Source organism: Ostrea edulis, chromosome 8 (assembly GCF_947568905.1).
Source record: "Ostrea edulis chromosome 8, xbOstEdul1.1, whole genome shotgun sequence".
Classification (NCBI taxonomy): Eukaryota; Metazoa; Mollusca; class Bivalvia; order Ostreida; family Ostreidae; genus Ostrea; species Ostrea edulis.
In genome coordinates, this window is record NC_079171.1 from 47,116,687 (window position 1) to 47,179,312 (window position 62,626).

The window sequence follows — 62,626 nt, forward strand, 5'->3', positions numbered from 1 at the left end:
GTTTTTTTGTTGTTTTTTTTTTTTGTTTTTTTTTTTTTTTTTTTTGTTGTTTTTCTTTTTTATTTATGGAGAACACTTTTTTTCTAAAATGTACATTTCGTCAAATTGTAGGATTGTTAAAGGGGGTGTTACAGCCTTAATGTGTATTTATGTTCGATTTATGATAGAATTAATGCAGAAAAAGAAAGAAGTAATTTATAATTAATAAAATACTAACAGACACCTGGAAATGAAAGCATGTGTAAATATAAACATAATCGGGCACGGTATATCGTTTTTCAAAGTGGGGTAGAGGGGGGGGGGGGGGGGTATTTAACTGGAGAAAAGAAATAAATGCAGTTGTCTAAAAAAATCCTTAACAAGCACAATTACAAAAGAATTCAAAGCTCTAAATCGTAGAGGCAAGGGATGATCCTTCATTTTAATTCATTTGTTAATTTTACATTTCAAACACAATTCACTTCTACCATTTACAAAAGGAGGACAATAAATAGAATATTGCACGTAAAAATAACATGTTTTGCAGGGGAAAGTACGTTATCGAATAAAGTTGGTCTCCCTATTAATTGCCTTATATTTTTTCTATATTCATATTTCATAATGGCAAGCAGGTTCAGCTGTGCAGTGTGAATCGACCTACACAAACTTTAATTTTCGATAGATTGAATACATAAAAATTTCAACAGAAATATTGCATTAGAGATACGAATTCGATATAATTAACATGTTCCGTTGATTGGCACCTGATGCACACCTTTTTGTCCGCAGTGTGAGACAATAACAAGTAAATAATGGACATGTTTGCGTTGATTACAAATGTAATTTCAGGCACATCTAAATGTGTTTTGTGTTTTAGTCATCGGTGATATTAATTACAAATTCTTGTTACGCTAAAGATATCTGGATTCTGATCTAAAGTAGTCGAGGACGAATGTCAATATACTTTATTTATTTGCATCATGACTCAACATTGCCTGCGAACAAACATCACAGAATTGGGAAATGAAACACACTGGCTTTAGGGAGTAATAACACATCAAAGATTGTCGATATGGATGAAAAGTGGAGGACATCTATTGTACAATCATGCTTTGAAATTGAAAACTTTCGAATTCAATTTAGTCAGTAAAAATGCAGTTTTAGTAGAAAGTTAAAAAAAATTATAGCTATTCCTACTTGACTTGGAACCCGCGTTCTACATTTCATTAATCGACACATTCACGGAATGAGCTACCCAGCTATGCAATTTGGTTTAAAAGGAATATACATATATTGTTGATATTTTATTTCCATCCATGTTTCGAAAGGAAGTCAGTTATTATGAAGATGTAGTGTGCCTCCTTAAACTTGTACGTGTTTACATTGCTTTTACCAGTGTGTGCATTAAAGATATGTTTATCTACAGAAGTAACTTAAATGTCCGTGTATTTCAAATTCACTTCCTCGTGCATTCATGGAGAAGAAATCATTTCTTGTTTGAAACTTTCCAGTTATCGTAAAGTGTTTAATTGTGTGTTTCAAAAGAAAAACGAAAATGATTAAATGCCCACATTTTCTTTATAGAAATACCTGTATTTTCTGTATACATTTTAAATTAAATTTACTTCTTTTTAAATAAACGAACTGCACTAAAACCTTTAGATCAGATGACCGATATTATATAATTGCACATGTCTTTACCAGCAATTATTCAAGGACCTCAGAAAAACATGCGGCATTTCTTCAACAACACTGACATGAGCTACATGTAGCGAGCAGAGAGACGTTGTTTTCATAGAGGATAATACTCAGTGCTGAATTGGCTGTCTTGAAACTGTAGAGGACATTTAAGAGTCTGAAAATATTTATATGTAACCGTGCGTCTGTCACCGAATTAATTCTTCCTGGGTATCTGTGTGATCAGCAGAGAGAGAGAGACACAGAGAGAGAGAGAGAGAGGGGGGGTGTGTTTAATATCAGAACGACCTGTCCGTATTTCAAGACATACGAAATAATTTGTATCAGATGACAAAAAGAGTAAATGATCACCATATTACTAAAGATTGTACGTAAATCACGTAAAAATAAAAACTATCGCTACATGGATCTTACATTAATAGACTCTCACGTCACTTTCAACTTGCATAATAGCCATGCTGGAGTTCATATCTTAATATTTCATCTTATTCATAGCAGAGGAAATTTCATGTAAATAACTTTCTAGAGTTCGCTTCAAAATAAACAATGCATGTATGGTTATATTCACACGTCAGGATCAAATGATTAGTCAAATATTTGAGAGAGGAGGGGGTGTTAATCAAGTCTCAAGATAAATGTGCATTACATCTCCTCCCCCTTTGAACAGTGTCCATGTGCATTTTACATTAGTTAATGTACATTGCATTTTTCACAATAAAATTTATTGAAATAATTATTTCTGCGACAACTCACCAAAACTCATTGTATGTGTGATCATTTTGAAAATTTCTCAAATTAAAATATATTCGCGTAGAACTACATGTATCGACAGTAACAATTATTCTTTTTTTGGGGGGGGGGACTTAGTTTATATAAATAAACGTCAATCGTGAAATTTGAGTTTTAAATACACTTTTTTGTATATTCAACTTGGTAAAATTAAAAAAAAAATAGGTATACATATTCATTTTATTTGCAATTTGAACAAAAACTTAGAGAGATTTAAACACAACACATCCCCTACATTTCTCGCCCTTGTTGTGCCATTCGACAAAGTCAGCTTGTATATGATTTTGAAAAAATATATATAATTAGCAAAATTTAATAAGATGGATGGAGGGGCTCAAAACCCTCATCTCTGTTTAATCCGTCCGCAAGTTTTAAAAAGAAAAATTATTCCAATCTTTTGTCTGCACATTATTCAACATGCACCAGGTTTGAAAACAAGAAAATGAGCATAGTAAAAATTCTCAAATATATTTTTTTTATCTTTTTTCCCATAATATATAAAAATATGAAATGCATATTTTGTAAATGCACGAAAACTGTCTCAGGAGATACAAGTAAAAAAAAAAGATTTGGAATGAAATTATTTTGAAATGAATTCTTATATTTTTATGGCTTCGAAGCCTGGTCGCACATAGGGTATACCCCCCCCTCCCCCCTCCCCCAAAGAACATTTCAAATCTTGTCTTCCGGAAAATATCGCTTCATTTGGATACTGGTACATAAATCCAGCGTCGGGACTTAGGAAATAGATAACACAATCTTCTTCAACCACGTGCCTCACACAACAGTAGGGTAAACACAAATAAATTTCAACTTCCTTGTCGGTGGGTGTTGCCCAAACCCTGGATGTTGTGAAAACGTTGTGTATCCGTCTATGTTTACTGAACGGTAAGATCATTTCCTCGGTATTAATACAATCAATTAAGTTGTATAATTATGACCTTATACAGGTTTACTCCCTTCATTGTGAAATATTGTTGATTGTAAAGTATATGTATGTACATGGAGTTTAATTGAGTCCTTGAAATAATTATGTAAATATCGATGTTGAGAATTTTAGGGAAACATTTCCCCGCACATCTAGGTACACGTATATAATCTTTACAAACAATTGCCCACCATGGCCTATCAAACTAAACTAGACCTACGATTTGATCATTTTGCAATATCCCGTGGAAGTTTATCCAGTAGATGAATATTGAATGGTAATACAAGTAAATGTTCATTAACATTAATTATCATCATTAAAATCAGATATAAAGTTTTATATACCATTAATGCACATCTTAGACAGGGTCAATACACAACAATATTATCATTCATTATAATCGCTACATACCGATATGTACTTAACAGAGTTACTGTCTGTACCTTTTGAATAATATTGTTTCTTGTATGAAATTGATACAGTTAGTGTATACCAATACAACTTGTCATTGGGACACATGCTGTCCATATGCAGTTGACTATAGATCGATAGATAGGGCTCACGGCGGGTATGATCAGTCGACAGGGGATTATTGCACCTCCTAGGCACCTTATCCCATCTTTGGTGTATCCAGGGGTCCGTGTTTGCCCTACTCTTAATTTTGTATATGATATATGTCACTGTTCGTTCTCTTCATCTTTTCATTAAGTCCGTAAGCTATTCTTAAATTTTACAATCAACAACCCCCTTTCGTTTCAGGGGAATTGCATTTGAAAACCTGGTTCCTATCATTTTTGTATTGTGCCTACAGTCGCTCAGTCAGCTGCACCACTGATAGTGTATACACGATGTGGTTATATTTTGTCATGGTTCAAATCCACTTCACACCACACTTATTTTGTATTTCACATTTCCAACACTTGTATTTCTTATCATGCCTCCGTGGTCGAGTGGTTGAAGCATCGCGCTCAAAATCACACGGCCTCTCACATCTGTCGGCGCGGGTTTGAATCCCACTCGCGCCGGTTATTGAGAAAGTTTCCCAGTTGACTTTCGGAAAGTTCCGAAAGTCTCCTCCCATGTACATCGTATCTGGGTTCTCTCTTCCACCAATAAAAATTGAAAATTTGTTGAGTGTGGCGGAAAACATCAATCGATCAATCAATCTTATATGTATATTTCAATGATTCAATGATCTACTTGAAAAGAAAATGCAAACCCACTCTTTATATTAAATGCATTATAACTGTTAATTATCTGCCAGACATAATCAAGTGTACCTATGCCGGCCGTGGTCGACAATCATTCAATCAATCAAGGACACTGACAATTTATTCTGTATCACTCGACGAAAGTACATGTGCGACCCCCCCCCCCCCCCCTCAAAATGTCATGCTAGAATTTTTCAGAACGTTTTTGAGAAAACGTTCTTTCATAGGTGGTACTGAAGAATCGGTGCATTTTATTACTGGATAAAGATGCACATTTTATTACTATTTCTGTTTTATTGTTACCAGAAAGAATGTCTTGTAGATTAAATATATATCAAGTAGGAATCGATTTAGTCCGAAAGCAATTAAGACCAAAATATACATCATGCTATAATATACTATAGAAATATGTAACATTATTCAGAGTTCAAAATGCGTAAAGTACATGCATCCCTCTAGTTCATCTTTGTTAGAGGTCTATTAAACATTCACGTCTACGGTATTGAAAAACAAGCGGTTGTATTTCCCGAGCCTTATAGGTGACAATCTAGGACGATTATGGACGAGCTTTTAGTGCAAACTAAATGCAGATTGTTTGTTACCCAGAATTGATTCAAATTTATGAACAAATACACGTCACTTTCCCGATCTCATTTGATGAAATATATGGTGATTTTCTGTGTACCAATCTTGTTGATCATTCGAATTACATTTCATCAGGGCTGGGTTTACTTTGGAAACAAAATGAATAGTAAAACTGCCAAACCACTCCAAATGCAAGCTACTTTAACGAACACTTCCTAGTTTGAGTTCTGCAAGATAAAAAAAAAGTCTGCAAGATTTAAAGCAAAGACTTATTTAAAACAAATCTTACAGTGCAGTGTGCGTCCCCTTTTAAGCCAAGTCCTATGTATTTTAACCTGCACCTTCCTTTTCACAGATTTCATTTTTATTTCTATTACTTTGAAGAAGAGAAATTTTATTCATGGAAGTAAAGAGAACAATAAAGCAATAGGAATAGAATAAAAATATGTTTAAATTGACAACACTAATAACATAAACATCTGTATAAAATGGCAACAGAAATGAAATAAAAATATGTATAAAACGACAAAAGAATAAAATAAAAATCTGTAAAAATGACAACAGAAATGAAATAAAAATCTGTATAAAATGACAACAGAATAAAAAAGAAGAAAAGAAATCTGCATATAGTGACAATGGAAAATGTGTCCAAAATGACAACACAAAATGACAACCGAAGAGAGATCGACATAAAATTAAGGTATTATGCACCCCCTACAAATAAGAAACATCCTAGAATATAAAACCCCCTTAAAAAAGACATCCTCCCTAGAAATGAAATGTAATGCTGATATACGCACTATTTACATTAGTGCTGCAGACATGGAGGACACCGATAAGTGCTATTAGCATACAATTTGTAGATGTACCTGATATCACAACACGGCCTTCTAAGTGCAGGTTTGGCAATAAAGATAAGTGCGGCCATTGTAAACTCCATCATTTCCTGAAGACCCTCCTTAAGTGAATTAACCATTGCGTACATTTAAGCTTTCAAATATCACGTGCAGTTTATTTGACTGGTAGTGTCATAGACAGAAATGTGTAAGCTACACTTGTAATGGTATTGCAGATATCCGAGTTTTACATTTAACCCACTGTAAGATGACTATCTGTAAAATGTACGGAATAGGAATAAAGTGTTAAAAGAGATTTAAGAGGTTGGTGTGTATTGATAATACAGACACTTTGCACCTAAGATACCAGTATAGAAATCTGTTCCTGATGTCCATCTCGTTGTCTGTAGAGGTGCATCTCGATGTGCTATCTGTGTACAAATGGACATGTTTATACGAAATCTGCTATTAAGTGCAAAATAAATAATACACATGAAACGTTTACAACATAGGTGATGCGACAGAATTAGGATAGTACTTAGATGACACTGAAGGGGGTGCTTAGAGGGGGGGGGGGTCCACATTCTCATAGCTAAACATGTATTATGATTAAAATTCGTGGATAATCAAATACAAGAGAAAGAAAGCAACCTTATAACTAAAAGATGTAGTGTACTTCACACCCGTGGATAATTATATTTAAACATGTAGTGTACTTCTCACCCGTGGATAATTATATTTAACGATGTAGTGTAATTCACACCCGTGAATAATTATATTTAAAGATGTAGTGTAATTCACACCCGTGAATAATTATATTTAAACATGTAGTGTACTTCACACCCGTGGATAATTATATTTAAAGATGTAGTGTAATTCACACCCGTGGATAATTATATTTAAAGATGTAGTGTAATTCACACCCGTGGATAATTATATTTAAAGATGTAGTGTAATTCACACCTGTGGATAATTATATTTAACGAGATATGCAACAAACACGTGTGAAATCATACACAACATGGTATCAAGACCCGCGATTTCAGCACGTGTTTTTTTATTTTCTTTCTGTTTTTTAAACACATTTATCACATTATGTTCTGACAGTAAGTATTTGTTTTATAAATTGCGGAAGTGTGTTTGGGAAAGAAATAGTTTTAACACCTAATTCTCAGATAGGAATGATATGGGGATTTGTGAAGGTCAACAGTTTTAAGAAAGAATTAGCTGTCAAATTCATGTTACCAAAATGACCAGAACAGCTTAAACAGTGGATACAAATCACCACTGACATATGGAAAATTCATACATTTTGCAATCTTATGTTGGAATTTTTAAATTAGAAATGTTTTCTTTTATATCGAAACAATTACCGAAATGTAATTCTTTGGAAATATATGATATATATACAAATATTGCGGATAAAGTTTACATAATAATCTTAAAAATCGATTGGTGGTCGCTAATTTCACTCACATTTATTTCTATTTATTTTCAAACGCATTCCACCATTTTAATCAGAGTTCAGAATTAAAACAAAAGTTTTCTTTTTCTGTCCTTGTTGACAGTAAATAATCCTTTTATCCATGCGTTATAGTCATGAAAAATCAACAATTGGTTTGTTAAAACATTACAGCTTTTGAAGTTTGAAGTGCATCATGTGTAACTACACGACCACGTGGCATCAAAAATCTTTATATCAATAAAGATATATATAGTTCGAGTCCAAGTCATAAATCGCTGGACTCCGTGTGAACGTTAAGGTGTAGACTACTGTGCAAATGTTTGGACAGTATGACGGCAAACATAGATATATAAATATAGCAGTAAATTTTGAAAATTCACTTTTATTTGTAGATTGGATGAAGAAATGTTAGCATGACTCTCTTCGTCAGTCAATATATGCTTCTTGTGACATGCATAAGAGCGTATGGTAAGATTAATCTCTCTCTCTCTCTCTCTCTCTCTCTCTCTCTCTCTCTCTCTTTCGTATCAATGACATAGAGACATTTTCCTTCCAGATATGATATACATGTACATGTACATAGGATTCACCATGGTTTGTGGTTGGGTATGAATATATCCAACGATTTGTGTTTTATATCCCAGAGCTCAACGAGTTGGACAATGATCATATCCAACTACAGACCATGGGATATTCTTATTATTTATTATCACAAACGTTTTTCATGCCAGCAGACCATTGAATTCGCATTTCCAAGATATCCTGTTTTGTTTACCTCAACCGAACTACATTCGTAAAGTTAACATTACTCCACTACAAATAGTTCGTTGGGAAATGTATTGACTGTCACAGTGATTAATTCATAAAAGATCAATTCTAATTGAGAAAATATAATTTAGAGCGTTTTACTTTGAAATAATGGGTATGTCAGTCGTCTGAATCTGTGTCATAGATGACACGCGGTATTGAGGGGGGGGGGGGGGTTAAATCTGGATGTGTGGATTTTGACAATGAATTTTCCACTGTGTATCATTATTCCGAGAATATTTATGTTTTCTGTGACATGGAGGGTCGTGGAGCTTTCATTGTTAGATGGACTTGTGATTCTCACATCTGTAATAAAAACAAGTGATTGAATAGTTTTGTGTGCAGTTGAACGTGGCGTATCCGGGGTTCATTTGCTCCATAGAGTTGGAAAGTTGATATTCGCTAAATAAAGGGATGCATAATGATAGAAAATCTAGTGTTTTGGCCTCCCAATGTGAACTCTCGGGTTTTCTAATACTCGGAAATTTTTACTCAGTAAGACATGATCAGTTATGACAAGGTGGAAGAGTGGTGGGGGGGGGGGGGTCAATAAAACGGTTTTCGTTTTGAGTTTCAAGAAAAAAACAATTTGAATTAATGTCCCTTTTTTGTTTTTCTTTCTTTGCATTTTTATTGCCTTGATCATTGAGAATATATGATACCGATACAAATATGATCAGGGGGTGTATGTAACGATGAGATGCAGGCTGTTTTACTTTTTCGAGACAATACATGCAAGTAGGCTAGATAATGACAATGGAAAGTCTGTTCCCTAGATTGTAACTAATACTTCACATCTAAATTCATTCCTGAAAAATTTAACAACTGTTTCACCCCATCATTTTTATACACCCGTCATTAGACGGGACGTATTATGTTATGACGCTGTCCATGCGTCCGTCCGGCTGGCTGTCCGTCCGTTCGGGGTCATGTTTTCCGGACTTTTTTTCCGTAACTGATGTATGTGCAACTTTGAAATTTGATCACAATTTCTCCCTCAAGAATTGTAAGAATGGTTTTACATTTCAGCTGGACTGGTCCATCCTTGACATACTTTAGGGCTAGAAGCAGGTCAAACAGTTTGTTTGGACTTGTTGTCGTCACGGATACAGATATCGCCCTGAAATTTACACATAAGATTCCTTTTAAATAAATACAAATTCAGTTTGCATTTTTGCTAGATTGATTTATCCGTCCGTGACCTACATTAGGACTAAAGGTAGACCAACAGTTTTCCTGCCTTTTTTCATTATGGGTAAATATATTGCCCTGAAATTTAATCACAAGCTTCTTGAAGGATTAAAAGTTCAATTTTCATATCAGCTGTATTGGTCTATCCTTGACCTACTTTTGAGCTAAATCAGGACAATTCCCCGGCCTTTTTTATTTCGCATACAGATATTGCCCTGATATTTAGTCAAAGGCTTCCTCTTGGTGGAATACAAGATCAGGTTCCTTTTCAGCTGGATTGGTCCATCCTAGACTTACTTTAGTACTACCAATGGGTCAAACAGTTCTCCAGGCTTTTTTCCACTACGGATACAAATGTTGCCCTGATATTTAGTCAAAGGCTTCCTCTCAGAGTAATGCAAGTGTAGTTTGCATTTCAGCTGGATTGGTCCATCCTTGACCTACTTTTTGAAAAAGAAATGAGTCAAACAGTTTTCCTGGTTTTCTTTTTCATTGCAAATACAGATATGACGCTGACATTTAGTCACACACTTCCTCTTGGTGGAATACAAGTTCAGTTTGCCTTTATGTTGGATTGGTTCATTCTTGACTTAATTTAGGACTACCAGTGGGTCAAACAGTTTCCCGGGTTTTTTCTTTCGTTACGGATACAAATGTTTCCCTGATATTTAGTTAAAGGCCTCCTCGCAGAGCAATACAAGTAGAGTTTGCATTTCAGCTGGATTGGTCCATCCTTGAACTACTTTTCGGATAAGAATAGGAATACCTATCATGGTAAACGAATCAGTTATCGTATGAATGATACCCACTGGATAAAGGAGTAAATATGTGATAAATGTAAATAATATTAAAATGTAAGTTATGTCGTCACCATCATGACATATTATTAACCAGTAACAGACTGACATGATGAGGATGAAACTATGTCATTCGTTAAAATTAATAGTACACATTCAATTATCTGAAACTGGAATTGAAGGTTATATGAAGAATATTAACTGATGACACCCCGTGGCAATGGTTTCTGATTGTAGATTAATAGGTTTACCCGCCTACCATTCTTTCTTCGTCAATGATCATATTCATAGAATTTATTTTCAATGAAAATAACTGAAAATGTTTGAGTTCAAAATGACACAGGTGCATGGGTTCAGGACTCCCACCCGAATAGTGTACATGAGTTTATATTTGTTGAAAATCTCTCTAATGCATGTCACAATGTCTTCCATACCCCTGAAGTCCAAAAATAACTCAAAATAAGCCGTTTTAATGAATACCCTTAATACCCGGTATTTATAAAAAGGGCTTATTTTGGACTTATGGGGTATGCAAGACATTGTTGATATATATTAAATAGATGTTCAACAAACATACTTATAACTCAACTTATGTAGCTAATTCGGGGTTGGGGTGGGGTGAGCGGGGGGGGGGGGTGAACTCAAGCACCTTAAAAATTATAATGTAATTACCGGTATATTGATTATCATGTGTTTAACCAGACCAGTAGCCGACCAGTAATTTCAAAAAGAGAGAGGGGATGTGAAAAGTAACTGGGAAGAAACCACACATTTTAGTGTTTGACCAAAATATTCACAGGAACCTGAATTATCGACACTACTACCAATAACAACCCCCCCCCTTCATATTGATTTTTTTTGCGGCGATAATTTCTCCGAGATGTATGGATTCCTTGTCTATCCCATGCAATTTCGATTTATATAATCGTTTCACGATTTTTATAAGCTTTAGAGATTGGTCTTCTACTGGTATAATATAATAAAATGTATACTAATATACCTAAAGCTTGCAAAAAGCGTGCAACGATAATATAAGTCGAAACAGGGATGGGAATTGACGAGAGATCCACACATTTTGGAGGAGATATCTCCGTGGGATGGGTGGGTGTTGAGTATCGATCCCCACCCGTTCATCTTTTATAGGCACCTGGAGGAAATTCGAAACATGAATAAATATTTCTCTCCGATTTATGTTGTCTCTTTTTATATTTTTTTTTATGTTTCAGGAAGCTTATCTACGTGCATCATTACCACAGAACACTAATTTATCCATGTTTTAAAAAAAATACTTACCGGTATCCCATTGATCTATAATGTACATGATCTATGTTCATGTATATGTATACTCGCAGGAACCGGTATTTTTTTCTGTAAAAATAATAGTAGTGTTCTACACTATATCACCCCCTAATAGAAATTAGAAATTCTGGGCTCGTACATCCCAACACACAATACATGTAACTACTTCTACTATTATGATCTTGATGTCTTAGACTTCATATCAAATTCGAAAGAAAATCGAATCTTCATCACTTAGCATTTGAATATGGATCAGATGGTGGATCTTATCCATTGGTTTTATTTTCAAACAACATTTCATATGTATACATGAATTAAGTAGCCATTCAGTTACTTCAGATATGTACTTTGTGCTTACTCACCCCTCCCCCCTTTCCAAATTTTAAAACTCTGTATCAGTCAAGCCGAAAGCCTACAGTACATCAAAGGGGAGGCGAATTTTATTTAAATGTGGTAACTTTTACAGGGGCCTAAAGCACCATTTTAATTGATCATAATTAAAAGGGTTTTGTTATACAATCTGTTTCTTTTCATTATATTTCGTTTCGTTTCGGTGGATTCCGTTTCGTTTCAGTAGATTTCGTTTCATGTCGCACTTTACAGGTACCCCCAATATCCTAGTAAAGTTTATGATTACAATTACATTCGTAAAATCAATATTTTTCAATTTTTGAAGAGAAATCAGTTATGTTATATGAAAAACATTTAATTTGGAGCTCCAAGTGACTTCTTAATAATCAAGTTTTATTTACTGTATATGACATCAATAACAATAGCATAACTAAACTAGAGCAAAGCTCGTTGCAAAGCTTCCGTCGGAGCTGCGTGACATAAAAATGGCTCATTACATACAATAAAGGTTTATAGCTGTTACCAATATTTTATCATACAACAAAATTATGATAGAATAATATTCAGACTGAAGAGAATAATTCAGTGAGTTTGAATTATTTATACATACAAATCAAATAAAATGCTCTCAAATCTTGAATATTTTATTAAACTTTAATATCTATCTGCGTAAATACATGTAAGTATATTATGTACACAGTGCGGACAAAAGTCGCGTATGAATTCCACGCCAGGGGCAAGTGCCGAAGTTACATAATTTGGACCAGGAGTTCTGAATCAGTGTTTAATCAAAGTCATTGTTTTTAAACAATAAAACAACAAATCATTTGAAATGAGACTGGTCGGCCATGGGTTTCGGAATATTCTATACGCATGTTTAAATTTGATTTAATCATGATTATAAACTATTGATTTCAAAACATATTCAGTAATAACTCGTTATGTTTGTAAAATGTATCCAATTTCTTTTTCACAAGGAAAAATTTGAGTAAAGCTTGTGTGTTCAGTTAAGGTAGTGTGAAATCACAGATCACTAGTCCAGCAGCGATGAATCTCTTATATTAAACACATATTCAATTAGACATGATTGAGAAACGAACTGTATATTAAATTGCAGAATTTAAAATTGATGCCTGACTCAATGCTCTAGAGTTTTGAATTTAAAACAAATAAAACGCAAGACTAGGGACGTATAAACAAGTATATACATTCCCGGAAAGACTGAATTATTCGAAAAATCCATTATGATCAAAAACATAACATTCTGTGTTATATTTAGGACGACAATGGCTACGTTGTGCACATGCCCTGGTTCACACGCGATGGTTCCTCGAGTCGGTTACGTAATTGTAAACAAAAACAAAGCCCGCGGTGTATGTAAGATGCGTGTAGTTAATGACTGAGTTATTCTATGCTTGAAGGTTTGTTTCTTCAATTAAATATACCGTTGTTTTAATAACAAACGTAGAAGAGATAACCTTTTTCTCTATTTTTCTTTGGAACGATTGTTTATATTAAAGCTACTAAATAATAAAAAAAAGAACGCTGTCGATAGATGATTTTTAAAGGAACCATAGATCACGTTAAAACCTTATTTTAAAAGAATATTTCATGAAGTCAGATTTATCAATTAAAGCAAGTTTATTTAAGTTATACGTATATTTTCCCCCCTTCACCTACCTAATGATACGGTTACCTGTTTGAGGGTCAAGCTTTGTACTCATGTATAACACAACACTCGAGCAAAATATTATGTTAATGAGATCAATAAGATGTTAAATAACAACTTTTCCAGCGAAAGCCATATCGAAATATTTACCGTTTTTTAGTTATAAAGCGAAAACTTTGAAGATCTTCAGATCACTAATTGAAGGGACTAGCCCCTTTTGAGGGATATTAAAAGAAAGCTCTTAACATTTTGCACAACTTTTGCTCTACACGTCTTAACAAAATATTTTTAGTTTAAAAGATACAAAGGAAAATATATGTAATTTTTTGCTCCTTTAGGCGTCCTAATTTTTTAACCTTGTCAACCACCATTTCGAACGATGTAATCAAAAAACAAAAAAACGATGATCACAATTACAATGCTCCTACTTTTTATTTTCAATGCATTTTCTGCTCAAGCTTATACAGTCTCTGAGCCTTAGTCTGGAAACCAAAGTCCCTAAAATTTCATTCAAAGGGGAATAACTCGTGAACAGAAGGGAGTTTCTTAAATGTAGTAAATGATTTTAAAATTGTTCTGTAAAGTTTATAAACCCTGAAAATTTGAGCAAAATCCATGCTAAAATGAGCGAGATATGAAGCTTCAAAGTTAGCGTCTAGGAACAAAAAAAGAATAATAAGAATAATCTTAACCAGCACAATCAGTAGAAGGTCTTCCGTTGTTACGGAAGACGTTAATTATTCAAAAGAATTTCTTAAATTTATTTGAAGTAAGGATATTATTCATTCAATTCATGTGCGAAATAATTCAAACACACATAAAAAGATGCAACATCATTTAATTATGAAGTCCAGCGTTTGCAAGGGCTTTCATTTACATCCAGTTCAATTATAACTTCTAAGTCCATCAGCACTAAAATAAAGGATTCGTTTCATTTAGATCGTTCATCTCCACATGTGTTCGAAACTCCTCTCAATTTTCCAAGCCTCCCCGAGTCATTGTGTTGTAACAGTCGCTCGCTTTTAAATGAAGTATTTCTTCGTAATACTTTTCTGTTCTCGAGAAGTTACTTTAGCAAATACTATTTTTAGTTTTTACGCTTCTCAAAACTTGTCCTGCTCATAGATTTAGAGCATCCGCCGATGTAAAGCTTCTTGTTTTTTTTTAAATGTAGAGAATTTAGCATTACGGAAACCAGCATGGCAGGAACATAACTGGCCTGATAAACCCTATGATGTGGAATGGGGAGCAGCGAAGGCTGTGGACGGAATGGATACTGACCGCTCAGCAGGAGGAACCCATTGTACCATTTCAGGCCCGAGTAAAACAACAGCGACGTGGAGAGTGGATCTGGAGAGTGTGGTCAGCATCAGTCACATTGACATCTACTACAGGACGGACAATCTTCCAAGTACGTGTACTATTCAAGAATTAATTTTGAATGACTAAAACTGGGAATATTCATATAAAAAATCAAACAAATCATATATTATCCTTTACACAAAAGACACAAAATTGAATAACACTGGGACGCATTGTCTTCAAATGTATTCCGGGCTTTACAATTTTACTTTTCTAATTGGTACATCACCAAAACCACAATTTTGATATATATATATACCATCGAGCTCAGCAAATTCATATGGACATTGAAATATAAAAATATTGACTATAGAATCATGTGGGAAATTTTAGGAAAAACATCACCATACTCAAACATTTCAAAAAAGTGCAACCTATGTATTCTAGAGAAATTCTTTATAATATGTCATCCCGAAAAATCTTCATTGAATAAGCGTTCAGAGCTTGTCAGCACTTGCCGTTATTCCAGTAAATTTCAATTTACTCAATCATGTGTGTAATCATGCTTAGCAACTATCCAGTATGTTTCTGTGTAACATGTACTCCGTCATGTAGGTGTTTTTCATTAGGTGTCATTTTCCCCTGACGTGTGAGGGGTAACTATCCCCTTACGAAAACAGTCTGTATAGAAATGAATGATATTATGTTATTGAAATCCATCTGATCATCAATGTACACACACACACACACACACACACACACACACACACACACACACACACACACACACACACATATATATATATATATATATATATATATATATATATATATATATATCCAAAGTATCTGTCAGAATAATAAAAAAAACAAATATTTTTACAATTTTTAATTAACCTTTTTTTAATGTTTTTTATTATTCTTTCGAAAAGTGTTTTAATGTTTAAATTTATATATATATATATATATATATATATATATATATATATATATATATATATATATGTGCAAGGTGAAGATAACGAACAGTGATCAATCTCATATTTCCTACAAGCAATACAAAATAGATAATTGGGCAAACACGGACCCCTGGACACACCAGAGGTGGGATCAGGTGCCTAGGAGGAGTAAGCATCCCCTGTTGACCGGTCACACCCGCCGTGAGCCCCATATCCTGATCAGGTAAACGGAGTTATCCGCAGTCAAAATCAGTGTGCCAAGAACGGCTTAACAATCGGTATGAAACACGTCAGACAGCATTTGACCCAATGCGAGGTTGTATTAACGAACTAGATCGTTATAACGACCATAGAATTTGCGAAATGCTGACTTCAATCGAGACTGTTGAAACCCCTGTACCATCAACTTGTTTCTCAGTAGCTTACCTCGATTTAAAAACTGACTATACCCAGAACAAGCTCTTGCATATCGAATCAGTTGAGATATATAAACACCATATGCAGGTGATAATGGAATATTGCTACATAAATGTGGGAAGTTGACGATGGAAAAGCTGAAATCATCCCGTTTGTCATACAGTTGAGTTGTTAGTTTGCCGTTAATGTCTACTTTCAATAAAATATCTAAGTATGAAGCAGAAGTGGACGACTCTGTGGTGTCCTTTATTTCCAGCTCACATGGATATATCAAATCGACATATGAATGAAAGCTATCATTGTTAATAGACAAAACGTCATCGATATATCTAAAAGTCGGGGGTGAATACAGAAAAAGACTTCATAATTCAAAATATGTAAACGTAAAACTGGATGTCATGTCTCCTTGTAAAAAAAATACATATATTTTCCGAGAATTTGGTATACACGATGAAGTTAAAATTCCCAATTCTTCACAATAAAAAATAAAGAAGACATTTAAAGATCTTAACTAAACTTGGGGCACATGGAGTAGATACTACAAATTATTATTAAACGTTTCCGTTTTAACAACGGGATTTTAGTCTTTTTCACATAATTCTGACACTCTGGTGTTAAATAATTGAAATCAACTCAACCGTTACGTTTGCTGTCAAACAACACCCACTTTCCTCTGTATTGTTCTTTCCCATTCAATTTCATACACATTGTCATGTTCAGTTGATCGAATGCCATTGTCAGGTTGGTCTGGGATTTCACAATCCCCTAAAATGTTCAATAGCATTTATATTTTATGGAGGGGTTTTATTAAATTCGTAAAATATCTCTCATTTTCATCTGTTAATATGAATTATGTTCTTTATTGTCTTGCCATCTAAGAGACTGCACAATTTGACATGAACTGATGAAAACTTTTCAGATATAATTTGGCCCAATGTCCCGGTGTCACTACTGGTTTGTACAAGTACACTGTATCACCTATACTAAAGTTTGAATGATTAGCGTTTTTGTCTGACTTTTTGACCATTAGCTGTTTTCTTTCAAAAAGTTTTTCTTTGGCAAAATCCTTTGCCTTTTTAAGTCTATCTAAAAGTGGATCTATGCACTCTATAGTCAACGGATATCTCAGGTTCTAAATCTACAAAGAATTTAGGATGCCTTTCATGTGTTAGAAAAATGGAGTCAGCTCTGAGTCTAAACACGGACTTGGGTTGTAAACATGTTGCGCAACTGGGATAAACTGATCCCACTCATTATGTTTCTCATATCCCAGATATATTGATAAAGTTTACAATATAACATACATCATTCGTTCGGATTGTCCATTACATTGAGGGTGGAGTGAAGTTGTCGGAGTCATTTTTACACCAAGAATTTTGCATGCTTCTTTTACAATGTTTTACAAATATTGTGTACCTCTATCAGAGTGTAGGTACATGTACTTGGACACACCATGTCTGCATATAATTCGGTTCACAAACTCAGGTGCTACTACAGTTGCCTTGATATCCGATACAGGTATCAATTCTACATCTTTCGTGAAATTATCAATGCAAACTAGGACATGTTTATTGTTGTTGCCCTTGCACGTGGATATTGGTCACAGGATATATATACTTATTCTATGTAAAGGCTCATATATTGGCATAGGTGTTAAATGAACACGCACTTGAACGTGTGGTCGCATTCGCTGTGTGCTTACTTCACAAGAATTAAGCCAATTCACAATCTCCCTGTGCACTCCCTCCCAAAAATAGTTTTGTTTTATTTTTGTCACAGTACGGGCGATTCCCAGATGTCCCCTTTTAATTGGGAATCATGCATTTCCCGTAAAACATTTGAAATCAATATTTGAGGAATAACCAACTGGAGTGGGAGGTCATCTACGGTTACCCTCTTCTGTGATGTAACAAGATAAAGCGCTTCTTTGTATAAAATATTGGTCTTCTTTTGAGAGTATTTCACGCGCCTTATCTTTCGGCAATGAACCTTTACTGATGTAATTATAAAGAGGCTGTATCTTGGGGTCAGGCTGTTGATGTTTGATTACATCCCGTAACGAAAGACCAGTGTCCAATGTCTGACTAAGATTTCACAGCTCTTATTATGTACTTCGGCTTGCTTGTCTGTAATTGCAGTGATTCGAACCGTTCGTGTAGTTTCGTCATCGTTCCTTGCTTTATCAGTATATGTTCCTTTACTTAGAGCGTCAGCATTTGAATGCAATTTACCTTCTCTATATGTTATTTCCATTGCGTACGATTGCAACAGAGCAATCCACCTAGCTAATCGACCACGAGGTTGCTTAATGCTAAATAACCATTTCAATGCAGAATGATCAACTATTGCCTCAAATTTTGACTGACGTAAGTAGCAATCTAACTGTTTTACACCGAACACACGTGCCATACATTCACGCTCGGTAATACCGTAATTGTGTTCCGCGGGAGACGATGTCCGTCCTGACCTTTTCATCAGAACCTTGTATCTGTGCTAAGACAGCATCCACAGAATCTGACCTGCAATCAGTATACAAACGAAAATGTTGATCAAGGTCACGGAATTCTAATATTGGTGGTTCTACAAGTTCCTGTTTCAAAGTCTGAATCGCTGACACGGCTTTCTCGGACCTGTGAAATTTTACTTATTTTTTGTCAATACGTACAGCGGAGCGGCAATACCATTGTACCCAGGAATGAATTTCCTGTAATATTCCGAAATACCTAGGAAGACTATCAATTCTTTGAGATTGCTAGGAATTGGGAAGTCTTGTACCGCCTTGACCCTCTCTGGGTCAGGACGAATACCTGACTCACTATCAACATGGCCAAGATAGCGTTATTCTTTATGCGCGAAATTGCATTTCCCTGCCTCAAGTTTCAGGTAAGCAGCAGCTAACCTCTCAAATACTTATTCAAGATGCATTAAATGTTTTTGAAAACACAATACTGCCACAAGGTATACGATACATAATTTCCACAACAAACCCCGCAATACAGCTTCCATGACTCTCTGGAAAGTACCAGAGAGTTAGCCAAACCCAGAAGTAAACGTTTGGATTGAATTAAATATATGTTCTGAAGACTGTATCAAACTCCCCGTCGAGGCCTCATTACGTCACCTACGTACAGACCTCACCTATGTAACGCAGTACAATATTTGTATATTGTGAGTCCGCGATTATCACGCGGGCACACACACACACTAAAGAGGTAGCTCGTAGTTAAAGCTTGAAAATATTGACATTAATAGCATTAATATACAAGTATGGATTATATTTTAAATATAAAATGATCAAAAGATCATCAAAAAGTAAGGAGGCTATGTTCAAATTATAGTGTAAAGTAATGAACTTGATGTTTAAGTTGTTGTTTTGAAATGTTTACGTTTGACGATATGTTTTTTCGTCATTCTACAGTGACGTCACACAGTATATGCGTCCTAAGAAATTGCTATCCCATAATGCCTGAGTGGAAGAGTTTGGTTTATGAGCAAACGAACTCTGGCGGAAGTTTGAAAGCTATATACGGTCTAGAATGTTCTTGTATCGATACCTGCTAAAACCTGCAGTGTAGGTCCAAGATAGAAAACTATGCCGGACTCTGACATCCCAAACTATCTAGAGATTCCTCAGCCTTTGGAATTGACTGTGCTTGATTTTTTGAACATGAATTCAATTTCCTATAATCACGCACAAATCGATACCCGCCGTTTTTCTTTGAAACCAGCATACAAGGTGGAGCCGAGGAACTTGTAAATTCCTCGATACTATCCTGCACCAGAATATCATTAAACACAACTTCTTTTTGTTTTTGATTTAATTGATATATTATCTGTCTAACTGGTAATGAATTTTGCTCAATATGAATCCAGTGTTCAATGATATCACAATTGCCCAGTTTACCGCCTGGTCCAGAAAATACATGCGGGTACTTACTTATCACACAAACTTTGCCATTTCCTTCATTGTGATTCAGTGAGATTTTTTCCGAAACTGAGTTTTGCAGGGGTTGTTGCCGGGACCATTCTCTTACTATCGGGATTTATTTGCGCCTCGGAAAGCTGTACTAAACTATCGCCCCATGCCAAACAACACAATTTCCCAATAATATCCACTTTTCTGAGTGTAATGTCCTTATCTTTAAATCCGCAACTTTCAAAAACGTCTCCCATCTTTGACATGACACAAAGCATTGTTTATAATAAGACCCCCAGGAACACCCACACAACCTGAGCTAATACCCAGAACCCTCTGAGGTAAATATGAACCTTGAATATCAGGTTGTTGTACTGTTCCTGTCTTTGAGGGAACTGTAATGTCAGAGTTGATCGAAAGTGTGCGTCTAGGGTCAATGGAAATTTATCCCTTTCCAAACTCAATGCCAACATATTTGTATGTAAACAATCTAAGCCTAAAATAAAGTATGTCATCAAATTTAGTAGTAGATAAAATTCCACCTTGACGATACAACCTGCGATCTCAACATTATTAATAGCCACTGTCTTGATCGGAACTCTCTGACTGTTCGGTGTAACAATGAATTGTTTGTCACTGTCTTTCACAGTGCAAAATTCTTTTCTGAAATCGTATTTTATAAAAAAAAAAAAAAAAAAAAAAAAAAAAATTAATTAGCAACACATAAGTCCACACTTTTGTCTATCATAGCAAACAAGTCATTGTTTAACATCTTAATTGGTACATAATTTCTTAAAAGATTCCATGCCAAAAGAATATAGTTTGTTGTCTTACCAGGGCAAAAGTTAGTTCTTTCACAGACAGATTCATTTGGGGATTTAATGACCGTATCCGACCCAGTAACACCCATGGCCAAACTGGATATCACTCATTTAACTTGTTGTTCTGTTGGAACTTTCGACAATTTCGCTTGATGTGACCTTTCTTAAGACAGTAATAACATTGGATCTCAAATTTTCCTGATCGACAATCGCACGTGGAATGACCTTGTTTTAACACTTTTGACACTGAATTGTGTCATTCTTCAAGAAACACGACGCGGCTTCCTTGGTGATTCGGAAAGTTCCGACCACCTTCGTAAGTTCTTCCAAACATTTCGAGTGGGCGCTTACTATGGAATGTAGGTCTACAGGTCTTTATACCATATCCAGGGATTTGACCTCCTCCTATGCCAATCGGGCCCTTTTTTACGTTTGTGTATTATGTTGTATAAAATGGATATGAATATTGGGTTGAAACCCTTTTACAAAAGCGGTCAGTATTTTCCTTCTCCGATTTGTGCAACTTGCTACGCATCCGTTCAATATCCTGGATGTAAACCTCCAGGGACTCCGATGATGATAACACCCGATTACATAATTGCTGCTCCAATAGACAGTTTCATGATCCCGGAGCCTGTAATTTCTCATTGACAATGTTTTCGTAGTATTTGGTGATCAGGATTTGGGATCATGAAACTGTCTTAAAGTTAAGTAAATATGTTGACTTTAAATTAAGATTTGAACTTAGCTAAGATTGCTGACTTAAATGGATTACAAAACGAACTTCAGCAAATCGTAACTAAGATTGTCTTAACATAAGTCTAAGTCTGGAATCTGAAATTGCTATGGCAACAAGGAACTCTTTTGCGGAAAGATAACAATAGGATATAAAAGATAAATTACGTAAACAACATAGTCAGTGTCTAAAACGTCTAGTTTATGATCACTAATGCTGACGCACGCACATACATGTACCAACCCCTCCCCTTTTTTTATCAAAAAGAAACGTTTTTCGTTATTACATACACAGTTTGATGTATTGACCCCGTCGCCTCCCTCTTTTTTTAAAAGTAGTAGTGAACGGAAGTGGGAATGTAAGAGTGACTGAAGCGATAATTTTATTAAATTCAATGTCTTTATCTATGCCTTTATCTAATTAATTTCAAAATCGGCTCGGACTCCACATTATTCGTGTGCAAATGCAGACTAAATGATTGTTTTCTTTTTCCACATTGTCAAGAAACTCAGACAGGTAAAAAAATGTGCTTTTGTAGTCGTAGCTTTTTAGTGAAACTGTCGTACGTGTACGTCTACATGAACTACGATCAGGTAGTAAAGCGGTCACTCCTGTGATATTTTGATCACTTTAAGAAGTCATATTTATATTTATATTTGAATACGCCCACTCTCATTTTTTCCGGGCTAGCGATGTTACTTTTCGATTAGAGGGATTTGACCTCTTTTCCGGTAAACAAACTTTTTACGTGAATACTTTGTTCATAGAAAACCTTTTTCATTATATGATTTTCAACGTCAATATCCTGTAATTTCGATCTACCGACGGTCTATTTTTCTTAAATAAATGATTTGGGCGCTTCTTGATCGGGGTAGATGTCTTCAACGACGGACATCACGCTCGTTTTCTCTCACTCGCCTCAAAAATGCAACCAGCGCGGACATTTTGAACGAAGTTAGCGACAGTCTTAAAAAGTTAAGACAGTTCTAAGGCAGTCTTAAAATTTAAGACAAAACACAAATCTTAAGTCAAGGTGATTTTTTTTGTCCAGTCTTAAAGACATTTTCATGATCACGGGACCAGATGTTAAAACAGGCTGATGGAATTTCAGAGATGGTCGGTCTCGTGAGAATTTAGTTTACATATCGGCCGGTACATGTATATAGGGAGGGCCCGTTTGAAGGAATTTAACTATGTAATAATTTTCGAAATACGCACCACTGTTCGTTATCTTCACCTTTCATCCAAATGGTTTTTTACATGCGTAAAATTTTACTAATTCTAAACAAAAATGAAAAAAAAAAATGAAATAAGTAATAAAATCGATGTTACTGAATAAAAAAGTATCCATCTCCATTCTTGGCATTAAAAAACTACTAACTCGAGCCAATTTCTCCTTGAATAAGGTCAAATACGTCAAAAAATGTGGTGTCCAGGCTGCGGGACGTGCGAATACATAGAAGAGGGTGATTCCATTACTTTTAAATCCAGAAAACTATTAAAAGTCAATGCCAACATGAACTGTAAATCCGAGAACCTTATTTAATGTGCCACTTGCTCAACTTGTGGAGAAAACTACATAGGACAAACGAACAAACTTAATGCGCGAGTGAGGGTGCACAAACAACAAGTAAAAGATCCTAGTGTACGGATTACCCCATGTAGTGAACATTTTGCGGAATGCGGGGGTGGTAAATTTAAATTGTTCCCGTTCTTTAAAATGTGGACTGAAAATGAAATAACTCGCAAAGCCAAAGAGGACTATTTTATCAAACTTTTCAATGCAAGGTAAAGATAACGAACAGTGATCAATCTCATAATTCCTACAAGCAATACAAAATAGATAGTTGGGCAAATACGGACCCCTGGACACACCAGAGGTGGGATCATGTGCCTAGGAGGAGTAAGCATCCCCTGTTGACCGGTCACACCCGCCGTGAGCCCCATATCCTGATCAGGTAAACGGAGTTATCCGCAGTCAAATCAGTGTGCCAAGAACGGCTTAACAATCGGTATGAAACACGTCAGACAGCATTTGACCCAATGCGAGGTTGTATTGACGAACTAGATCGTTATAACGACCATAGATTTCAAGAATCCAAGCTTCAGTAGAAAATAATTATTTGAACAATTGAACTACAATTTAGCATAATAATTTCACAAAATAGACAATTACCAAACGCTACCGGTTAACGTTATTATGACGTCATAAAGGACTCGTTTAATTGACTTCATAACAAAGACGTTACTAAAAAAAATTGTATACATATTTGAACTGCCCGATGAACCATGTAGATATGGAGAAAGCGCTAGCAGTAAATGGTTGTTTTTATGGAATGTGTCATTCTGATTTTTAACATTTATTTACAACTGTGCCGAATCATCTTCTAATATAAATATATATATATATAATATATATATGTCTGTTTGTATGTATGTATGCATATATATATATATATATATATATATATATATATATATATATATATATATATATATATATATAATTTTGATAAACTTCCAACCTTAACGTCACTACATTTTTATATTTTTCATGACATTTTCCTTTATATTGAGATTGTATCTGAAAGTCCTGGTGCGTATTACAATCGATTTGCTGCGTTTTTCCTCTATGTGTCGAACACTACGTCAAAGAATGAATCCTATCTTTGTTTCCGTGAAATAGAGAATGTGGACAAAGTTGTGCATCAGTTATGTAAGATCCGATTTCTTCATATCTACTTTCAGTTCCTAGTGTATACACTTCGGGGTTTGCTGGATTTTTCCTTTACGTATCCAACACTACGTCAAAGGATGACGGCCATCTTTGTTTCCATGAAATACAGAATGTGACCGGTACTCCAATAGAGATCCAGACAATAAGATGTTCTGTTCATGGACGATATGTGATATACTACAACGAACGGATACAGGGTGTTACCTATCCTAGTTATTACTCACAATACGCAAACAATGACCTGTGTGAAGTGGAAGTTTTTGGTGAATTTAAAATAGACTCCTGAAATGTTTTCGCAATGCCAATTATTTGATCATGTGAAACGGATAATTCAATGACTGAATGTCTCTCTCTTAATACAGGATGTCGTGACCCAAAATATCATGGACTTAATTGTGATCAACCGTGTCCCGACGGATGTCAAGAGAAAAGGTGTGACGTCAAGACGGGTCAATGTCTGGGCTGCATACCGGGATATCAAGGTCCTCGCTGTAGTCAAGGTAAACATACACAAACAGGTATCGTGAGTTTATCCTATGTTATCAGGTATATCGTGTATCGTGTTTGCGTATACCAGGTATATCGTGTTTTGCGTATATTAGGTATATCATGTATCGTCTTTTACGTGTATCAAGTTTTCCTTTTATCGTCAAAATCGTTTAGTGCATACATTCGAAAACTACCGGGGTCGTATATTGAATATTATGAAAAAAGAGCGATACTTTCTGAAAGTTTTATTCGTGTTGTTAAAGATGTTATTTTTAGGAATTGTGGAAACTGTCTTTGAATTCTAATTCTGGTTCACTTAATGCATTGTTTTTATTCGTGTTGTTATTCGCTTAATGTTAAGTGGTTACTAACTTATTTCGAAATAAATAGATATTTTCGATGCGTAAAAAGTTCATCTTGTGACTATTCTTCCTGTAATTAGTAGATTTTTAAAAAACATTTCTGGTAAAAGTACAGCACAAGCAACATTCTAAATTACAAAATACCGTCAAATCTATTACCAAAATTCATGTATATACAAGACCTGAGAAATGAGTGGAATTCAGATGGTGTTGTAATCAAATGAAGTGGATTTTGGGGGATTTGTATGAATATATTTAAGAAAAAGGAAAGAAAATTAACATGCGTCAATTTCATGCTAACATAACGCAGTTATCTTACATCGTTGACCGATTGTTTTCCTTTTGCATTAAACTGCACATAGTATAGTTATCTAACTCGTCGGGTTGCGTAATATGTACATTATCAAATTCAAATATGAGGTGAAGGCATCATTGTTATAAAATGTCACATATACTTGAGTTACATGTATCATTGATACTCTCAATGAAACATACAAACCAATAAACAAATCATAACTACCCAACTAAGACAAACATAAATTATGCTAAATTAAATTATCTACCGTAGAAAAACCAACGGAATTTTATATCAATATGAATTACCCCTATTGCAAAGAATTGAAAAAATGAAGTTGGAACTCGAAATCCCCTCATTAAAACAATCTAAAATTGCCAGTGGAAATACATATCTCTATAGTTTATATAATCAATATCTTAATAGTATTTTGCCAGAAATGTACAATACATTATATTGTCTTCAGTGAATACACCTGTATACTCCGTGTAACACGGAGGGCTTCCAAAGGCCGACTGAAAAATCGGAACTTCAATGTCGATTCGATGTATTCCTGTGAGCTCGGAATTGGGGACACCACGGGGTCGTCCACTTCTGCTTCATGCTTGGGTATTTTATTGAAGGTATATACTAGCGTCAAACTGGCGACTCGGCTTGTTTTACAGGCGGGATTGTTTCGGCTTCTCCATCGTCGACTTCTCATGTGTGTCAGAGAGTTCGTATGCAATACAGTTGTAATAATGAGCCTTGCAAATAAAGATAATGTTGTTACAATAGTCCCCAACCTCCAACATTCAAAAAGAGGGTCATGACCCTCTCGGGAAGGCACGCAATATGGTCACATTGTGTAACGGCATTCACTACATATCTGTTAGGATTGCATGTGTTTATATGATTTTGCCTTTTAGCATGTGTTATGAGATCATATATAGATGCAGACCTAATAGACAAGTGCGAGATACACAATGGACAATAAGCTTCATGCTGCCCCCAGTCAATAACTTGTTTAAGCATGGAAAGTAATTTTCCCAGATTTGTTGGTAGGTAGAAACATACCAAGTATGGTTTTGTTTTTGTTGGCGTCTCTGCTGGTCCTGATAAGGGTCTGCTCTTGGTGGAAGCCATGTTACATAATGACTTTAATCGCCGATTTGTCGAAACAACTCGCAAATATTTGTTAACATCTGGTTTGATAACTTTTCTGTAATGTACATGCCTATTGGAATTGTTTACTTAGATAATATTTGAGTTAAGCATCACTGAAGAGACGTTATTTGTCGAAATGCGCATCTGGTGCATCAAAATTGGTACCGATTAAGTTCTACATTATGACCCCTGGGTCGAGGCCTCTGCTGGTGGACTGTCAGTCTCCGAGGGTCTCTACAGCCCAGTAGCTAAGTACTTTGTTAATAGTTTGAAAATACGGATGTATATTTAATTACTGTTATAAAATTTAGATATTCATATCAAAATTGAGGGATATCTCCCTCACGCATATCTCTTATCCTTAGACGAATTTTACTCCACTTTTTTGGCACACTGTTTTTCCCTATAATAGCTCTAAAACTTAATTGTTATTTCGGATTTCAAACATTTCGGTTGAGCATCACTGAAGAGACATTATTTGTCGAAATGAGCATCTGGTGCATCAAAATTGGTATCGTATAAGTTTTACATCAAAGCTTCTGTTGCAAACTGGAAATTTCTCACGAGAACAAATTTACAAAACCAAATCCAGAAATCGGATGAAAAATATGGCATGTCGGGTAATAAAAAAATAATCGGATTACCCGGAAGGGGTCAACAAATCGGGTGTAACCCGACAGAATCATGCGAGTTAGCAACTATGGTTGTTACAAGCTTTGTCTGCTGGAACCAAAACACATTCTTCATCTGACCCATTTTATTCTTTTATCACTTCTGAGTTACTAAACACAGAAGGATAGACGGTACACACTTTTATTTTTATATGTCTAATGCGGGATTTTGATATTTCTCTTATACACTGTACTTTTAATCCATTCTGACGATGTATCAAATTCTTTTCCATATTAATAGATATCATAATCTTAATGATGAATAAGTACAATAATAGGTTATATACATTTAAACGGGGGCGTCTACTCTCGTTATTTAATTGTATGTATTTAAAAGTAGGTTTTTTTTTTCATTTTTGGATTCAAATAGATAATGAAATTTGATAACATGAAGTCTAGTACGAAATGTTCTGGTATATAATGTCGCATAATATCATTCAAAGCAGGACATATAAGATTATAAGGCCCTTCAACTCCAATATCAGAGCTGAAAATATTCCATTTTCTTTGATTTCGATTTATATCTAACCACTTTTCCGTTTGTATGGGTAATTTATGATTTGTAGCTCTAAATCTGGTTAGTATGCAATGATTATGTATTGAAATATTCGACAATATATATCCTTGATATCTACTGTAAAAGGATTTAAATTCGTGGGGTCCAATTTTCTTGGATTACTGAATGTTTATGAGTTCGTGGGGACGTAATTTCGTGGATTTATATGTTTGTAAGAAAGATACCTCTGGAATGTAATTATGATTCTTTATTCGTTGAGGATGTAAATTCGTGGGTGAGGGGTACCCACGAATTGCACGAAAATTGAACCTCCACGAATTCTAATGATTTCACAGTATACATCGTATATATCCAATTTCAATGGTATATCAAAATGTCTGGTAATAAAAGTCTGATGATCAAATGAAAGCGCTTACGTTTTCCTAGTGTTATCTTGTAATACCATATCCAGCTTATATGGAACATCTGGATAAATCCTTTTAGGAGTGTAGGTCAATGGCATTTGTAAAGATGTCATACATTTTGATTAATTAGATAAATTAATAATACCAACACTACCTATGTGTATAACCATATTTTGGTAAAACTCCATATATTTAAAATGTCAACATTATTAAATTTACAAATTCTAATCATTATTGATTTGTTATCGTTATTGATGATACACATTAGATTAATCAAGATAAGATTCAATATCTCCTTAGTTGAACTATCAAATCTTATCAGATGTTGTTTATGTTTCATATATATTGTTATGTATTTTTTTAATACTGATTTTAACTACAGATTGCCTAGTTTACGCGACTAAGACAATGGAAGGACGGCCAGTGTCTGGTCAACAGATAATGCTTAGTCCTAGGTATCCCACAAGTCCATGCATGTCCTATTCTCGATTCTCCGTTCATGAGGGTGCGCTTGCAGATGTGTAACTGATTTTTATTTTTTTTGGGGGGGGACTCGCATATCTGATTGCGCAGATATATAGCTACAAAGGTTCGTTGAAATCACCAAAAAGATCTCTTGAATTGTACAATTATTTACACGAAAGGCAATTGTGAATTTCATTAATTTTATGGAATATTTGTGTTACATTTTGTAGGCTTCAGCGTGGATATACTTTTTACCATTTGACTATTACAAACTATTTGGACACTTTCAGTATGTGCTGTACAGACATACGGACTGGAATGTTCTTTATCATGTGGTAACTGTAGTGATGGAGAGACCTGTCACCATGCCACCGGCATGTGTCCAAGGGGATGTAACAAGGGAGTGGAGGGGGACAAATGCCAGACACGTGAGTTCATCGTTTCTGTTTCCCTGAAATATGATTTTCACAAACGGTATTTTTATAGGATGTGTTCACTCACGATGAATATAACAACGTGTTAGACAATCTATCAGATTTTTGTCATCACATGGTCATCTATTGCCAAGGTCATATCCGAGAGGCTTGTGGGTTCGAGTCTAACGGGGATTTTAATTATTTCTCAGACTACTTTACAAAATAAGGTGAATTAGTACTGCACATATCCTCCACTTTCCATCCATGTTAGATTTTTCTGGTGTGCTACTCCTCCTTCACGCCAGTGATTCGAATACTACTCGTAACTTGGCCGCGCCAGAATTCAGACTTAAAACAGAAAAGGTGAAAATAACGAACAGTGATCACTATCCGCTTGATATTTGAAAGCCATTTGCTTGACAGATGTCAACATTGTTGTATTGGTTTCGCTTAAACATTAGCTAACCCTTCCGATCTTGAAGTCACCTCGTCAATGGTCAAGCGTCACGCTGACAATTAGACATATAAAGATATTGTCTAAACAATATCTTGTGAACTCTTCGCATGACGTATTCAAAACTGTGTACACTTGTTCTCCTGAAGTAGCCATGACGCCTGCTGAATTTGAAGTCACAATGTTAAGGGTCAGACTACTTTGGGACATATGAGGATATTTTCACCAGTATCGTCAAAGCCAATTACTTGACAGACATCACACTTGATTCACTTCTACACCCAAAAGAGCAGACGACCACTATTGTTTGTAAGGCCATAGGTCGTATTACTATGGAAGGTAATTTTCGCTCAATATATCGTGATCCCTTTGAATGGTACACTGGTACCATTTTGAAAAGTAGAAGATCAAAATTTTATCATGATGACTTCTCTTCAATTTGAATCGCACTATGTCATCAATTAATATGAAAATATTGATAATTGTCTTTATGACCCTCTACCTGAAAGAGTTCAAACAAATAAATATTGTTTATTAGTACAGACTCTACATTTAATGTTGAACTTTTCAATATTATCACACAAGAGGATTGTGTTCCATGACTTCTTCATATTCATGAAGAATACTCAATGGAAACAAAAGCAACAAAAACATAGCATAAAAATCAAACCATGCAATGTACAAGTATTTGCATATACACCCTGCCGTGTAGGTTAAATGCGGTTTCACTTGTTTCATACCAATTGTTTGAATAATAATTTTAACTACGAATGGCCCCGTTTGCCGGAACAAGATATTATAAAGGTAATGGTAGTTGCAACTGATCAATAGGACATGCTTTCTCCTCCCAGACAGGTCACCCCACATCTGATGTTAACAAGGATTTATACATGTTCTGCTTTAAATTCGGTATGCATTAGAATATATATGAAATTGATCACTGTTTCATCTTTTAGTGCAAGGCAAGGACACTTTTATGATCTTCTTAATGTTAAACGCTTTTATTGGCAAAACATGTTGCTATAACATTTACCTTTCTTCAAAAATAGCATGTCAGCCTGGTTATTATGGGAAGAACTGCGGACAGAGATGCAGTGAGAACTGTAAAGTGACAAACCACTGTAACAGATTTACAGGGGATTGTGACAGGGGCTGTAAACCGGGATGGAAGATACCAACATGTCAGGAAGGTAACTGTATGTCGGAGGGAATCTAGTTAAAACAAATTGGCGATCAGTGTTTGAAATGTTTCATTTTCGATAACGTGATGCATGATATATGGCACATTGTATATCCAGGGTTCCGTGTTTTGTATTGATTATAAGAGTTATGAGATTAATCACAGTTTTTTTAATCTTCACCTTTCATGATGCAGAGTAACTATTATCATATGTTAATAATTTTCAGAGGTACTTTATGATTTTAAAGTCGATTTTATTTCAATGCATTGAAATATTTTCTGAATTCAAAATTTTCAGAATGCTTTGGATATGTTACCTTCTTATAAGCTTACCTGAGTCGATATCTCAAGCGAACATTTCGTAATTTGCTTTCGATATCGTTAACGTTTCACATGATAAAACATCTTTACAAAGAATGCTTAAACAAATGTAATCAAATTTTGGTTTAACAATCTGTGAAGGGAGATAAGGCCAGACCTTCAGGAAAGGAAGAACAATTGAGACCTTTGAAAAACAGTATTTTAGAACTTAAATTGTTATCAAGTAGCACTAGGCCAACATGAAAAAATAATTGTATTTTAAGTATCCTTTGGTAAAGGGAACTTAAATTTGTTCAATCGAAAGAAAATATCACTTATAAAAAGACATTGTTACATGTTAAGCATATTCTTCTCAAGAACCACTGAACCAATTCGAATAAATTTGGCACAACACATCATGACATCAAGTTTACTTCGAAGGTTACAGGCATATGTTTTCAGATATTTACATTGCCCTATTTTTGATTCTCTGTTCTTTATAGTATTTATAAGATCGGTTATTGTTTGTTACTATGCCCTCTTCAAAGAAGAGGGACATATTGCTTTGCACCTATAGGTCGGTCGGTCCTTATGTCGGTCAGTCCGTCGGTCGGTAGACCACATGTTGTCTGCTCAATATCTTGAGAACCATTCACGTGGTGGTATTGATATGCCATATGTGGGTTGGTTATGAGTAGAAAAGGAACCCTAGTAATGTTTATTAGGTCCACATGTCAGAGGCCAATCTACTCTAAACATAGGAAGACATTGTCACCTCAATGTCATCTTGAGAAGTCTCTGCTTGCCAAACATCAAACTTGATACACTGGTACATCCTAAGGAGTAGATGACCTCTATTGATTTTGAAGTCACATGGTCAAGAATCAAACTGGACATAGGGATATGCTGACCACTCAATGTCTAGATAACCCTTTGCTTGACAGACACTACATTTGGTACATTAGTGCATTTTTAGGAAAAAAATGACCCCTATTAATTTTGAGGTCACATGGTCAAGGGTCAAACTGGAAAAGTAAAATAATGTCCGCTCAATATCTTGAGAACCCTTTGCTTGTCAAACATCCAATTTGATATTTCTTATGTGCGTTGGTTATGAGTAAAAGAGGACTATTGTTTTGCAAGTCAAAGTTCGAGGGTCAATCTTTTTCTGGATATAGGAAGACATTGTCCGCTCAATATCTTGAGAACCCTCTGCTTATCAGACATCAGACTTGATACACTGATAAATCCAAGGAGTAGATGACCCCCTTTGACTTTGAGGTCACATGATCAAAGGTCAAGGATCAAACTGGACATTGAATTATACTGACCACTCAATGTCTCGAGAACGCTTTGCTTGACAGACATCAACCTCAGTAAATTGGTACATTTTATGGGGAAGATTATACCAATTAATTTTGAATCAACATGGTCAAAGTTCAAGGGTCAAACTGGACATAGGGATATATTGCCTGCTCAATATATTCAGAACCCTTTGCTTGACGGACATGTTCAGAAGAAGATGATCCTAAATTGATTTTGAATTTACATGGTCAAACATTGTTTCCTATAACTTGGGACCTGATTGATTGATTGACACCAAGATTGGTAGACTAGTGCAGTATACATGTACATAAGGAGAAGATTACCCCTATTGAATTTAGGTCACTTGGTCAATCTACTCTTGACATAGGAAAATATTGTCTGCTTCATATTTTGAATTGGTGATACTACTATCAATAAAATGATGCATGTGTATAATTGCATCATGGAGGCATATATATGTTTTACAAACATCTTTTATGGGGTTAACCGCAATCCATTTTTCCTTCTTTAAGCTACAAAATGTAAAGAGCTAGGTTACGATTTTGAATTATGTATAGCCAATGATCATTGATTGCATACAAGTTCATGGGTTGCCTAGCCCTGTGGCATTATCATAGTTGAGTGCAATTGGTGGCAAAATGAAAATGAAATGTCAAATGTCTAAGAAATCACAAAGGCCAAGATAGAAAAAAAAAATTACCGCAAAAAAAGCGGAATGGGTACCTATTATTGCGACGATGTGTTGATACGCATATATGATTTAAATTGAAGAATAAAAAAGTTTCAAACGTGTAACAAATTAGTTTTTAGTCAATAATTCAATGAAAATGGACATAGATGCTATCAATCCTGTAAATTTTTTACGGGTAAGAAAATATAAAGTACTGGCAATAGCGCTGAATTTCTGACAGAAGGTACAGGTCATACTGCTGTAAGTATCAATCAAACCAGTAAGTTATGATTATCACGTTACATGAAACTCTTTTTAAATTGAAATTGATCTTCTTCTCAGCATTGTCTGTCCTTTTGAAAATCGTCTTCTTTCGGAGTGAATGCCACTTCGATATACGGTTGTGAAATCGCCATTTTCTGATAAACATAACTAAAGTAAGTTGTACGTCGGATAGTTATGCTATTACGAACGACTTACTGGTAGGATAAGATATGTTACACTACTAGAAATGGGCCTAAAATTTACGGCTCTCTAAAGAATTGCAAAAATACGAAGTTGAACATCATTTTCTAATACTTGATATTCATTAACCTCCTAAGAAAATAATCACTTGTCCCATGGGGCAAGTAAGCATTAAGTTTCATTTTTCCGAACTGGGTTTTTACTTGTATTGGGCAATTGGACAACCTTTAATGTCGATCTCATTGTTTCCAGATTCTTTCAAATTCGTCTAATTAATATTGAAAAACTAGGTGGACTTGATAAAATATTCTGTCCTTTAAGCACCATTTCATAGATAGTTGTGTTCAAAGCATAGCTAATGAGTTCACAGCAATGCCATGAAGGAGAGCTGAATCTTTCAAAAGGTGTATGTTGGGTAACCACTACGATTTGACATATCTGGGTAAACTTGAAATAAATGCCATCATAAAGGCTTTCACATCTGCTTTGTACTTGGATGGAAGGTGAAGATAACGAACAATAACTCCTACACGCGATATGAAATAGAAAGTTGGGCAAACACATACCCCTGGATATATCATATGTGGGATGAATTGCCTTGGAATAGTAAGCATCCCCTGTCGACCCGTCACACCCATGATCTCTATATTTAGAAGAGATAAACGGGGTTCCGTAGTCAAAATTCGTGTGCCTAGAACGGCCTAACAATCGGTATGAAACAAGTCCGACAGCATTTGACACAATGATAGGTTATATTGGCAAATTAAATTGTTATAACTACCATGGATGTTGCGAAATCCTGACTTTACATAAGATATGTTATTGAATATATATGTTAACAGCAAAGTAAGAATTCAATCTTATGACAGCAGCTTCTCATTTCGCAACTTCCCATAATTATGTAGGAATATTCTAATATCAAGTATCAATGATGTTATGTGTCTCAACCGATTCAATACGCAAAATACATATGATAGTATAAATTTGGAAAAATCAATCACCTTCAATCTGAAATATATTGCTTTGATAGTGTTTCCGTCCTGCAAAATATACTTTGGGGTGTACATGATGACTTTAACTTGATATTGGTTTCTTGCAGAATGTGACGGCGGGATGTACGGCGCAGGCTGCACACAGAGTTGCGGCCCCTGTCTACACAACAACCAGTGTCACCATATTAATGGCACGTGTTTAAATGGCTGTTCTTCCGGGTATCAGGGATGGAACTGCAAGGAGAGTGAGTTTTACATGTGATATGTATTTATTGTAAGACTAAATGTAAAACTTATACGGTACCAATTTTGATGCACCAGATGCGCATTTCGACATGTAAATGGTATATGATAGACAGGTACACATCATAAAGTACAGTTACTTCGTCGAGATAACCGTCACAAAACTTAAAGTGTTAGAAGTAAACACAGTGATGCTGTGAAACTCAGAAGCGTTTATGCATAAATAATGAAATGACGTACATTGTGAAATTATTTTTATCCAAGCTATCTATTCATGAATATTTGCAAAACGAAAATTGATGACAGAAAACGAGGTATTTCATAGTTTCTCGTGAGATATGTTTTGCCATGTAAACAAAATTTAGAAATGGCGAAACACATAGATATCTGCATATACTACATTTTATCCTATACGTGTGGTGTATATTGAAAGTGAGATAAAGCATTAGCTTTATCACACGCCCGTTCGATAAAGCACTTCTGGTCCGAACTACTGTTGACACTGTCCCTGCTTGGATGACATATTTTCTGTGTTTATGGATGTCGACGCAAGAAATAAAGCGTATAACTTGTAATTCTGCATTTATTTAGAATTTCCTTTATATCAAAATTAAAATGATGTTGCCCCCACTGACATATACTACAAGTTACCGGCCATAAAAATGTTAACTCGATCAATAACTACTCAAAAATTAAGTCTAGAAAACAAAAAGATGTTCACACTATTATCATCGACCAGGAGTCAACCTCCAACTAAACAAGCCTAATCGAAAGTACCTCGTCATGCTGCGGTTCCAAGTATCCAAACGCACAGCCATATTGAAATGTGATAAATCTCAATAGCTTTACTTACTAGGATTAAAATGCCTCAAGATCTCCTTTCGCCCTCAGATCCAAAGAAATCACGTGAATAAAATCCAAATGCACAAACACTTCTACTTTTCATTGTAAACTGTTGAACATTCTACATTAAAATGTTACTTTCATTGATCGTTGTTATCCTACATATATTTATTTCAAAAAGACGCCGACATCAAACTTCTATCAGAAGGTGAGGCATACGTCAAAAAATAAATACTCGGTCATTAGTTGTTAATTTGTTGGAATGGCAAAACTATTATTAATTATACTATAATTCCTTCTAAAACAATTTTCATTCATTATGTATTTGATAAAAGTGCCCTTTTGTACTGTATTGGATGGAGTTTATGCGCACTATTTTTTTTCCCGTAAGGTAGACCGATATATCACGACGTCTGAGCCACGGATTCAAAATAAATTCAATCAGCTGTTTTTACCATAGTGGGGATCATCTCAAGATTAAGCGAAAAGAAGACGTACAAAATAAATAGAACATCTATACATGTAGTTGCGCGTTTTGATATTTTGGCTTATCCAACGAGTTGATATGGTGTATTTATTATAGATAAACCATATCAACGCGTTGGGTAAACCGAATATCAAAACACGCAATATGGATATCCTCTATGTAGCTCCGTTGGACGTCTTTGTTACTTTATAAATTTGATACTTATGATGTATTTATAGTTATAACATTTAAACGTAAATGATTTAATTAAATAGAATGCCCCAGTGGATATTTCGGTATCAATTGTGAGAACAAGTGTACCGTGTACTGTGGTAGCAATGGAAGTTGTGATCATGTCACCGGAATTTGTGAGAGCGGATGCAAAGAGGGGTGGAGCGGGCCTATCTGTGGTACAGGTAACAAAATAAAGAATTATCTATCTTTCCGTCTTAATTGTTTGATAAGTGACGGCCATCTGTTTTACAATATGAGCAAAATCCAAGGTTTTTTTTCTTCTAATGATAGAAGGAATAGCTATTATGATGATTTAATTCCATCCTGAAATCAGGGATCATGAAATCACTACCTGCTCCTATAAGTATATGCTTTTGAATGTTTTACATATAAACGCAATATGATTAGCCATCTTTATATGTAATTTGCATGTTCAGAGAAACGAACCACTTCTCGATCTATGTTGAATAAAACTTATCTTACAATACAATGCTAAATTAAAAGCTAACACTGATAACCTTGCATTCATCCGTAGTTTGAATATTTGTAAGATTGATCAGTGTTCATTAAAAACAAGAAGTGTATAAAATGAATTGGTCTACGACTTAAACAATATACATGATTCTAACTTGCCTTTGAACACCGTAAAACCCTCATTATGTTCTACAATACCACCATGTAAATTACTAAAACCAAAATTACATGCACCACTTTCTGAAACTAAAAACAAAATCTTAAACAAACTCCGTTGACTTAAAAAAAATATTCTGAATAAAACAATCCAAATATTCTTCAATTGATATTTATACAAATGATACAAAGGATCAAAATAAAACCGCTGCTGCTGTAGTAATCACAAATGACGTTTTCTCTGCACAACTTCCCAATGAAGCAGGAATTTATAGCATGGAAGCAGAGGTCATTCAGCCTGCCTTTGAGTACATTAAATTTTTATAATGAAATTTTACTATATTCTCAGACTCTATCTTGTCAAGAGTCAATATGCAACACGGACATTGGTCATCCATACAATCTAGATATTTCATACCAGTACTATCTTCTTCCTAAATAAGGTAAATGGTTGAGTTCTGCTGGATTCCGATTCATGTTTGTATCTACGACACCACCACAGCACAATTACAAAAACACTTTAATTGAATATTGTAGATAAAGTAAATATGGAGGACTCTGTGATGTCTTTGATTTTGAGTTAATTTACTGGAATATTTAATCGACATATGAATGCAAGTGAGCATTGTATGTAAAACTTATACGGTACCAATTTTGATGCACCAGATGCCCATTTCGACAAATGATGTCTCTTCAGTGATGCTCAATCGAAATGTTTGAAATCCGAAATAACAATGAAGTATAATATGTATATAAATAAGCAGTCCTAGATCCACTGAATCCTTAATTTGTTTTAGTACGGTTTTGTTTTAGAGGTATTATCTTCCTCTATAGTTTGAAATGAATTATTCCAATAAATATCAAAGTACAGGAACTTTTAACACTTCTAAATTTTGCAGCTTATCATTCATTATCGCTGATAGAGTTCATTACCTTTATTTACAAAAGAGTTATCGTTCCACGCTACAACTTGTACAGATGACAACACCGCCATCATCATAAGTCTTGTAGTATCTATTATCATAGTGCTCATCGGAAGTGTCATCAACTTCCTGATGTGGAAGAGAAATCAACGTAAGTATAAAAAAAACCAGATGTATGTATAATACAGGAAACAGTTATAAAGATGACGATTGTCTTTGCTTCCCAGATTATCCTTAATATTGCACAGTTAAAACAAACACATAGAAAGCGAAACATTAATTTCAAATATAAAGTGAATATCACGAACAGGGATAACAAACACATAACCCTGGGTACACTAGAGGGGGATTTGGTGTCAACGAGGAGTAAGCAATCCATGTTGTTCCGTCACACCCGCCATCAGCCTGTTATCTCGTCAATCAAAGTCAGTTACAGAATGACATATCATTTGTTATGAAACATAACAGACAACTTTTAAACTATTGACAGATTGTACTTGCAAACTAGATCATTATCAGTACAATATAATTTGCGAAATGTTTACTTTAAACGATACTTAAGAAATCCCTGCAGTTATTTGACAGCAGTCTGCTTCAATTTGAAATTGATCATACGCAGAAGATACTCGCATATATGAAATCAATCAAGAGACACAGACAGCAACATCATCAATTAAAAAAAAGACAAGTGCCGTATTGTAAGTTGCACTACCTGTTTATATCAACTCCAAAATGTCCTCACATTACAAATCGTGTGTACTATTATATAATTCTTAAAGACAGTATCCATTACATATATATCGCATAGACAACTGTGTAACAATACTTATGTTTATAATATTGTTATTTCAACAGGAAACGCAAAGAAAGGGTAACTATCACATTTCATTTCATATTTCATTTCTGTAAGACACGTTTAAGAAGTTGATCATTAATCGGATGCATCACAAGGTATCTTTTATTGATTTCAGAGAAAACTGTACAAGTGAAACAAGGAGTGCTCACAATTCAGGTAAATCCATCCCCTTATCACGAAGTGCATAATTTTAAAGATTTCGCAGACTTTATATTAATGCGTTCAGTTTGTAGGCAATCATTGTTGATGAAGTGCATATCATTAATAATCTAAATATTTCATGTTCAATAATTAAACTAATTTTTCGTTTTCTGTTTATTCTGCTCTATAACGTGTTATGTCAAACGATGCTTGATTTGAAAGTGGACTGACGAAATGCTGTAATCAATGGAGAACCATACTTGCACAAATTCAGCACTTGACATATTCTTATACAACGTTACTCACCGTCAAATCATGTTACATTTTTAGCTCTTCTGAGCCGAAGGCTCAAAGAGCTAATCATATGGCCATATGTCTGGCGTGTAGTGTGCGGTGTGTATCAACTTTTTGGAAAAAGGAATATATCTCAAGAACGCCTTGGCCAATTTTTGTCAAATTTTCACAGGATATTCTTGCCCAAGGGCTTTCATTTACACTAAAAATAGGGTTGTGACCCTTTAACAAGGGGAGATAATTAGGAAAATGCAAACAAAAGTAGTGGTTGCTAAAAAGTCTTCTTCTCAAGAACCACTGGACAAATTATCACCAAACTTTAGCATAGTGATCAGGAAATGGTGTAAATGTAAAATGGTTCAAGGTATTATCCTGGGGCAAATGGTGTGGTCTCAAGGTCACTTCAAAGTTGACCATCAATTTTGTTTTGTTAAAACTTTAATATTTTCCTTAGCATAAGGACTATGATCATCAAATTATCTTAGTACCTAATATCATGTTGTCTGAAAAGTAGGTCATTGTGACCTACTTTTGAATTTCGCAGGCAAGTATTATTGAATGGATTTTGATGCATATCTTGGATATTTTTGAACCTATATTCATTAAAAGTTGTCAGTTGCGGATCATGGGACTTTTAAAGTACTTCATGTGAAAAGTATGTCATCATCGCCTTTATTTTGGATGTTATGGCTAATCATTTATGAATACATTTTAGGTTGTTATTTCAGATACCGAGAGGTTTAGAAGGATTAAACCTTGTCTACGTCTAGAGGCTTCAAAATATATTTATAAAAAAGTAAGTCACAGTGACCTACTTTTTGAATTTTGCAGACATTCAAATGTCACATTTTCAATTTTAGATGCATATTTTGGACACTATAAAAGCTAGGATCATCAAACTTTGTCAGCTGATGCATCTTGAGTTTGACCGCTATATTTTAATATTTCAGATACTATTTGACTTACAATTATCAAACTTTGTCAGTTGATGCATGTTGAGTCATAAGAGTGTGTTGACTAAAAAATCGGTCGCCGTGACTTATTGTTTTGGATTTTGACGGCTATATTTGAATATTTCAGATACTATTTGACTTATAATCATCTGAATATTTTAGATACTGTTAGACTTCAATTATCAAACTTTGTCAGTTGATGCATCTTGAGTCTTTGGAGTGTGTCGACCAAACAGTAGGTCACTGTGGTCTTCTTTTGGAATTTGACGGCTATATTTGAATACTATTTGACTTGTCTCTTGATGGATCTTGAGCCTCCAGTGTGTCGACCAAAAGTAGGTCACCGTGACCTACTTTTGGACAGTTACATTTAAATTTTCAGGTACTATTTGACTTAACATCATCAAACTTTGTTATTTGATTAATCTTGGTTAGTGAGAATTATTGCCTGTTCTACAATGTATCAGAATAACGATTCTAAGCCCATGGGGCTCTTGTATTCATATGTGGAATCTTTAATTTCTTGCTGAGCTCCAGATAAGGGGATGTTTCCCACTTATGCATTGTTTTGTAAAATATGCAGTGAAAATAAAACAGACTGTACACATACCCATTGAATTTGTAGATAGGTATAACACTCTGAAATTTAGTCTCTTCCTATAAAATACTCATGATTTTGAAAACGAATTCAAATTAACATTAATTTCTGACTTTTCTTGAAAGGCAAATGGATTAATACAAATATCTTTGCACCTTTTGCTGGTATTCTGAAATAAAATCTGCAATGATTTGGAATTATCATTGGTTTCTGTTTTTAATTTCCATTTTCCTAGTAAACTCAAAAAAGAAGAAAATACTCCCTAATTCTGGAAACTTTCAAAGTGAAGTCATGGTCATATGGTGGTTATTTCTTTAAATTTCAATTACAGGAAGTGACGTTTGTTATTTCGATATCTAGTCCTTATCATGTAAATTATATGTCTTCTGTAATACAACCGCGACATGTAAATTGTATAGATGCAATGTTATGGAAGGAGCACTTAACCCCTGGAATTGTAAATTATTAAACATATGGGATATTTGCTTATAATCACTTGTACGATTGACCATATATCTGACACGTGTCACAAAACTGTGGTAAACAGTAACGTCAACATATATTCAGTTTGTTCACCTAATCAGGTAGACATTCATATATCTTAATCTGTATGAGAGTTAGTCTATATAACATTTTAAAACTTGATACCACATGCTAATTCTACTTTCGTTTTTTTTTTAATTCATGTAATAATTTGCTACAAATGAAAATAAATTACTTGCTTGTCTGGTCAAAGTAAACATTGTACTTCAGAATCTGTGTATCACCCATAAATCACGATTATGAAGTATGCGTCTCATACACTTAAAATATTGTGTGATAGAACACAATGACCGGTGTGTAAGTTTCCAGAATAAACTCTTAAAGATGCTTTCACGGACAAGTGAACTTTGGTTATTGTCTCCAGTCACCTCTAGTATAAACTGTTGTGATTTCTGAGAATTGAAAACGCTGAAAATATCACTGTGATACCACCTTTACTGCATGCATTTGAATTTGAGATGTAATGCAGTATCAGGTCCCGATGCCGTTGCGTTTGTTTTCTGCAATTTCTTTTATAAATCAACATTTCGCATTAAAACTCGGGTCAAATTATTTTATTTTATTCTCAGATATACCAAGCGGTTCAAATCGGTATGTATGTCTTGAATTGTTGAAGGAATGAGCTTAATATTGAAGTGGTTTATAAGCAAGATTACCTTATAGTATTTACTATCCGACATTATAGTAATATATTGGAACTACGGTAGAGGACACATTATACTAAACAAATTATTTTATTACTTAAATTAACGAACATAAGGATGGAATCGGTAATTTTCAGAAAATCTGAAATGAAACTGAAATTTGTACCACGTGTATTTCTCAATAACAGGGTTAGATCCCCGTATGCAGAACTGGGAGACCTTGACAAACCGAACACGTATGAGGAACTTCACCATTATACCGAATCTACCGGGGAAGTCTAAGACGAGTTATTTGTATTGCAGTTATTTCCACCGTACTTAGTCTAAGACGAATTATTTGTACCGTACTTAGTTTTCTATGATGAACTTTCACATAGAACGTAGCCGGAAAAGTCTAAGACGAAGATATATATTATTTTTACTGAATTTATTTCCACCGTATTTAGTTTTCCATGATGAACCTTTATATAGAATGCAGTACATTTTTTACGTCGAACGTCCAATGCATTTCATTTCGTTGTCCACAACGCTGACCGTTGATGAGTGTGTGCAATCTAATGTCTCAATGATTTATGAACATATGAAGAGAGTACGTGGGATAAAACTGATAATTACTGATATCTTACATGAACGGTGTGAACCTGTCTGTATATATTTTGAATGTATATATATATATAGCTTAATATTGTTATATATTGTTAATATTGTTATATTATCATTGGCGCCCTAGCGATTATATCCCATGTCAAAATGACCGTGATTAACTGAAAACTCACGGGAAAACATGATAAATTGTAATTGTACGTATTGAAATCTATCAATGTTATTTGCATTAATTTATTGAATCATAGAAGTACTTGCGGTTTTGGCGAAATTCTGCCAAGCTTTTATGGGGGGAAATTAGTTTGTGTTGCAGATATTTTCTTCTTTAATTTTTAAAAGAATAACTCATACAGATACTTACTCTCAAACACATATGAAAATCAACTAATATATGCGTATGCGTAGTACATAATCAAATAAAGTAAGGGTCATGAAGCTATTTGTGATGTTTTTTTATGGTTTTGTATGGATAAACTAGTGAAATTTAACAACTCTTTCGTCGTCGTCCGGAAGACTTTTTGTATGGATTGAAAATTTACGAAAAAACTGACAATTCCTCTTAATATCATCCCAGACGACGAGGGAAGAAGGGTTAAAATATCAATTGAAAGATGCTTACAGAATTGTCATCATGACGTAATTTCGAGTGATGAAATTCCCACTTCTTGGCAGTTGAAGAGGTAACGGGAATCACTGGGGTAGTACATGCATTTTCAAAAAACTATATGCTCATCGGATATTTATTCAAAGGGTTTAACATTTATTGGAAACATAATAATAAAAAATGAAAAAAATCCGGATGTATTTAAGTCAATCTTACAGACCGGATTTCATTATTGTTGTTATTGCCAGTGTAAAGATAACGGTGTATATATAAGACCTACCAAAGGTCCATGAGAATTCATGTTACACACAAGATAATCAACATTTAAATAGTTTATCTAATGATGAATGAATAATTTCACAAACAATGTATTCGTTGAAAAATTAAGCATTATATTAACTATGTGCATACATTTCATTAAATATAAAACAACATGTGATATCAACAGCAGACGACAATGTTTTACTTAGGCCAATTTCAACCAAGGCGCGTACGTACATCAATGATATTTAGTGGACGTGTGACATTTTTAAGAAAGTATACAATTGTAATCCGTGAATATAAATTTTTACGTATCACCCCTCCCCTCGACATTTCAAAAAGTACGATACGTGTCTGGTGATACATTGTACCACTCTTGTATACTGATTGTGTGTTGTAGCATTGTACCATTTTTGTATTCTGATTGCGTGTTGTAGCATTGTACTATTCCTATCTACTGATTGTGTGTTGTAGCATTGTACCATTCTTGTATACTGATTGTGTGTTGTAGCATTGTACCGTTCTTGTATACTGATTGCGTGTTGTAGCATTGTAACATTAGTGTATACTGATTGCGTGTTGTAGCACTGTACCATTCTTATCTACTGATTGTGTGTTGTAGCATTGTACCAATTTTTGTATACTGATTGTGTGTTGTAGCATTGCACCGTTCTTTTATACTGATTGTGTGTTGTAGCATTGTACCATTCACCATATTTGTTTTAACAATTGTTTTTACACATTTTTATTACTTGTGTAAACAAATTTCATCATCAGGAATTTAACTGTAAACTAAAATTCGAGGTTATTCTTCAATTTAAATCCCAGAATGTCACACTATAGTGCCCAGGTATGCGCGTTAGCTTCAAAGATACTAGCGTACATTGTATATGTTATCGCCCGAGAGTGCTACAATGCAGCTACAATGGAGGGAATTCCAACAACGAATAACTATTTCTCTCCGATCTAAGTTGTCTCTTTTTTAAATTCACAAATTATATGTTTTAGGAAGCTTAAACACCAGAGAACACTAAATTATCCACGTTTTAAACAACGCCATATCCCACTGATTTATGATATATAACAAGGCTTGTAATTCAATCCACCCCTTCCCATACCCCATGAGAGATATTTCACAATCAAAATATATATATATTGCTTACCAGCTGGTTTCATAGCCCCCTTCACTCCCGGTAATTTTCTTTATGATTAAAATTCTCTAATAAGAACTACATACCCGTTATATGTTTAAAAATGGAAGTAATATCAGCCCCGTCAGTGTTATTGACAATGCCCTTTCTTTCTTTAGAATGGTAAAGAAGTTCGATTTATTGACAACCCCCTCCTCTCTCTCTCTCTCTCTCTCTCTCTCTCTCTCTCTCTCTCTCTCTCTCTCTCTCTCTCTCTCTCTCTCTCTCTCTCATGGGAGGCAGTCGAAACGGTATACAGTATTGAAAAATTAAGTTTAAACGATGAATGAAGTGATGTTTTGAGGATTTGGTATATTGAGTACGTGCTTTATTTCAATAGCTTTCGGCATTGGGTTCAAACTCACTACGTCCCGGTTACGGAGCGAATGTTATACCACTGATTTCCGCGACCGTTTCATGATTATCTCCCCTCTGAAGTTGTATTTCTAGTTTCTCAGAAAAAAACTGAGGTTTTTTTTCCTGAGCATACCTATAAAATGACATTTTGCTCCAAATGCCAAGCGTATGATATCTTGAGTCTACATTTATGATGTTTTATCATCAAATTTCATGGAATATTGCGTATGCCTATTAAAACAAATACCGATGAATTCCATTGTGTTCCGGTTCGTGAAATACTACATTGGTTATTACCCAAACTTTGTATGAAATTATGTGATTTGAGTGTGAGCTACCTTTGATATCGTCATCTTTTTTTCTCTCTCAAATGCACGCAGGATTCTAATAAATATAAACATTTTTTTCTTAGAATCCGCCACAATAAAGAAATTTGGAGACATAAATAAGAAATCGCTGTTACCAGTGTATCAATACTTCTTTAATTTCGTGTTCGGGCCATTATATTTCTGGACTAGAAAAGCTTTCTGTGAATACCTGCAGTTCTTGTCCTGCGCGGCATATCTGATGTGGTTTCAATTTACATTTAATACCCATTCAAATCAGTACAAGAACCAATAATTTCAAATTTATTAAAAATGAATAATTCTATGTGTGATACAGTTTTTATTTTCCTACCAAGAACATCCCTTGGGGAGAATTCTCGAATATTGCAGATGTACGTCAAAGTTGTAGACGTCGATAGTTTAATATAGAATATTCCGTTGAATATATAACAGCTGCTATGGTAGATTAAGAATAACAATGGTCATTTTCATAAATGACACATTCTCAAATACCAGATTTAATATTTTGGTGAATTTTCTTGTCAGGGCAGATTTTGACTAAACCGTACCTTGTTCTTCTTCACCCCCTTAGGCACTTAGGATACAACGACTTAACAAAATCACACTGTGGCTTCTTTGCTAGTTACACAAATTAATTATATGATCCAGCGATGTAGATGGGGGAGGGGTGTTATCCAAAAATGATTCGATAAAAACACGTATAACACCCAGTGCCAGTTAATCTTTTATATAAATTGTACATTAAAATAATTGCCTATACATAGTAGCAGCATCATATTGAAAAACCACAAAAATGTCCCTCAGAATGGGAGTGGGAAGGGCCAATCCTCAGAAATTCCCTCTGGATGCACTATTTGGATGGAGAGTATATTCAAAGGCAAACAATTAGGTGTGGGTTTTACTGTCTTATGACAGCATCTAGTTTGTATTGGAGGCATTTCATTTGAATGATTGTATCTTGTTTAAGGTTTCTCTTGAGAATGTTTCACTCATATGGAGACGTCACCAACACCGGTGAAGGACTTCAAATTTAGATCATTGCTCGGCGCTTACGGCCTCTAAGCAATGGGGGTTCATCTACTGTGACGGGAAATTCGCTTCCAGTGTCATCTCCGAGGACCCGTGACATTTACACATGATGCCGAGCGTTTGGCGATGGAACTGTCACTACCTGTTTTAACGATTGAGTCTGTCGCGACCGTGATTCAAACACAGACCTTCCGCATGCAGGGCAAACGCTCTAACCTCTAGACCACCGCAGCGTTACTTTTTCATTAACTTCCTATGCAACTTATTAATGTTTTCACTTGAAACGTCTAAGTAGTAAATCGTAATAATTTTATATTGCATGTTTTGTCATATTATGGTAACTTTTTTATACGCGGACCAGTCAGAGTTGTCTTTTTAATGCTTTATTCCGAAGTCGATCACAAATTCTGTTAATGTTGTTTTTGCATCATCGAATCATGCCATGGTTTATCTCGTGGGCGAACTGTTACATTTTGTTCAGGTATACATTTACGAATACAGGAAAGGAATACACTCAATATCGGCGGGATCAACGTCTGTCTTTTAGAGATTGGGCTACTTGATGGTCTTGTTAATTGTGGTATTTTGTCCTCTCCTATTGATTGAGTTTAAAGGGTTTACTCACTGAATTTTATTCCTTCTTCGGAATGACTGTCCCGTGGGGGTTCTGCTTTATTTTGTTAATGGAATTTATACATTGCTATGGTATGTACAAAATGTTCTGTTGTTTTATGTTCCCGAGATCGAAGATTGGGGGGCGTGTTGTCTTTGTCCTGTCTGTCATTCTGTAATTCTGTCTGAAGCTTTAACCTTTATTAATAACTTTTGAACAGTAAATGCTAGAGCTTTGATATTTCACCTGAGTGTTTCTTGTGACAAGACTTTTCCATGGGTGCCAACCTTTTTTACCTTTTGACCTTGACCTTGGAGTTTGACCTCCTTTTTGAAAATTTTAACCTTGCAAATAACTTTTGAACAATAAGTGATAGAGCTTTGATATTTCACTTGAGCATTCCTTGTGACAATATCTTTCCGTTGATTCTTAACCTTTTGACTTTGACATTTGACCCACTTTTTAAAAAAAATTACAATGGTCATAACTTCTAAATGGTAAATAATAGAGTTTGCATATTGCACATGAGCATTTCTTGTGATAAAATCTTTCTACTGCTAACAAGATATTTGTCCTTATTACTTTGGCCGTCTTTGGAATTGGCCATTATTGGGGGCATTTGTGTTTCACAAACACATCTTGTTTCTTTTGTTTATGCACGCGTTATGATGCTCTGCAATTCTGTCACATTTTGTAACATTAATTATATATACATATATACTGCATCTCATTATTAAGCTTTTATGATTGGCAATAGGCACGTAGCACTTTTTTGAAGTTTGAGAAGTTGACTTTGCAATTGTTACACCCACCGGGAGCCCTATATATATCTAAGCAAGCAAAATAAATTTCTTTATGTTATGGCGCTGTCCATGCGGCTGTCCGGCTGGCTGGTTGACTGACCGTTCGTTCGAGGTCATGTTTTCCGGACTTTTTTCTGTAACATATGCATGTACGACTTTGAAATTTAGTCAAAATTTCTCCTTCAAAAAGGGCAAGAGTGAACTTGCCTTTCAGCTGGATTGGTCCGTTATTGACCTACTTTAGAGCTATAAGTAGGTCAAACCGTTTTCCGGACTTTTTTCTTTACGAATATAAATATTACTTTGAAATTTACATATACGCTTCCTCTCAGAGGAATACAAGTTAAGTTTGTATTTCAGATGGATTGGTCTGTCCGTATGTGACCTATATTAGGACTAAAAGTAAGTTACATGGTTTTCCGGGCTTTTTTATGGATACATATATTGTCCTGAGATTTAGTCACATGCTTTCTTCTGGAGGAATACAGATTTAGTTTGCATTTCAGCTGGGATGATTCGTCCTTGACCTAATTTTGGGCAAAAATAGGTCAAACAGTTTTCCAGACTTTTTTCCCATTACAGATACAGATATTGCCCTTATATTTAGTCAAAGCTCCATCTCAGAGGAATACAAGTGGCCTACTTTAGGGGGTAGAAGTAGGTCAAACAGTTTCCCATATTTTTGTCGGTATGGTCACAGGTATTGCTCTGAAATTTTGTCACATTTTGTGACATTAATTATAGACATATATACTACATCTCATTATTAATCTTTTATGATTGGCAATAGGCACGCAACACTTTTTTGAAGTTTGGGAGGCTGAATTTGCAAGTGTCACATCCACCAGAAGCCCTTTATATCTCTAAGCAAGCACAAAAAAAATGATATAAGCCAGGGGAACAAGCCTTGATCCTAAAGTGCATGGTTTCAACCTCATGTATTCATAGATATATGTTCTACTGTAAAAGGAAATGGAAAAAGGCGGGACGGATGGGACAAAGAAGTTGCAGGTTGATATAAAGTTTTGATGTAAAAAAAAAATTAAAAAAAAGTGTATGCCGTCAAAAAGATTGCACCCCGAAGTGCCTAATGAATGTAGAGTACATGTATGCATCTGTACGTATGTATGTATGTATGTATGTATGTATGTATGTATGCATGCATGCATGTATGTATGTATGTATGTATGCACGTACGTATGTATGTATGTATGTACCTACGTATGTATGTATGTACGTATGTATGTATGTGACACATATTCCTACTTAAAAATATGTATCCCAGTAAACTAATCGGTGCTTACGATGAGTCCTATATTGCACTTATATCTGTTCTTGTACAGATCATTGTTAACAATCTTCTTTCTAGTACATACAATGACGGGGTCCCTAAACTTAACCAAGGACAACAGACTACATTGCATATTCAAAGAGCATAATTTAAAATCCACATACACAATGAACAATTAACATGCCGGTAGCACTGACATTTCTCAGACAATATTGTAAAAATTTGATAGAGTAGATGAGTTAATTCATTTATAGTTTTAGAGTATTTTCAAATAAAAGCTTTATAGCATGGTGACGATATTAAAAAGAGGCTAGACTAATTGATAGAAAATAAAACAAGAAATAACCACTTATTTCCTTCATCATCAGTTGGAGATCAAAACAGGGAAGTTTATATGATTTTGTAAATTTAGACGCAGAGTGTAGATCATTACAGCCTGATAACACTGCCACTACAAAATAAAGTGTGCTGTCATCTTCAATGTAGCTGATTTAAGTGGACCCTTGAAATGATAGACAATGTGCATGTTAACATCTTAAGGGGGTTACTTGGCGGTCTTTTTCTATATCCTATTTTATTTATACTTTTAAAGGGACGAATTGTTGATTTCATTTCCTCTTTCGGAATGGCTGTCGCGTGGTGACTCTGCTTTATTTTGTCACTTGTATTTATATATCTATATATTGCTACGGTGTGTTCTGTTTGTTGTTATTTTATTTATTCATTGTTACAGTGGACTGACCATCAAAACTTTGTTCCTGTAAACTTTTTGTATTCACTGATGGTACACAACTTTCCAAATGCATATATCCGGTTTTGAAGTAAGAGAAGATAGTTTTTTTTTTAAATTATTTAATCAAAGTATACAAAAATACTCTTTTATATACACAGTAACTGGGTTATTCAAATATCAATTTCAAAACAATTTACATGTATATGTATGCAATTTATTAACTAAATCACCCCATGACATCTTCATATTTTAAGTATCAAATTTACCACATTTAATTATTTAAGTTCATTGCAAAAATGTTTGCAGCAATTGAATAATAGAGACACAAATACATAATGTACAACTATATCTCTTCATGAACACTTTCTCTTTTTAGATATGAAATTTAATGATTTTTTTTTTCTCCAAGTGCCTGACCTTGCCTCACCTAGCTCATAAATTGTGTGTAGGCCATAAATATTGATAGCATATCTGCAACATAATTGTTACTGTATTCTATCACGCGTGTGTGTAATTGGAAATGTTTACACACAAATGTCATGCTGTGTTTTTACATTTTAATACACGTGAATACAGAAGGTATTTTTTATTTTTTGTGGGTTTGGTTTCCCTTGTGTTATTAACGTCCCCTGAGGCTCTTCTTCTCTGGATACATAAATGTAAGTAGTATCAATTGTAACAGGGTTTAGATATACAGTGTCAAAATATAGGTGTAGGGAACTGAACTTTATGTGTATATTTATGCAATCGGACACAAAATGTTCAAACTCAGAACAATAAAGACACCCCTTGAATGTACATATGTACATTTTCCATAAAGCACACCAATGAAATAAAATCAATTAATGGCGACGAAGAATTATTCTGAGAAACAATTTCTTCATTTGTAACATCAGGTTTAAACCGATACACCACATTAATTTCCCTTTCTGCTGATGCAAGGTGAAGATAACGAACAGTGATCAATCTCATAACTCCTACAAGCAATACAAAATAGATAGTTGGGCAAACACGGACCCCTGGATACACCAGAGGTGGGATCAGGTGCCTAGGAGGAGTAAGCATCCCCTGTTTACCGGTCACACATTTTAAAGTTGATGCTTACAATGTACCATAAAATACAGAATGTGTTCTACTGAATTCAGCATTAATACTCTCCTCTAGTAATACTGCTCCCCCCCCCCATATGACAGGCATGGGGGGGGGGGGGTGATCACGATTCATGCCCCCAAGTGTCTGTGGTCAAGATGCGGGTATGTATCTGACAAATTATTCAAGCCAATTTGTTTCTGTACTTATCTTTAGGACTCACAGTTTTGGTAAATTTAAATAAATGACCTTAAATTGTTTCTGGTTACGATTTAATGGAAACAACTCAGGTTCCGATTTGTTTATTTCTTTGACCAAATGGACTCGTCTGAGTAACAATTAAGTATAATGATAGTTGCAAAGTTGCTTTAGATTAATACCAAGGTTTTAACACAAAAATGTCATTATATGCAAACAGGTCAGTTGACAGTAAGTTTCATAGAACGAGGGGGCGAGGAGGGATGGATTAGATCAAATAGTGACAAGTGCACCTCAAATAATACCCCTTTATTTAAAATGTAATTGAAGGTTATATAAAGAGTATTAAATGATAACACCCCGTAACAATTATTAGCAGAACCTGGGAAGTATAATGCGTGAAGATATCTAATTCACTTTGTAAAGAAAAATGTGCTTGACGTATATATCGTGTAATGGTTATCATCTTCTCTTCAGAGAACCTGAGCAGAAGACCAACAACAACACTATCACAAAGTTCGACGTTCACTGATCGATCTACATCATATGCCAATGATAGTGACTTACGGACACGGTGTGGTTATTGTGCCATGACTGATCCAGGTCACTCGATAGTCTGGTTTCAAGTGGATCTTGGAAAAGAGTACAGCATAAAAAGCGTTAAAATATACTATAGAAAAGAAGATACAGTGGATGAATAAATACATTTAGAAATGTATATAACTCATTCATCGACATTACCGTGGATATCGGTTTGGGTAGTTTAATGGTTAGAACACCTGATCAGTGATGCTAGGGTTCAAGGATTTGATTTCCGGTCAATGATATTTTGCCTCACCCAAGACAAAAGCTCGAGTGAGTTTCTCTGATCAAAAATTGTACGTTTTGTGTCGGCGTCGTTATTACATATTTTCTTCTCCAGAAAAACTGGACCTAATTCATACGTGGCACATTACGCTTTGATAAAGGGGCTTCAATTTTGTTCAAATGAAGGATCATGTCACCTTCAAAGGGGAGATAATAAGAAAAGGAAAAGGTAGAAGGGATCGTTTAAAAAATATTCTCAAGAACCACTGAACAGTTGAAATTATCATATGGAAAGAACAAAAGGAAAAGCCCACAGAAATTTTAAATCTTATGCATGATGTATAAACTAGAAGTCGAAATTGGTTCCGGGTTTGATTGAACATTTTAAGGGTCATTTAAATAAATATATATATATATATATATATTAGAGAGACAGAAGCGTACAAAAAACCAATATATCTTTATATTGGAGACTACCGATACAAAAGTCTCAAATTTGGGTAATTGAGTAAATACATTTATTGGCAATGTCTTTCATAAGTATATGCGTGAAATAATCAGAGATATCTGAGTTTGAGATTCGGCCAGGAATGTGCATTGAAATGTGCATGTATAAAATTCTTGTCAAGAGAGACAAAATAATGATCATAAATAATTTATTATTTAATACGAAGTGAAATAATAACTTTTATGTGACATGTCCATGTATTTTTCATGTACTTATATGTTCCTATTTTTACATAGTTCTGTTGACATTATACTACACTGTTCTGGGTCTGGGTTTACCCAAGCTGCTGCTTGGATGTTTTAAACCAATCAGCGTGGAACTTTTCTACCATGTGATCATTGTTCTTTGTTCTACTAGAAGGAGAAGCCACACAAAATTTTGCTACGAAAATTATTGTGATATTTGGGACACTGTCGTGATAATTTTGTTTTCTTTTGTGATGTACTTAGTGTCTTTTACTGTTTAGGTTGATGCCACATTTATATCTATATAGTTTTTCTTTTGTACATAAATGCTTATTTTTCAACTGAGAAGTTCTTTTTTCATCTTGCCAAGTCGCCTTTGGGTGGGTGGATCCAATATGCTATTGGATTTGTGGCCTGTAGTTTTTACATTACCCATCTTTTTTGTGGACAGGCAGGTTGTGTGGTTTAGATAACAGATTAATTGATTCTTATATAATTTTATGTGATGTTTGTTGGGGGTCATGTTTTTGGCCCCCATAAATCTTTGTGTTAGATTTTGCTGGGGGTCAGATTGCATAATACTTATCCAAAGACGTTTACCAATGTTTTCTAGTCTTTTCTGACCCCCATTAATTTGTCAAGTTTCATTTTCGTCATTTTATTAATAAATGACATTTTTTTCAATTCAACACTGTGTTACTAGTTCTGCCTGTCATGCCAAAAAACAAGCCTAGTCTACTTGGCAAGGTAAAGCTGAGGCTAACGGAAGATAAATAAGTTATTATTTAATACGAAGTGAAATAATAACTTTTATGTGACATGTCCATGTATTTTTCATGTACTTATATGTTCCTATTTTTACATAGTTCTGTTGACATTATACTACACTGTTCTGGGTCTGGGTTTACCCAAGCTGCTGCTTGGATGTTTTAAACAATCAGCGTGGAACTTTTCTACCATGTGACCATTGTTCTTTGTTCTACTAGAAGGAGAAGCCACGCAAAATTTTGCTACGAAATTTTTTGTTACCCACCATCCAACCCCAGTACTACCTCCGTTGTAATTCTTTTCTGCCTGTATTGTTCCATTACACACCTGCCTGTAGTTTTTACATTACCCACCTTTTTTGTGGACAGGCAGGTTGTGTGGTTTAGATAACAGATTAGTTGATTTTCATTTAATTTTATGTGATGTTTGTTGGGGGTCATGTTTTTGGCCCCCATATATCTTTATGTTAGATTTTGCTGGGGGTCAGATTGCATAATACTTATCCAAAGACGTTTACCAATGTTTTCTAGTCTTTTCTGACCCCCATTATTTTGTCAAGTTTCATTTTCGTCATTTTATTAATAAATGACATTTTTTCAATCCAACACTGTGTTACTGGTTCTGCCTGTCATGCCAAAAAAAACAAAACAAGCCTAGTCTACTTGGCAAGGTAAAGCTGAGGCTAACGGAACATAAATGGTGCTTTTGCACAAACTTGAAAACGATAAAATGATATTTCGGGGGTTTAGGGTTAGGGGGTTAGGGTTGGGGGTTTAGATATAATTGACATTGCCTCATTTCTGTACATGTTCCAGCTCTCGTTTTTTGTTATTTGTACATGTACAGAGAATGTATACAGGTTCATAACTTCTCTCCTCCCAACTTTCTAACCAAACAATAGTTATGTTTTGTAGTAATAGGAATGCTTTATTCTATTATTTGATATTGGTGAGTGATTTGCAATTTTCCTCGAATTTTTACAGTTGATAATCCTGACATTTGTGTTTTATACATTAAATTTCTGATATCATAACAAAGTATACTTTCACTCTTCCGCTCTCGTTCCAGTTTTATGTTTTATGCCAGAAAATAAATTAATCCTTCAATATTGCTTGACAGACGGGGAACGAACAGACGGAGAAGAAACCTATAGTCTACTTCGGTTTTACAAACCATTACGGACTATCAATGAAACATTGTACTGCGAAATTATAAATGATCCACAATGAAACAACCGATATCAGCGTTAATTTATCTACAGACTCTATTGAAAACAGTTTTTTGATGTATACTATTTAAGTATTCGGTATATGATAATACACGTCCGATATATTGGGCTAAAACATGATCCGCCTGTTCCCTCTCTCCCTTTCGAGTTCTGTGAGAAAAACTGTTTTCGTCGAGTCCTTAAAACAATCATTGTTACGCATATAAAATTATTTTAGTTTTTCTCCAAGGATATTCTGGAGAGGAACATTAAGCAATATGCACTCAAAGCCGATTATACAAAAACAGTACCTTGCTTCCATTGCCTATGATGTCTATATATAAAGTCCTTGATACAAATAGCCAACTTGCCTACCTGGTAGATATTTATACATATACTTATTAAAACTTGGGTAATCTTTGTTCCGAAGAGCTTTTCATACAAAAGAAGTCTCTGTGACGCAATCAATTGGTTTTTAAATTGTCAACTTGAAGAAATTATACATCGACATAATTGTTTACGTGAACACGCGTGCGTGTGGTACTACCAAAGATAAATAGGGGTTTGTTTCCTTGTTAGCCGTTGTTTGTGAAGAAGGATTACTATTCTTGCAGAGTGGGGAATTGTTACCATGGTAATCATCATATGCCAGCTATTACTGTGTGTAATATACAGAAGAGCGTATGGTAAGTTTCTCTCTCCCTCCCCTTTTCTCTCTTTAATTAATATGTAATAGGATACATGATACTCCATTTCTTTGTAAATGTTAAAATAACGCACAGGGTAATCAATCTCATAATTATTATGAAAAATACAAAAGTAAGAGGGGGGCTAAAACGGACTCCTAGACATACCAATGGTGGGATCAGAAGCGTGGGAGGAGTAAGCATATCCCATATCATTCAAATTCATTGTCATTGACGGATTTTAAACTTGTTTTATTCCAGTTCCACGTTCGGCCTATCACTTAATACATGTATATATGTATGCATGTATATATCTTTATAAATGACACGCATTTAATGAATAGTTCAAAATATCACCAATTTCCAAAGTATCTGTCGCAATTTCGAGGGTTCCTAAAATATGGATTTTCTCAATCTAAGGAAAGGGATTTCGGATGTAGTGACCTTATATCGTGATGTTACAGCAAATAAAGACCGATCGTGATTACAAAATGAAAATGTTATACTTTTTCCACAGCTGCTGGGTCTATGTGTACTTACCGCATAAAAGACGTCTCAATAGTAGTGAACAATTCTCGAGATATACGTTAAACAAGAGTCAATCAATTAATCATACCACATAAGAAATAAAATCGTAAATCTATGCCAAAATCAGGGACGGATCTAGGAATTGTGGTTACGGGGGAGGGAGGAGGGCTCTTTATGAGGCAGTGGGTTCAGGAGAAGCCCTGGTGGGGGTCCAAGGTGCGAGGCCCTTGGAAGCTCCTGAATTTTGCAGATTTTATGGAGCTTGAAATAGTTCTCTTAATAAGTAATTCGTAATATTTTTTATCATTTTAATAAGGTGAAATTGATAAAATGATCCAAATCTTAGTTGTTGTTTTTTTTTTTAAATCAAGTTCTCCCAATAACGTAATTCAAGAAATCAAAGGATTTTTTTTCATTTATCTCTCCGGGAGAAAGTAGTGTTAATTTTATCGGTTAGTACATTTTTCGAAACAAGATACCGCAATTTACCTTGGGAAAGGGGGGGGGGGGGGCTCCTGATGTGCCATCACTAAATCCGTCAATGAAGATTATGTTCTTCTCAAACGTTAGCGAATTTGCTTACCTGTATTGACGCATGTGAAATTCAAGTTAGATACATGGTGTAATTTGAACATCATAGTTATTTGGCATTAGTCCGTCTTTGGCTTTTGTTTTCTACGTGTGGAAAATGTAGATAACCAGAAACATAAAATATCAACAACAAAAGTCTACAATAACATCCTACAAATTTGATTTCCATGTGTTCAGTTAAATGTGTTAATGTTTTTATTGATGCAGGAAGTCTTGAATATATGCAAAACGGACGTCAACAATTGAAAATAAATCAAATGTACTGGAAAACTGGTGTATGTACTTGAGCTATCTGCATTAGTTAAAGTATTATATACATATATCATAATTACGTGTCAAATAAACACTACCAGGGAGTTTGAAAACTGACAGAAAGTTGGTCTGTATTGCTTATGAGATTGATAACTTTTATGTTCTCCTTTGCATTACCCATCACTTGAAATAATCCTTAAGCTTGGTATGATGATTTTTAAGATGACTATAAATGATGGTTCAGTTGATATTATATAATTACATACAACATTCACCAACGTCCATTTTTAAGTCAATGTCGAATATTGAAATACAGTTACACGTATATTAAAGAGAACCAATTTCGTAACTCTGAAATTTGGAGGAAAACTAAAAGAATTGTACATGCGTAACATTGATTGTTTTAAGGACTCGACGAAAATAGTTTGTCTACTTAGAGACGGCGACTCAATACTACGGCTGTTAAGATGTGATGAGAAGATCAGTGATTGTTTTTATTTAATGATGAAGGAATGGTGTTTTAACAATGAAACAGTAAACTAGCTTAGTGATTGTTATATAAATAGTGTGAAGAAAAGAATTATACACATGTTTAAAATACGTTTACATAGTTTTACTCACAAAACTCGAAAGGGAGAGAGGGAACAGGCGGGTCATGTTTTAATCCAATCTATCGGACGTGTATTATCATTTACCGAATACTTAAATAGTATACGTCAAAAAAAACTGTTATCAATAGAGTCTGTAGATAGATTAACGCTGATATCGGTTGTTTCATTGCGGGTCATTCATAATTTCGCAGTACAATGTTTCATTGATAGTCCGTACGGTTTGTAAAACCGAAGTAGACTATATGTTTCTTCTCCGTCTGTTCGTTCCCCCGTCTGTCAAGCAATAATGAAGAATTAATTCATTTTTATGGCATATTCTCCACAGGTTAGTGCATTAATTCAGGACCTTTGAAACAAATCAAAATTATCAAATTCCCCATTTGAACATTACACAGAATGGAACAGTAACTGTCACTGTGAACCACAATACTGTTTCCATCAAAAAGCAATATCAAATTAAATTTAAAGAAAACAATGTAAACTATTTCACTATAATTGTATGATTGCAATGTAAATCATAGAAAATACATGACGTCAAAATCAATGACGTCGTAACAGTGTATGACAGAAAATATCATGTGACTGTCTCGCACGGGTAAAGTCGGTCTCGCACTGGTGTTTATGTGAGAAATGTATTGTTTATGCGATACCTTCCGAATGTTTGTTCTTTTTCGATCCTTAATAAACTTATTCAATGGCTTGTCTAGTCCTAAGTATCATAGTAAACTGAATAGTGTTTTTATAATCGGATTGAAATTTGCGCACAAGTGAGATATATTGCAAACTCAGTACAAGAGTGATCATATTTTGATCTGACGTTAACATGATATGATAAAAGCAGTATCAAACTTAAGTCCATTACATTTGACTTTGGTGTTCCGAATGACAATGAAAAGACTGAACGATGTACGAACGGTGAGCGCACGCTAAATGCTTTGTGAACGGTGAACGAATGGTGAGCGAACGCTGAACGCAAAACTGTGAACGGAGAGCGCATGGTGAACGCACGGTGAGCGAACGGTGAACGAACGGTGAGCGAACAGAAAAATGGTACAGTATAACGTTTCAGGGACTGTAAATCTGAATGTGCTAAAACACGGGGTTATGAACAATCCTGAGTAAATATACTGATGATAATATACGTGTATATGATATAAATATCGGATGTTGTTAAAACGTGGAATCGAATGTGGAACGGAACAGAAAAGGAACGGAATTTAAGAATTAGACTGATTAATGTAGAAAATATGGCACATGGAATTCAAAATTTTGAGAATTTGTTTACAAGCGATAAAACAAATTAATATAAACATTTTGCATCATACATTGATTAGGCTAAGTAAACGTTTGTATAAGAATTTAAAAAGTGTTTCATAAGAATTTTGAAAGTTTGGCATTGACAGATGTGTTAGCGAGTAGCGACACCTATGGGTAGATAATGAAACTAACACACGGGATTTATATGCACCCACCCGGCAAAAATCCATTAACACACATGCACATGCATTTACACATAATACCATACATGTATTTACATACCACAGGGAGTGTCGTATGTATAAAACTACAATAATTCATGATCTTACTAAGTTGACAAGGTAAACATTTTGTGTTTGATTTATCATTTACACTTAGTATGGGGGACTTCTGGCAGTTTATTATTAAACCAAATACTTGTATCTTAATATTCAGATTGATAATGATATACCCTATAATTCTATTCAAGCATGCATTCTTTGTTAGCCTTTTAGCCATTTCATATATTATGAAATAAGTGTGTTAATTCCTAACTATGGATCACAAGTTTCACTTTAGTTTTCATTGGTTCTGTTTCAAGCCTTTTTCCCGCTGTATCTCATGTATCTCCTCGGGTTAAACACTAATCCACAGGTACGAACTTTCACATAGATTCATCCCAAATGAGGAAAACCTTTTGTACACACTGGACTCGTTCGCTTTTGATTTTTATGTGATACATAAATGTATATTATACTAGGTGTAGGACTTAATTCAAATTGAATTATCTTATAAATATCGAATTAGAATAAAATCAAGGTCGATTTAGAAAGGCAATGTTTGGGGTTAAAATTGTTGAAAATTTTTTTTTTATCTTTTACAATGTTTTCTTTTTTTTTTCGGGGGCTTTTATTAATGGGATATAAAATTTAAAATGGTTTAGATTATACATGAAGTATTTTTCATTTTCAGTATGTTTATCCATTGTTTTGTGAAACAACATATTGTCACTATCGGGGGGGGGGGGGGCAAACCTGGAAAACGATGGGATCCACAGCCTCTCGCGTTATATTTTTCCTTGTTAAGTTGGTGGTTTTTTGGTGCATCAAAATTGGTACCGTATACGTTTTACACTATGGAGTAGTATGAAATATTGTAAACGGTGGATTCTGGATATTAATTTCAGTTCTCTCTGTAATTTCTGCTTTCCCTTTTCGTATTAAGCCTTTTGATTTTACAAAATGCAGACCTCCTCATCACATCACTGCATACACTATTTTCTATTTTCGGTTCCGAGTTTTAGCAGCACCACCTAATTTCAGTCATACAACGCGTGAACGCATGGAAGGGGTGCTCCTCTATTGACAACATTAATTTTCCATTTTTTTTTACATGCAATATTAGTTATTTTCACATGTATGAAGGTAACCTAGTCATTGTGAATTTTATTAGAGTTGATTAAAACATTTTTGTTACGCAATATTCTGTCTTTTATATAGAAGAAAGTCCACTTGTAGTGAAAATGTTAGCTGTAGGTGTCCAATAAGTTGACAATTGCTGTCCATTATTTTTAAGAATGGACATATACTGTCCGTTCTTAAAAATAATGGACAGTAATTGTCAACTTATTGGACAGTGCCAGGTAAACCCAATAACTTATTAGACGTCTACAGGTAGACTGAAAATAGGATAAAGACAATACATTTGCCAAAGAGATACAAATTTAATTTTAAATTTCCTACAAGTAAGAATCAAAAAAATATCGGAAAAATTACTGAAACACTTAAAAACGATATTTCCCTTTAGTAGAATTATCAGCTTCAGCTCGTAAGATTAAGTTTTTAAATCCCATTGGACAGGCCTTTCTATATCGCAAGACATATTTCCATACTGTATTTGAATTTTGCTGGATTCAGAGGCACCTTCCAAAATTTCTTCACAATGCTTTTTATGTTTTCTTTATTAGCATATCCTAATTTTGAATTATTATTTTCGCTTCCATAAATGATTTCATTTTACGAGATAGGCGTATTGGGTTCTTTTGGCTGGCGTTAATTATTTCCTCGTCCTAATATTCGAAAACGCAATGCTTTTCAGATCAAAATTTGACTCCATAACTTTCTCATCCTCCACATCCAGAATGTAACACTCATTAAGACAATATTTCAGTACTTTTACTAAAATCCTTAAATTTATAATGTGCAATTAAAATGATCTCCCCATCAGAGGAAGACATGTTGATATGCATCAGTATTATATAAAGACTGGATATAAAACTTGCAGTAGAAGACTACTTGCATGTACCAGACACTGCCCAATAAGTGAAGAAAAGAAACATAATTCTACGCAAGACTGGTTATATTGTCAGACTATTCAAAGTAGCTTTATTCATCAGTATCATTGTCAATGGGTTTACCTGAGTCTGTTCATTCTTCTCACAAACGGAGTGTGAACTATTTTTTTTAATTTGTCCAATCTATTTTTTTTTATTTCAATGACGTATTTTAAGGCTCATATTGTAAATATCGTATTGATACAATTGTAAAAAAAAAAAAAAAATAGTGCAACGTGCAAAATTGTAATTTTTTTTTCAGCAATGTAAATATGAGTAAAATATAGACGATTTGATACAATGATTAACTTTTAAATACAAAGCGGTGAATTTTTTACAAAAGTATTTTCACATTTACAATATTGAAATCTGCATTGACGAAATCTTAAACCAAAATTCCATGTATACGCTGATGTAGTTAATTTAGACAACATTTTTTTTCGCAGTTCGTCAATGTCCAAATTTATTGTGTTAATGCAGAAGCTAGTATAACCAACGTTCTCTCAAAACAGGCATTGTTCTATTTTTCTTGGTTGTCTTCATAATCTACCAATACCTGCATTGTTTCATTTTATAGTCGGACAATGTCTGCATTGAGCGACTCCATAGTCAGTTAATGCCTGCACTGGGCAAATCCATAGTCGGTCAATGCCTGCATTATGCGACTGCATAGTCGGTCAATGCCTGCAAAGAGCGACTCCATAGTCAGTCAATGCCTGCATTGGACAATTCAAAAGCCTGTATAGGGTGACTCCATAGTCGGCCAATGCCTGCATTGGACAACTCCATACTCAGCCAATGCCTGCATTGGGCGACTCCATAGTAGGTCAATGCCTGCATTGATCGACTCCATAGTCTGCAAATGCTTGCATAGGTCGACTCCACAGTCAACATATGTCTGAATGGCGCGACTTCATAGTCGGCCAATGCCTGCATTGAGCGACTTCATAGTCCGCCAATGCCTGCATTGAGCAATTCAATAGTCAGCAAATGCCTACATTGAGTGACTCCATAGTGGTCCAATGCCTTTATTGGTTGACTTTATAATCAGCCAATGCCTTTATTGTGCCAGTTAAAAATCGATCTATGTCTGTATTGGACATCAGAGTTGGTAAGTTGTAGTAATGATGATCATCTCAAAAGTAAATCAAACAAACCCTCCCACCCCCCCCCCCCCCCACCCCAATCCCAAAATGGAAGATTCATTCCAAAATATAATACACAAGCTGAAGACTGCAATATGATGGGGAGTTGATGTTTATTTATTCCATTTGATCAGCGATGCGTCTTCCTTCTTTTAGGGTTGATGTACCCACCAGTGTATACCTGGAATCAAAGTGACGTATTTTGATTAACAAAAGGCATGCTATTCACTTTGGAAGATTTGTATTATACAAACTTAATGACACAGGTTCTAGATTGACCTCGCGACAGTCTTGTGTTATAGATTGCATGTAAACATTTAAGAAGGTTATTATAATATAATTGTGAGTATAATTTTAATCAAATAATCATTGAAAATATATTTATTTATGTGCAGGCGTTAATAATTAATAATTTACACTTAATAGTAAGACAATTGAAGTTATTTCCATAACGATAAAAATTGCAATGCTTATTCCATTTAAAGATATACATGACAAGTAAGAGGTGCAAGGGCCACAGCGCTCCCCTGAGTCACCTTGGCTCATATCTAAAGATTTTCTTGAGAAGATTTGAAATTGTTTGCCTGAGAAACTATGTATTGTTATTATTTTTAGGCATTGTTTCCTTTTTCCTTACTC

The 62,626-nt window shown here is 34.8% G+C and overlaps 1 protein-coding gene across 4 annotated transcripts; it reads left to right on the top strand.

The window, feature by feature from the left end:
• Window positions 1-3,263: 3,263 nt before the first annotated feature.
• Window positions 3,264-44,752, top strand: LOC130046635 (platelet endothelial aggregation receptor 1-like). 4 transcript variants are annotated; one of them, XM_056146248.1, is made up of 16 exons: window positions 3,264-3,354; window positions 7,884-7,959; window positions 14,780-15,016; window positions 24,505-24,756; window positions 24,856-24,993; window positions 28,760-28,882; window positions 29,133-29,270; window positions 30,762-30,902; window positions 34,753-34,890; window positions 36,473-36,613; window positions 38,010-38,135; window positions 38,840-38,855; window positions 38,956-38,996; window positions 40,004-40,071; window positions 41,939-41,960; window positions 42,202-44,752. In XM_056146248.1, exons 2-16 carry the CDS (start codon window positions 7,905-7,907, stop codon window positions 42,333-42,335), a joined length of 1,770 nt encoding a protein of 589 aa, XP_056002223.1. In that variant the 5' UTR covers window positions 3,264-3,354; window positions 7,884-7,904; the 3' UTR covers window positions 42,336-44,752. The 4 variants fall into 4 exon arrangements, with proteins under 4 accessions (XP_056002223.1, XP_056002224.1, XP_056002225.1 ...); XM_056146249.1 differs by lacking the exon at window positions 40,004-40,071; XM_056146250.1 differs by lacking the exons at window positions 28,760-28,882; window positions 38,840-38,855 and having other exon boundaries at window positions 38,010-38,157.
• Window positions 44,753-62,626: the final 17,874 nt, after the last annotated feature.

What these genes read in the sequence shown, in the direction of transcription:
- LOC130046635 (XM_056146248.1), top strand. Translation starts at nt 7,905, where the DNA reads ATGACTCTCTTCGTCAGTCAATATATGCTTCTTGTGACATGCATAAGA. An exon ending in AGGTCCTCGCTGTAGTCAAG is followed by an intron (nt 24,994 to 28,759) that starts GTAAACATACAC and finishes TTTTAACTACAG; the next exon opens with ATTGCCTAGTTTACGCGACT. An exon ending in GGGATGGAACTGCAAGGAGA is followed by an intron (nt 34,891 to 36,472) that starts GTGAGTTTTACA and finishes TTAATTAAATAG; the next exon opens with AATGCCCCAGTGGATATTTC.